The sequence below is a fragment of the Ambystoma mexicanum genome, chromosome 12 (assembly GCF_040938575.1).
Source record: "Ambystoma mexicanum isolate Mex_15411 chromosome 12, UKY_AmexF1_1, whole genome shotgun sequence".
NCBI lineage: Eukaryota > Metazoa > Chordata > Amphibia > Caudata > Ambystomatidae > Ambystoma > Ambystoma mexicanum.
In genome coordinates this window covers 861,572,900-861,644,988 of record NC_090936.1, presented here as the reverse complement: position 1 = coordinate 861,644,988, position 72,089 = coordinate 861,572,900, and positions in this window count along the sequence as shown.

The following is a 72,089-nucleotide window of genomic DNA, read 5'->3' as shown; positions in this document are numbered from 1 at the left end:
AAGTGGTCTTTCCGGTCCTCGTGAGTACTGTTTATAATTGCCTTATTCAGTATTCTACAGATTGTCAGTTCACAGAATCTGTCCTTGCTTGCCCGCTACGTGGGTTTAGCGCTGTCAGTATCTGTAAGAGCATAGTGGGTAAAGAGTTTGCCGACTTTTCCTTTCAACCATAAGGAGGTCCTAAGTGTTTACCCTACATCCCTTTTCCTAGATTGGTAATACTGTTTTACCTTATTGACATTCCTGGGTTTACATATATACACAAGACTTGGGTATTATATACACGTTGTTAGATTCAGAGTTGTTCACAGTGCAACTGTGTGCATTTTCCCTTTTGCCATAGTATGCCTTCTTCCTTTCTTAACACATATAAGGGATGAATTACAGATTTTTATCTTTTTGCTCAATAATATTTTTTACACAAATAATTTTTCCATCTCAAAGTAACAGGCTTGCCAGCAGGAATGCAAGGATAATTCACCCATTACAGTGTGACGTTTATACGAGTCGATTTTCACATCCGCCTAATTTAATAATATGCACACATTTTGTTTGGGTCCAGCTGATCCAATTGAGGGCTTTTACAATTGAACATTGCTGTTACAAAAATTAAGTATTTACAAGCTTTTATCAAGAGTTATAAGCAGTATAGTGAATCCAGTATAATTTCAATGGTGCATGGATTTCTTATTGACAAATATTATACAGTGCTCCAGTTCTGCCGAGGAACAGAACATCTGGTGTCAATCCTGTTAGTTCCGATTTGGGGCTTCTATAACCCCGGTGAAGGCTTTGACCTCGGCAGATGTCCTTTGTATTTAAGCTTGCAGGGATGTTTTATTGACTTTCGTCCGGTCTCCTTGGGTAATTCCATAACCTGGCTGCCCCTTTAAGGCAAACATTCAGCCCCCAAAGGTGTTAAATCCCTTTCTTCAGAAGAGTAAATTCAATGTATATTTAAGGATTTAAACACACACCCAGAGGAAGACGTAAGTTGCGGACAGTGTTGGTTTTTATTACTTAGACATGCATGTGTGTGCAATGATTCAAGCATCCATGCCTTTTTAATGATGAGCTTGTAGGGCCAGTCTTCACACTTTTTCTTCTTTGAAATCAACCCTCATATCCTGTCTCTTGTTGCTGGTGGAGGTTGTGGTTCAGGTTGGTCTCACTCACAATTGCAGCTTTTACATTTTATTTTCCCCTTTAAACGTGTCTGCAATTGCCAAACAATGCTGAAAAGCTCAATCCTGACAGGCCTGACTCTGCCTCTCATCCAGACTCCTGTTTACATTCTAATTATTTATCTATGTGTGCATCAACAATTCACTTATATTCAGATTGTGTTTCCGGCTCTGTACATGCAATTCTTCATTGGAAAATGTTCACAACTGTATGACAGCAATCATCAGAGGGATAATTCCCTCTACTGCTGACACATGCAGATTGAAGCAGTTTAATGTGCAGACTAATAGTCCACGTTTGGTCTCCTGTGTAATGAAATCTTCAAGACGAATCAAGATTCAATCACACCGATGTTTCAGTGTCTCTATCCTTGTGTTGTCAAATGAGAAAGTATATCGTGCCTCCTATTACATTGAATATATGTATATTGGCCTACGCCAAGCTGCTAACAAGTCGCTTGTGAAGAAATCCATATTGCAAGGTCCTGACCTTAAAATCAATGTAAGCCGCCATTTTAGGTCAATCCACCATTTTAGGTTTGCTTTGTAAAGTCACCCTGTGAGTTAAAATGGTGGTCGATGTCATTTCGAAATACAACATGGCTGTCTTGACCTCTGTATGCAGCTAATATGTAACTTGCCTACAGGCCACTTGTTGAGGTCGTGAACGGAGACCTTGTCCTTCGTTGACCTGTGTATAAAGGATTACTCATGCAATGAAACTAATCCGCGAGCATGTGTTAAGAACAATGTATTCAAATACTGAACATAGAATACTTGTTTAACTACATTGTATTAATGTTTGAGAAGACCTGCATCGGAAATCCCAGAATACGAAGTTGCCGTATAGGCTTATTGATATATGCATTAAAAGCAAACCAGTTACATGTGGATGTGCGAATTTCGGCATGAACCCTAGATCAGTGATGAATTAGCGGAATATTAACCCGAAGTAGGGCTGGACATTGTTCTCACGAAGAGTATAAAAGACCAATGCATTCTAATGTACAGCGTCTCTCACTGAACACATTGAACCACGCTGGAGTTCGTTGTGTTGCACTGAGGGCCGATAGCTATCTGATTCTGCTCTGTTCTTCGTAACTGCATTCAGTATAAAATAAAGTACTTTGTATGTTCCTTTGTAACCCGTGTTCGGTGTATTTCCTTTTGGGGTACTCAGCCTCAATATTTTGATTTTGTTTTCACAGTATCACATTGAGAACCAGTGCTGTGACACAATCCGAAATTTACATTGTGTTGCTCTGATGGAGACATGGGTGGGCTCAACTTGTGGCGGCCTCTAATCTTGAACTTGAACAGGCACTGCATTGATTATTCATTTGTCAAGCATCAGTGAATGCAGATTACGGATTTAAGCTCCTCCTCTAGGAAGTTGAATCTAGTGTGGCTTTTTCAATGATGGTCAGGCTTATTCAATGATGTTTACAATCATGGTTTCTTTCAGACAAATGTTCACAATCATGTACAGGATTATTTTTGAGTGATTGGGTAAATTATTAAGGCATAGAGCAGGATGTGTTCTATCACATTGTATTGTTTGGACCCTCTGCTATGTGATTTTCTTTCTTTTTTTTATCTTTACCATTGACTATGCATTTTGTATTATGCATATCGAAAAACAATGCTGCCTTGACTTCAACAGAAAATATTGATATTCATTCACATACATCCTTGATTCCGACTCTCAATTGTTTGAACATGTGTCAATGCTGTTGGTACCTTCCTTCAGCTCCAGTTTTTAAATGGTTTGGTATATTAACAGTGATTTACCGCATTTGTTGGTTCATTGTTTTTGTACTTCACATATTCCACAAAACACAGCAACACCATAACTTTCTTTTTGCAACTACACTCCTTTCACAACTTGTCCCTGGCATTAAAACGCTTTGCAATGATAAATTGCTTTGCAATAGGGCAACCTTGGTCCTAGTGCTAATACCCTGCTCTGTTATAACCATGGTAAGCATTACCATGGTGTTAAATTGCTTTGAACAGATATTTAGTTTGCACTAATGCTAGTACCATTAAATATTGCCATGTTTCTGTAATGAAGCCCCAATTACTGTAGGATATCAAGGCTACGATAAACATACTATCAAGACTGTGAAGCAAGTACTCAAAAGCTCAATGTGAAATCATCGAAAATCAGAAAGCTCCTCTCCAACATTTGCTGTTACAGCCGTGCACTACATTCACTTATAATAGAAGCCATGGCAGGTAATGTGAATCTGACATCCAAAATAGTATAAAAGCTAACTTAAATACAATGGTCAAAAAGGGCAAAGTTCCTGTTAAAACATGGGGGTCAGGCAGTTTACGCCAAGGGCCTTAGCTAATGGAATGTCATCAAAACCTTAGATGATCTCTTGAACAGTAATACGGTCATCAAGATCCACTGATATGTCACAGTTCAGAGATCATAAGAATATCTCAGTCAGGAAGTCTGCAATCTCATTTAAACTAGATTGACATGGCGTAGTACATATGGTCTGAAAGTATCTGAAGAAAATGCCATTAATGTGAGATGGGGACGTGTGCCTACCACCAATCATATCTAGGACTGACAGGGTGGTGGGGGTTCTAGCATCACCCCATGAGATAGGACTGGTAAATGCAGGGCTAGGTCGCTAACAATTCCCATATCCCTGTGCCATGCTTGGCCTAATAAGGAATATATTTTTCTGATCTGCCACCTTCCAAATACCTTCCAGTTATACCATGATGTACCGTAGTGGAACCTGTACTAATCAACTTCATATTTATTGTCAAGTTTGCACAGGGTGAACTCTAATATGTGTAGATAGACATTTTGTCACACTTCTCAACTAAGATGCAATCCCCTCTCTATATACCTGAAAGTCATCCCATGGAGTAGATTCAAGGGGCGAACCAATGTTCTGTTCTAGCCACTGAAATATGTTGGGCCTAACCTCCTCTTAGAAGCCAAATCAGTGAGGGGCAAGGATTTAAAATTCCAGGGGAGTTGTTTGGTTGAAGGCTAACTAAAGTCACTTCTGTGATTGCTGGGGAATGGTCAGAAAAATTCCAGAATAATATTGTACTGTTTGAGACACAGTAAGTATGCTTAACAGAGAGGGGTTTGTGACTTTACTAGAGTGTATGTCATTCACAATGGATTAGTATTAATATTCCTTTGAATACGGACACTATATATGTCAGGAATTGATTAAAGAATGACACAACCTGTGCTATTTCTTGCACAGCCTCAGTCAAAGCTCTAAGCATAGTTCCAGGTCTGCAAAGTATCACATCCACAATAGTATTAAAGTCCACATCCCAAACACACCTGTCATTGCATCCCTGTCTGGGCTGTGTTTTGAGGAGGGTAACTTTGTAATCCCTGACTGAACCCAATATTGCAAATTTCCACTAATCACCTATACCTAATTAGTCAGTTTGTAAAGAGGAGAACAGATGAATAAAGCTAAGAACCTGCATCGTTTCAGTAAAGAAGGAAGTGCAGAATCTTGTGCTCACCCATTTCCTACTGAACTTGTTGGGATGTATGTCTTTACTTCTTCCTCATTCACTTTGCCATACATTCACTTTGTCATTTTAAATACTTCATATATTTACTCCTTCTGTCTTTCACTTCTAACATCCTAACATTCACTTCATCATTACAAGGGGAGTCCCCATATACCCCCCTTCTTTTCCAACCCATATGCTTCGCCCTAAGACTCCTTAACCACAACCCTAACCGTACAGCTAACCTTACCATATCCATTGCCACCTTAACAATGCCAAGATGCAGATGAAGTGAATGCAAGAAGAAGTGAATGTAAGAAGTGTGGAAGAGGTACAGGTAGAAGTGGAGTAAAGGAGAGATACAATTTGAATACTGTGTCAGAAGGGCCACTCCTTACATAATACATTTAAAATGTTTCCATGGATTGTACCTTATTTTGCACAGTCATTTGAAACATACTTATTTTAGTGCAAGTACATTATCAGATGTTACAGTGTTGCAATTATAATGGTATGTTCATAAACAAACTAAACATAGTGCACTTTGAGGTAAAATAATTTGGAAACCTTGTGTGCTCAGAGTATTCTCTCTGCTAATACAATAAGGCCACTAAATGCATTTACAAGATGCTAAAGCAACTAACACCGTGTATAAAGTGAACCCGGGGGTGTGGTTTGCATGGTGGATAGGCAGAGAATGGGCAGGAAGATTCATAGACCTTCGCATCACCATGCTCTATCAAAGAGTGGTTTAAAAACCATCACATACTTTGTGTACCTCCTTGTATTGCATCTCTCCCCTCTTCTAGTCCCATAAAAATAGAATTGGCGTACAGGTGGTGTTAAAGCTTCACCAGATAGCCAAAACTAAAAAGGGATTGGTCTTTTTAATGCAAGGGTTGGAAATCAAACTGGGTCATTCACCATGACTGCAGCTGCTGATGGGTTTTATAGAGCTCATTGTGAACTCAAGGATGAGTGTCCACCTGGCCAGGTTGGTCCCCTAAACCCTGCTCATGTTTTAGAGAGAGATGAACAACAAATTCATTGGCCAAACGTTCTCACATTGTTGCCCTTGTGGGGGCTTTCTTTTCCCCCAGCCTTGAAATTTGCAAAAGTCTACTCTTCAGAGAGAGGGAGAGAGAAAGATATATATATATATATATTACACGGCCACGGTAGTGGCCGTGTAGCTATGGTTAAATTGCTAATCCCATAGGAAGAGCACTTTTTGGGCGGTTTATAATTTCGCTCCCCTTGGACGAATCCACACCAAACCAAAAGTTTGGTGAGGTTTGGTCCAGGGGGGGCAAAGTTATAGGAGGGTCCCAAAATTTCTTTTTTTCCCATAGACTGAATGGGGGAAAAAATGTGCGCACGGCTACAGCCCAAACCGCTGGACGGACTTTCACCAAATTTGCGGCAGGAGCAGCCGCATGGTCCCGAAAGCGTGCTTTTGTAAATTTGGTGAAAATCCGCCCAGTAGTTTTTTTTTAAAACGATTAAAAAGTAGGTCTCAAAAAATGTGTGATATCTATGTCCGCTCCGCGGTCACACTTCCATGTTCGCTCCGCGGGCAAGATATCAATTGGCTTATCGGTCGCGTCATGTCAGTGGACATGTGACGCGTTCACTGATTGGATGGTGAGGAGCGTGAAGTGCGTCATATTGTTCCGATGCATCCGCCATCTTGGATCCGTGTTTTTTGCGTCCGCAGACGTCGCCGCAAAAACATATTAAAAAACACAACATTGCACTTGTTAAACTTATGAAATACTGTCTGGGGGGGTGAGGGTTAATGAGGATGGGATGGGATATGGCAGCAATAAGAAAAAAACGGGTGTTTTTTTGTCACGAAAGTCAGACGGTACATTTGGAGTTGTTCTACAATATAATGTGCGTAAAGTACAGGAAAAGGACTAATTCGTCTGTGTTAAAATGTAGTTAAAATAATAATGGAGTTAGACTGCCGCCCCCTAGAGTCTGGCATCTGAGGCAGCCACCTGCAGTGTCTGATGCAAAGAGCGGCCCTGTATGTGCATGAGAATAACAGTTCTCATCTCATGGCATCAGTGAGGAAAGTTTTTGCAAAGTGAGAATGTATTTAGATTCTGAGTGAAGGTCACCAGCTTTGAATTTTTTGTTGCGAGCTAAGGAATCCCACGCATGGGACACACAGTATAAGGTTCAATTGTTTTTTGACCTTGAGAGAAAGGGACCATTCCGTAAGGAATACAATGAGAGGACGTTTGTAATAATGAACATTTGATAAGGTTATGCATTCCAAAAGTGTGTAAGGAACATGTAAATTCAGTTCATGAAGAATCTTTGGTGTATTATGCCAAGAGAATTGAAATGGTGAATAAAATGTAAGTTTGATTTTGACGATTGTATACCGGAACGAGCATTAACCTATTATTATCTGAAGATTAATTTTGGGTTATATTCTATTCATTTGTTCTGTGTTGCTTATTGCAATGTAAGGCAAGTACTATCTTTGTGTGTAGTTGTCTTTTTACATGGTTATGGGGAGTGCAGCATTGAGGTGCATGTAAACCATCACCAGGTTCACCCAGGTTCAACGCTAATATTTCATTAAAATGTCATGTATGACCATATCGAATTGTGTATCAGTTTCCACGTTGTTTTCTCTTTGTTGAGATTGTTTGATGTGTGTGCTAATCGTTAGTTTAAACTCTATGCCAAATTAAAAAGTCAATAGATACATTGGAATAAAGTTCGGGTATTGAGACACATTTTCTGTTATGTTTTTGAACCAGCTACGATTGTCTGCGATTGTCATAGATTCCAGATGCCAACTGATGGCTTCTTCAATCGGCGGCTGCACATAGTTGTCAATGCCTGGATCACAGTGACTGTTTTTTGGGACGATCGCCCAGGGCCCATGTGCCCGTATGCTGTACTAGCAATTAGGAGCTACATAACATCCTTTATGGTGGTCTAGGCCCAAGTTGATGCAGAAGCACTGGAATTCACTGTGCGACCCAAGCGGTTATTTTACTGAAAACGAACACTTTGTTTACGCAAAAAGAACGTGTGCCTCACGATAAACATTTTGGATCATGAGCGAAGAAACAAATTTGCAATTTTATTGAATATGGCAATAGTCGGATGTACTCGGAGCATTTATCGTGAAATAAAAGTACTTTACAAATTGTACAGTGTTATTGTTTTCTTTTAAGGTACGATTTAATATTCCGAATTGTGACATGCTGTGTTGTTAGTGGATGTGTGTTGATTTTCGGGTTCTGCGTCACGTGACATAGGTGATTATGGGCACGTTTGGCTACGCTGAAGAGGAACATCTCAGAGAAAGGTGTAAAATATCAATAGGATTGGTGATGCGCTGGTCAGGGGCGGGGCATATGATTTAGTGACGTCAGGGCAATTTACCTTAGGCAGATGCAGCAATGGATGAGAATAGCACAAGATGCACAAGATGGACGCGCCCTGCTACCAGATTTCGTATGTTTTTAACAGAGGAAAAGTGAGGTAAGGTGAATTGGAAATGTTTGTGTTAGATCAACGTATGTATAAAAATACATTGCCGAACCCTCGGGACAATAATATTTTCTGAGCATTGCACGTGAAATAATGTCTGGGGAGCTGAGGGGGTGATGATGATGGGTGGGATATTTCTGACCTGATTTCGAATGAGTTTACAAAATTTGGTGGGATTTTGTGCAGAGCTTATATGACGATTGTATGTGCATTCATTTGACAGTTTTGAAAAAATAAAACGTGGGTGGATTTCCAGCAAACTTGCGTGAGGCGCATTGGCAAGGATCTAAAAGCATGGTTTTGCAAATGTGGCCGTGTTTTCTTATTTGACAAGTGTCATAGCGGTATAGCTTTAGTGACTGAGGGGTAGCCTGTGGCCATGGGAAGTGGCCAGATTGTCCGGGTCATGGAATAAGTCCCTGGAACGGAGGATGAACTCCCCAATATTTCCATTAGTATAACACAAAATGCAAATGGAAATGTTGGAAAATCTTATTGAGTCTATGTACTTTACTGAGAAATATAAAGTAGATGGAGTCTATGCGGTTTTTTTTAGTTCTATTTTTTAACTGTGAAAGGTGGTTCCTAAAGGAACATTTATTTTGTTTTTGTATGGATTTCTTGAAGCAGGAGAGCTTAGAACGAAAGGTGGGGAGGTAAATGAGGAAAATGGGGGAAGAGGCACCCAACACTAATATGGAGGGGCAGGTGGACAGGGGAAAATGTTGTGCGTCTGTTATTTCTAAGGTAGGGGGCAGTGTTTCTCCTGCTCCTTGATTACAGCAGTGGTGGTGTCTCTTGGGGAGGAGGGATAGCCTTAGCTGATGCCATTCTAAGATAAATAGCAGTTTTGCTAAAAGTATGTACTGTGTACTAGATTGTTAATGGATAGTGAGTAGGAATAGGTGTTGGAGCTGTGCAAGAGAAATTTTGAAGTTGAAAGTTCATAGATCAGTAGAAAATGCAGTTCTGAACTGTCTGCGAAGCAGAGATCTTATCGTGAAGTGCGGACGGGTTCTCGGACACGTCATCATGCCGCGCGCCAGCGTATGGTCATTTGGCACTGTCTGGAAGGTCCGCTATGAAGTCAGATGTTCGTAGACGGCTACGGATGCAAAACTAGTTGAATTAGTTGCAAAAAGTGTATAGAAGTGTTAAGAATTATTCCTGAAGGTGGGAAATGGCAGAGTTTAATGTGACACTTTGTAAATGGGACACAAATATTGCTAAATTGGGTAAGTATGATATTAGTAAGTTGTAGGAAAATAGCATGCACTGGTAAAAAACTATGAAATTCTCTGAAAACACCTTGTTAAAGCGCCGTTTTGATTCAGTTGGACTAATAAAAACCTATGAAATTCAATGAAAAAACTTTGTTAAAGGGAAATTATGGTTAAGTTGCACTAATAAAAACCTATGAAATTCAATGAAAAAACTTTGTTAAATGAACATTATGGGTTAAGTTGCGCTAATAAAAACCTATGAAATTCAATGAAAAAACTTAGTTAAGGGAATGTTATGGTTAAGTGGCACTCATAAAAACATTTGAAATTCACTGAAAAAACTTTGTTAAAGGGCCATTATGGTTATGTTGGACTAATAAAAACCTATTAAATTCAAGGAAACAACTTTGTTAAAGGGACGTTATGGTTTCAAGTAAAATCGGTAAACCCCAGAAATTCGCCAGTTATGGTAAGCTAAACAACCATCCAAACTTCCCTCACTTTAGAAGTATTACTCCACCTCCCAATCTAAACTTTTTTCCCAGAACCAGAACTTCCAAAATAATCCTCCTCTCTCTCCCCGGTTCCAGGACAATAGATCCCTGAACCCGGGAAAAGGGAGATTCAAGATGGAAAATTATGGGGGAAATTTACAGTACCCGAGCTACCCGGGGAGAAGGGACAGTTACCGTTTTCGGGAGCAGCAGAGGTAAGACTTGAGACCTCCCTACCACCTAGACAGGTTCAGCAACTGACCGATGATCTGGGGAGCATTCTGAAGGCTCAGTCTAACTCTCAATCTAATCCTACTTCCCAGAATTCTCCAACACACATGGCTGATACCTCAGGGGGAAATGATCGGAGGAAACCTCTGACAAACCACAGGTTTCTTAGGTTTCTTAGGAGGGGGCCTGGGTGGAGGGGAGTTGTCAAGCCCTAGAGCAGAGGTAATCAAACTGTGGGGTGCACCCCCTCCAGGGGGTATGTCCACATCCCCAGGGGGCAGGGGGGTGCAAGAGCCCAGCATAAAATGTAAAAAATCAAAACAAAAACATTATTTCTTTTTTTTCCTTTTTTTTTAGATAGGAGTAAATGGGCAGGGGCGGCTCACATGGTCGGACTGAAGCATAAAACGGTCTCAAGCACCAATTAAAAAGTGGCCGCAGTTGCAAATGGATATTCATTCCTTTAGTCACAGACTGTTTGAATAGTACCCAAGGGGGTGCTTTTTGTTAGAATGTAAGCAAATTGTGATATTTAAAGAATATTTATTCAGCAACAATCGTCAAAACTACTAGCTGCATAGTCAAGTAACTCATCAAACTGGCCCACATTAGCCAGAAAAGTGGCCCATTTTGACCTGCCCACACTAGCATTTTACATTTTGTGTACAGGCATTGCCCTATTGCCCTATAGGCCAGTCCGAGCCTGGCTGCACATCCATAATGGGCCAAGGGGTGTCCTCCTAGTGGCCCCCCTCACTCATTATTGAGGGGCTGAGGAGCCAGCTCAGTGAAACACTGAGCACTCCCTCAGCTCCTTTTTCAAGCTGAGGGAGTGCTCCTGGGCTGGCTGAACTGTCAAAGGGAAACACTGGTTCCCTTTGACAGTTCAGTTCCCCAGCCGTACATGCTCACTGAGCCATGCAAGGCTGGGGGCGTTTTGCTTCGCCAGCCTTGCATAGCTCATTGGAAATTCTGGTTGTGGCACTGCATGTCTGTTTGTGCAAGGGGTAGCCTGGAGTGGGGCATTTCAGCACCCAAATGCAGGCCCCTGCAGAAGGTACATTTATGTTAATTATTTTTTTATTTAAATATGTGTATGGATGCATGTATGCTTGTGTTATGAGTGAGTGTATGGTAATGGGTGCTCGCATGAATGATGTGTGTGTTTTGGTCCGTTGAGCTGATTTTGGTGAGTGGGGGGGTAGATTTAAAAAATGCCTTTGTTGCACAAACCCCTACCCACCTGCCAATGTCAGCTCTCCTTCTGAGGTGCTGTGGAGCCCAGGGGACAGGGATGGTATCTTTTTACTGGACAACCACCATATGTGTCCAGTAAAAAATATCATGCCTGCCCCATGGGCCCCTCAGTGCCAATTGCAAACTGTTTGGCTTTTTACCATTTTTTTTTAAAAGTATGCTCTAATATGCAACATTGTAACACATTATTTAAAAGAAATTCACAGGTTGAAACCCCCCCAAACTCCTCTTTAATGGTTTGGTCTCCCTCGATGCACTCGGTCGCTATGGCATATCTGGTGGAAGTATGTATGCCTCTGCACATAAACAATTCACCAATTCACACAAGCCACCACTGGCTCTGGGAATGTCCTGGGGGCAGGGTGGGGAGCTCAGGAATTGTGGTAGGAGCAGGATGGTGGGATGGGTTGGATGGGCAGGAGCCATGGGATGGGCAGGAGACATGGAATAGTGGTGGAAGCAGGGCTTGGAGAGCCCAGGGTCTGTGGTGGGATGGGTTGGGAAGAGCACAGGGACTGGGTTAGGGGTAGGATGAGGGAGTCCAGAGACTGTGATGGAAGCAGGTGGGGAGCCCAGGGACTATTCTGGGAGAAGGGTGCAGTGACGGTGCGCAATAGTTCATAGCCTTTTGGACTTACTGTCCTTTTGTCATTTATGGGGGGCCCAGCCTGTACAAATTTTGCTCCGGTGCCCAAGCCTAAAATGTTTGAAGACCACTGCCCTAGAAGAAGCTTCCGTTCTCACTGAAACAGAACCCCTAAAACCTCCTAGCCTGAAAGTGTATCTTCTATCCCCAAAATGTTAGAACCCAAGGAGCAAAGGGTAAGTAGGAGTAGCCAAAGAAAATCCACTTTGTGCAGGAACTCTGGATCATTCCCATTGAAAGAGAAGAATCCATGGAGGGTTCCGGCAAGCGGACCTTCTCTTTCGAAAACGGGGGATCCCTCCAAAAAGAAAAATGGTTCCCAAAGACCCTGAGTGGGACAGGGTAAGTATGGAGACCGACCCAGAAAAATAAACTATTCAAACCCAACCATGTGATCCAGACAGAACTGAAATGGAAGGGGGGTCCTTTCTCCAAATGTGTTCTAAGAACCATCTCGAGGTAAAGGTGGACAACCAAGTAGCCAGGGAAAAGGAGGGTTCCCCAACAACTCCCATTGTCATGATCCATCGATCACGCCCCTTCTGGTCCTCCTGGTCCCTGGCACGTCGGGGGTTACTCGCTGTAGTACACCCAACATGGCCGAATTCACAGAACGCGGTCTATCGTCCTTTACGTCCATGCAGCACGTTCCATAAAGGAACCACGCCCCTGCGGCTCCACGCGTCTCAACGCTATCGTTAGCTGAGGCTAGACGTGCGTCGCAGTTCGTGCTCCTGGAACTGAGTTGCTACTCGAATTCCCGGACCTATTCCTTCTCCTTCTCCTTCCTCCCCTTTGTACCTGTATTCCATCAGCGTTCCGCGCAGACCGCTCTCGTGTGCGGCCTTTCTTCCTGGTCTTCCTGGAGTTCTGTGGTCCCGGAAAAAGAAGCTGAACGAATCCTGGAATCCGACGACGGCCGAGCGGGGTTATACATGACCCTAAAAACAGCACAGAAGAAAACCCTGACGAAGGATCCCTGCAAGGCAGCAAAAACAGGTGAGAAAAAAGGAAACCTGTGGCACCCATTGCGAGTTGCAAAGGTATTTTTCCAGATTCCTGAACTCTCCCACAGAAAGCTGCCCAAGATTACACAGTGTCAAAGTTCAATATTAAGAAAATGCCCACCGGACTGTCAAATAACTCACACTTTCTTTGCACTTTTGAGGAGAAAGAAGGCAAATTTTATGCACCGGTCAAGGTGCAGGGTCAGTATCAATTATGAGCTCTGGTGGATACTGCATTCCAAGCCACCCAGCTGCCCAAAAAAGGCCTTTAACCAACTAAACTCAGGACGGGGGAGGCTCACCAAATTGGAAGGGAACACACTACAATTTTACGCTGTGCCAAAATCAGAAGAAACCTTGTGTCCTCTGAAGCCAGACAAGGATGAACCCACTCAAAGTCTGACGTACATACAGAAAATGGGTGAGCAGTTGTTTTTCTCCATTCAGTTAAATGAGGAGGAGGAGCCGGTGCTCGCCAGAGTATGCCTGAATAATGGAAGGAGCGTCATCAACAAAGAATTATTCAGCAAACTCCCACAAGAACAGACCATTCCCACATTTAAATTGATTGCCTAGCAGGTGTATGCTAGACATTTCCATTGGCAACAAAGGCATAGAGCATAATTGCTGGGTCCCTTCCGCCTTTTATTTGGGCAGTGACATTCTCAACCAAATTGCAATCAATTTGACCTAATTAATGATAAAGCATGGTCACGGCTGGGGCTACCCCCTTGGGCCTTGACAACAGTGAAAAAGCATTGTGGTCAGCTCAATTGCTACCTAATGCCACAGAAGTTCAAGTGCGAGAAGAGGGTATCATCCCACGGATGGGGTGACAATTTACTCTACCCCTCAAAATTAAGCAACGACAGAACCCCAAACATCATGGTGCCTATTTAAATCTAAATTCCAATCTCCAACAAAAAGGTTTAAATTTAAATCTGACACCTCTAGTCAACTAGTCAACCTAGAACAAGACACCATTCGACTATTGGTGGATAACAGCCACCCTCGAAGTGTCACTTTGGGCGCAGACACCTTTATTGGAATGGCAGTTGATGCCGAACATTATTCTAATGATTTAGGTAATGAAATCATGGGACCAAACCGAAACAATGGTTTCGACATCAGCGACGGTATTCCTCCATATAAGATCTTTACTAGGCATGGGGGTCATTTCTTGGTGTACTCTTCCTGCCCCTATGGCGTGAAAGAGGTGACCTGTGAAATTAGGAGGGAGGGTGTAGTGCTCAGAGTCTAGGGCCATTACCTTAAATCCCCTGTCCAGGACAACACCAACAAAAGTGATCCCTCCACCCAACTGGAAGATACAGCTGAACAGGTCTTCCCAGGTTTCAAGCAGATGGTTGAAGAATGGATTTATCTTGCTGATGCCTGTGAGACCGAGAAGCAAAGACAAAAGCTGAAACAGGTCTTCCTGGAATTCCAAGATATCTTTTCAGTGGACTCATACCACTGTGGGCGCACATCCCTTCATTCAACCACCATTTCCATGGACCCCGAGATGGCTACAGTATTTGCGAAACAATACCGGTTACCTCCGGAGATTATTAAGAATTTAGAATCCCATGGAATCATTTGTCCAATCAACAGTACCTTCAACAACCCGGTACTAGGGATACTCAAACCAAGTGGCCAAAGGAGACTATGTGCAGACCTGAGGGAGTTGAACAAACGGGTCCACATGTCAAGATGGTCCCTTCGCTACATCGATCAGGGACTGGCCCAGATCCAAGGGTCAAATGTGTACACCACCATTGACCTGACCAACAGTTACTGGACAGTACCCATGAGTAGGGAAGACCAGTACAAGCTTGCCTTTACCTTCAGGGGGGCAGCAGTACACGTGGACCCAAACTGCCTTTGGATACATAAACTCCGGCAATGAGTTCAACATCTTCCTGCATATGGTCATGGCCAATTTGGGCAAAAGGGCAAACCTGGCCTATGTGGATTATGTTTTGATCAAGAGCTCAACTGTGGAGAAACATATAGCAGAAATCCGCTATGTTCCAACCCAGTTGCAGAAAACAGGAGCAAAACTGAAAGACACAGTGGTGTTAGACCCAAGTGAATTTCTTAGGGCATTAAAAGACCAGACTACTCTTCGAGAACTAAGAAGACTTCTTGCACTCACTAATTATAGTCGAAAGTTCATTGAAGACTACTCAGAGGTCACCCGACCCTTGGTCCATTTATTTAGGGCTTGAGTCAAGTGGGATTGGGCTTTGGAACACTCTGAGGCTGTAAACAACTGAAAAGAGGCCTTTCCCAGGCTCCTTGTTTGGCTTACCCCCCATAGAGAACAAGGAGTTTGTCTTGGAGACAGGGTTCTCAGATGCTTGCCTAACAGCAGTATTGTACCAAAAGCATGATAAGATCAACAAAATATTCTCATACGCGAACAAGACTTTGTCCTCTTTGTAGGAAAAATTCAATGACTGTGAGAAGGCACTCCTAGCAACGGTGCGGGTGTTGAGAAATTACTGCACATTTATACAGGGGGAGCGCATCATTGTCGAGACTCCTACTCAACCCTTGCAATACTTGGGCGAGGAAAGTTAGTAATTCCAGAATTACTTCCTGGATTCGGTACATGCAAGGCTTTTCTGTGAAGGTCAGATATGAAGAGCCACCTAGCACAAGGGTTGGCAGACTTGCATGATTGCGCTCAAGAAAACTGTCTCAAGAATGAAAGTCTAATGACCAGCAACAACATGGAGGCGTACTTAACTTTCCCACACAAGGTCTATGAAGAAGGCACTAGTCAGGGGATACCCACAGATTATGTGGGTGGGTGCTCCTACCATGTTGATAGCAATGGGGAAAAAGAACTGGTGGCTGGCATTAGAAATGCCTAAGTGAATGATACCCTGGAACCTTGTGCTGATTATAAAATAGGACCCCAAAGTAGTCAGGTTACAGAGTTGATGGCTTTTTAGCAAGCCATCCTCACTGCAGTGCACCACCAACTCAATGAACTGGTCATTATCACTGACTCTGGTTATGTCAGGAATGGGTTTGTAGAGCACATGATTAACTGCAAGAATCAAGGCATGCTTTGTGCCAACAATAAACCCTTAAAACATGCCAAACTTATCCCGTCAATTGATGTTATGGTGACCTCCAATGAGATGGCCATCTATTGGAAGAAAATAAGGGGTCATTCCAACGTAGAGGGGCCAGATAAGACTGCAAATGACCTGGCTGACCAGCTGGCTAAAACTGGTGCTCTGCAGGGGGATTTCATAGAAACAGAATTCCTGCTGGGTGAAATTCAAGTTTCTGTTGTCATCAGGTCACAAACTCGTGCTAACAGCGAACTCTCGAGAGTCAAGTGGAGTAAAGATACTCCACATTCGGATTTGATCACTGCACAGAAAGAGGACCCAACCATTGGAAAATGTTATTGACACATTGAAGACCGCATGAGCTTTCCTCTAACAGAGTCTGATTATACCAGTAAAGAGGATGCATGGGTGTTGATGAAGTTTTCCAAGATGTTCTGGATCCAAGACGGTTTGTTGGTAAGGAGAGCCCTATCTGGTTGTGACCAGTGGGTGGTACCTACATCATTCCGAAGTCTGATGTTGAATCATACCCATTACGTGGCCACTGCCGGTCATAGGGATTTCACACGACATTAGAAATCTTGCACAATGTTGCCTACTGGCCACGCATGGGCCAGGACCTTGACACTTACCAAAAAGGGTGTCTTGTGTGTGCTCAATTTCAACCCAGTTTACTCACACACAGAGCTCCCCTACAATAAAGGGGAATGACACTGCCTTGGTAAGATTTGCAAGTCAATTTCATTGGGCCAGTGATTCGCTCCTCTAGAGGAAACAAGTACATGTTGACTGTGATATGTTTGTTCAAAAAGTGGGTAGAATGTCTTACAGCCCCAAATTGTGTGGCAGCGACAGCTGCTGCACTAATGATCAATCACATTTTCTCTCGTTTCGGCCTCCCGCAAAGGATTGAGTCAGACCGAGGAAGCCATTTTGCCAGTGAGATGATGACAAATATGTCAATTTGAGGGTCCTGGCCCAGGAAGAATCAGTGGAAAATGTCAGATATGTGAAATGAGTAAAAAGTTATTAGCAAAAGATTTTTTGCTTTGTCAATAAGTCAATGGATGTTAGATTTCACCTTAACTATAGGGTGGCAGCCATCACCCTACAATATTTACAACACACACACACACAGGTATATATATATGTTTATATATATATATATATATTCGGTGAAAAAACTTTGATAAAAGGGACATTATGGTTAAGTTGCGCTACTAAAAACCCATGAAATTGAGTGAAACAAACGTTGTTAAAGGGACGTTGTGGTTTTAAGTAAAACCAAAAAACCCTAGAAATTTGCCAGTTATGGTAAGCTAAGCAACCATTCCTCGCGCCACCACCATGCACTGCTAAGACTAATACCCACGAGTTATTGCCACTTGTTTTTGTCTTTTGTAGGTACACCATTTACTAAGACAATTAAAGATTGATCTATTGAATTTTTCACTCCCAGAGTGTGTACATTTTCTTTCAGATCTAATGGTAAATAAACTACTTTGCCACGAATGCCTTTCACTAATTCAGAGGGAGGTAATTTTGCTGTTTTTGGTGGAAGGCATATTATTGCTTGAAATGGGTGCACTCTTTGAATTATAATGCTCTCATATAAATTGAGTTGTTGCAGGGGTTTTGGTAGTGGGTTATTTGTGATAGCACGTGAAGGAGTTTGGTTGTTGTCAAGTTTTGCAGTACAGTAACTGCAAAGTATTAAGGGGTCACTTATTTCGTAATTTGTTTTCTGCTATAAGGTAGAGAGCTAATTCAAACCATTTGGAATCTTCATTGTCTTCTATTTTGTATGTTATGTCTACAGTTTTTGTGCAACTTTTAAAAAAATTTCTGCAGTAACACACACACACATGGTTTGGTACTTCAGCAGATGTACTTTTAAATTTTAGTATTTTTTTTCTTATGTGTGTAGTAGAAGGTTGCCATCTGTACAATATTTGTTAGTCTCTTGTAAAGCTATTGCATTTTGTAAGTGGCTTTCACTTCCAAAATATTTTCTCTGGATATGCTCTATTTCTTCGAGTAGGTCTTTGGCTGTAACATGTAGAAGATTGTTATTTAAATTGGCTAGTGCTAAAGCAGGACTTTGGCATAGTACAGTTTATGAACCAGATTTCTTATAGTTCAATGGTGTGTTGATATCATTTTGATATGGTGGAAGGGATTTTTGCAAATAGGTCCAGAAAGGCAGGCTAATAAATGTCCTTGTAGTCCTGTGTATTTTCGCACTGGACAGGAGTCCATTCTTTGTAATAGTTTTATTTTCAATTTGTCTTTGCCTTTCACATACTGATTGAGGAACTGGCATAAACATGTGAAAGATGTTTTACTTATATTACACATTGATGTGCACAGCCATTTGTAGACTGGACGCATTCCTTCAGTGGATTGGAGAGTTGATACTAAGTTTTCTGGGGATATTTTTGTGAGCAGCGTTTCTTGTTCCATAATGGTATTATTATGTTTTTCATACCCTCGTCCACTGCTATGTATGGCAATTGGGTTTCTTTGCTTTTGTTTGTATGCTTCTTCATTGAAAAATTGTTCTGTGCTGGTGGTGTGACTGCACTCACTTCCAGAGATGTTTGCAAAGCTATCTTTGTTGACATTCTGTTTATTGAGTAGTCTTTTTTGTAGTTCAGTAGTTAGTTTTGTTAGTGGTTTCATTCTGTTTAAAACTAAAATAAATAATTTCATTTTGAGAAGGATTGCACTGTGTATGAGAGCTTCCAGGATCAATTTTCTACGGTATGTTTTAAGGGTTGTGCATGATGTCTCTCTTGTTTTGATAAGGTTCTGAAGGACTCTGTGGCAGAAATTTTTTTTTAAATATTTTTTTTGGCATGCTTACTTGTGGCTACATCGAGATTTATAGGTGCAGTGTTACCACTATTGATAGCTGCAGTCTTTTTAATAACTTTCTGTTTAGTTTTACATTTTGAAAGAGGAGGCAAAGTTTCTTTGCTGAAAGCTGCTTTTGTTTCGCTTAGTGACTGTATTAGCTGTTTTGTTTGAACTTTTTGTATAGATTCTGCTAGAGGTGGATGCTCATTTTATACACTTTTATTTTGATTTGCTCTACTTCTGCGTTGCTTTCTATGGAGTTGCTTTTGGCATTCTTTGGGGTCTGTTGGAGAAAAAAGAAAGTGTGGGTTTGGACGTTGTGCAATCTATGTGTGTATTGTTCATGAGTGTCTGAGTATGATGGTAAGCATGTATGCAGAGGTGTGTTATTGTGCAATGGGCTGTTACTTCAGGTTGGGAAGGCTATTCTCGTACCTGTGTGTTACTATACTGGTGTTCAGATGACAATACAAAGTGTGCACCTGCTGAGGGGCAATCAGCAATACTGAATCTAATGCTGCAGGGTTAATACAATTGTTCTACAGTACTAGAATTCTACAGGGTTTGAGTAACATTTAGAACATTATGGCAGTATTGCACTTACTTTTTTGGATGCAAAGAGTAGGTTTATCCTGAGTTCTGTTTCGTACTTCAGACGCTGCTGGTTTTCAGGAAAGAGGTCTTCACTGCAATTGTGAAAGAAATAAGTTAGTAAATAAGTGTGTTAATAGCACTGTTGTTAATGTAGAAATGTATCTGTTTGTTTGTGCAGTAATAGTGTTTTCTGATAATTGTGCATAGCATGTAGATGCAGTTTCCTCTGTCTACTTATACAGGGTAAATGGCAGGAACTCTGGTGAAAAGCATGCAATGTATGTATTTACAATGCAGGGTGACTTCTACTTACCCTGGATAAGTAGTAAAAATGTCGTGCTGGCATTTCTTTCATCTGCTATGATCAAGTGTCACTTTAATGGTGTGTGTTTTACAAGCTTTCATTTACCCATATCACAACACAGAACAGGAAACCATTCATTGCATACATTTGAATATGGTTGTTGCCATTTACAATCATACTGTTATTTCTCCCATCTTTTAACATGCAATAACACTTTGTTAAATAGCTGTGTGTGTTGTGTTTGATTACTATTGTAATCATTTATAAATGAAGTTCAAATGATAGATTGTGTATAAAATGCCCAAATGTACAGAAATGAAATTATATGTACATCCTATGCACTATAATGCATAAAATGCTATTATGCTTGAAATGTGGATACATAGGTGGCAGTGGTTACACAAATGACAGAATGAATGAAGAGAATAACAGTTTGCACATTACAATTAGTTATATGGGTAAATAAGAATTTGGAGAGCACATAGCTTTGCAAATGACACTTGATCATAGCAGATGGGAGACATGACAGTAAGCTTTTTTTACAGGTTATACAGGGTACGTGGCAGTTACCCTGTTTATATGCATTTATACAAGAGCTGCACATGTTCTGTTCAGAAAATATCCATATCTGTAGTTTGTGTTCATGCATGTGGATGTGCATGAATCTGCAAGCAGAAATCTTGGAGAGTTTTATCGTAGTTGTTGCTGTAGGTGCTTTGCAATCACAGCAGAATTGTACTCAGAGGATCAACAGTACATCTAGAGTGCTGAACTGTGATGATGGAGTTAGATGTAGAGTTCTTGGGTGTGATTGGTGGATGGTTGTGTGACTGCTTAACAGTAGCCAATGAGGGAATGGTGCAGAGAGTGAAGTGGAAAGGGTAGAAGGGCTGCCTCAGTGTTACGTGCTATGTGGACACAGCAGCTGTTCGCGGTCAGGGCGTGGCACATCTGGGGTTTCTCAGTAAATCCAGCATGGAAAGGGGACTATAGGGATTAACAAATCAGGTGTTGAAGTTGTTCTTTGCATGAAGAGAGGGTGTGTGTGTAGTGAACATGGCAGATGTGAAGAAAGTGAGGGTGTTGGTTGTTGGGGGTTTATTTGTAGGTGGTTTAGAGAGGTATGCTATGTTTAAACATAAGGCTGCCAGTTTTGGTTTTGAAGGAGTGGAGGCTTACTGATCAACTGTGCCTGGTTGCAATATGCAGGCAGTGGTTGCAGTTTGTAAAACTTTCTGCATGTGGAAGTGTCCACATGTAGTGTTACTGCATTGGGGTGGTGTCCATTTGGGATACATCAGTGCTTCTACTTTGTTGGGTACTCTTCAAAGCTTGGTTCAGGCAGTGATGGAGGTTTTTCCAAATGGGAAAGTGATATTTTCTGAAATACTGCCTAGGGCACTATGGGACAATTCTAATGTCTGTCCCCAGCAAAATGCTGCAAGGTGTTTGGTGAACAGAGGGATGTCTGCTTTTTTGTTGAGAAATGGAATGTTGTTTTGTAAGAATGACAATATTGATTTTGGTAATGGTGACTATTTTGAATCAGATGGCATTTCTTTATCCATATTGGGAAATGCCATGTTTTTTTCAAAATATAAGGAGTGCTTTACAGAGGATAATGTGAAGACATCATGAAGAAAATAAGTGGAAAAAAATAACAAAATGAATGCTGTTTTTTTATAAGCACTTTCCAAAAACAAGAAAAAAGGCTCTTTTCGAGCCATCCTTAAAGGGGAAGTGGGGCATACTATTTACATTTTTATTCATCGTGTATTACATACAGGGATTTTGAGGCTACGAGTCATGCAAATGAGACTTAGCAGGGCATGGGATTGGTCAATAAGGTTTACTCGGTGTGATGTGTAAGGAAAGAGTTTGGCAGAAAATCTGTTTCTGAGAGGATATGATATGATATGATAGGTTATTTATAATTTATAATACGCTTAATACCCAGAGGTTTCTAAGCAGGTACCCGGGGATTGAACCTGTGTTGCTTCATGTTGTCTTGCCTTCAAGGCGAGCACGTTGCCCCTGAGTTATCTTCCTGAGACAAGAGAGGAGAGCAGATAGCTATGGCTGTGTCTTTCAGAAGACAGATTGTCTGGATTTTGGGTGACTCATGGATAAATTGGTTGGAGGTGCATGCAGATCGCTGTGGAGTGGCTGCACATCCTGGATTCCCTCATGTTGATGTGCACTGGCATGGAGTGCGTAGAATGAAGTGGCTGGATTTGGTACCTCTTTGTGTTACTTTGGTGACACAGTGTCATCCGGACATTATTCATTGTGGAGGGAACAGTTTAGGACATGTCTCTGGAATCTCATTGCAATTTGCAATGAATGAAGGACTTGGGACATGTTTCCAAACTCCTGAGTAATTTTTTCTCATAGTGCACAGAATCAAATGTGGCTGCGTTCTTCTTCATTTGGTCCACAAATGGAGATAGTGAGGCGCAATGTCAACAAGGCTGTTTGCGCCTTTTTGAGAGATATTGGCATGTCCTCTTTTCACAATGAAAATATTGTGTTTCATAGTGCACACATTTTTCGTAGAGATGGAGTACATTTTACTTATGCTGGGAATCAGATTTTTCTGTCAAATATACAAAATGCATTGCGGCCCTTTTTGGAATTATAGCAATCCTTTTTCCAGTAGGTGTTGACCACTTGAGGTTTTCAAAACATAAAAAAAAAACCACAAAAAGGCTCTTTTCAGAGCCACCACTTCTTTCCGGAGACGAGTGCAATGGTTTTGAGAGGGCAGCACCCCAAACATTTTAAATGTCCACGGACTGTCTGCAGACTTATAAAAATGCACAGGGCCCTGCAGCATTTCATTGGCACTTCTATTTTTAAACTGTGAAAGGCGGCTCTGAAAAGAGCCTTTTTTTTGTTTTGTATTTTTTTTTCTTTTTAACAAGACACAAAAGGAAAGGAAGGGAAGGGAGGGTAAGGAATGGGCACCAACCACAGGTATAAGAAAGGGCAGATAGGGAGAGGAAGATGTAGGGTGGGCCTTAATCAGGTAGTGGGCAGCCCTTCTCATGCTCCTGCACCTCAGCCTCGAAAGCACTTTGAAGGGTCTCAGCTGGAGGGATGCGCTGCCCAACAGGTGGGCCTTTTGTGGTGGCAGGAGCAGAAACGGAGGATGCTGCAGAGGAACTCAACCTACTATGTCTATCACAGGGTTCAACCCTACGAATAGCCCCTACGTGGAATGACCTTAGTTGTCGCTTCATTGAGGTAGTACTCTAACTGTACAAACCTGGTTTGACACGACTGAGCACCAACTGGCACTCAGTGCAACGCACCTTGTTTGCACGAGCTTTCGGTACTCCATCAAGAGTGGCAAACAACCTCCACACCCATGATTCACAGTGGCTGCTAGTAGTAGGGACTTCCACTACCTCATCCTCGTCATCCTCTTCATCCTCCTCTGCACCCTCACACCTGTTCACCTCTCCCAGCCTTTGGGGAGGTGGTGGTAGTAGAGGGGTTGGGGGGTGCTGAGGCAGAACTAGCACCAGCAGGAGCAGCAGCAGCCATGGTTGTCATCTTCAATGGTGTCAGGAGGCACAGCGAAGTCAGCAATTTGCAGAATATGAAATCCAGCAATGTGGAGCAGTGTCTGTCCTTGAACTACAAAAACAGAATTAGAAGCAGCTCTGGGGTGTGGCCTTTTATAGGGTTGCTGGTGCACACTTCATGGGCAGCCGCGCTGTCAGCAAACACTTTGAACACCAAAAAGGGTTCAAAAAGTTCCAAAAAGTATCCAGATCGCTAGGGACATGTTCGAACAAGGACCCACGCATAGCGTGAGTGCAGTCACATGATGACATCACGGACACCTTCGCGAATGGGACGGGTGTCGGTAGGACACCAAATGTGCGGGGTCAGTTGTACGTATGTGTGCAGGTGTTCTACGGACAGTGTTTGTGTCCCCGAACTAATTAAAGGTGCAACACGCTTGTGGCGGACAGTTATGGACAGGCGCAATGTTTGTAGGACCGAGGGTGTGATACGCATGCGCACTGGTTTTCTACAGACAGTGTTCAGGTCCCCAAACTAATTAAATGTGCGTCACAACTTTGCAGACAGGCGGACTGGCTTTGTGTTCTATGGACATATTCACTCTGTTTGTGGACAATGCGAACAGGGGGGATGTTCTTAGGACAACTTATTTTGAATAATAGCAGACATGCAGATAGATTTTGTGTCCTGCGGACACTTCCATTTTGATTGAGAACAGTGCGGACAGGTATGGTGTCCTTAAGACAGCCCCATTTTGGTAAAATGTGGACATCCCAGACACCCGCGCTGTCTGCAGACACCCTAATAGCCTTTAAAAAAAAAACACAGAGGAAACAAATGGCCAACCATTTGTTACCAAAAAGACCTTAAGGCACTTAGCACTTTTTTGCCAGTATTTTGGCATTTAGCACCTTATTGTCAGTACTTGTAGAATTGGCCATTCTAAATAGCATTAAGGTATTTTTGGTAATAAATGGTTGGCCATTGCAAGTATTAGGTTTTCTTTTCACAACTTAGCTAATTTGTTTACATGAACATACACTATAATGTAATTTTTATGATGTTATTGTGTGAATATAATGCACATTTCTATGCTATTATATTGATTGTGATAAATATTAAAACATGATGTTTATAATTAATTGTCTTTGACTGAGTTTCTTGTCCCCTCCACCAGTGGAATCGACTGCGATTTATTGGAAGTTTAGTAATTATCTGTGTGACCCAATTTCTTTTGTTTCCATCACTGGTGACATCACCAATTACATCATATATGGCATCAGTGACGGCATTGCTGATGATATCAGGAATAACATTGTCAATTTCTAGACCAATAAAAGACTGATTACATTAATTACAATGTTCAATGTTTAGGACTATTTTCTTTTAAATAAAATATATATACATATTTTCAAAGCATATTTTAGTCTGCCATAATTTCTTTAAATTTAGTGTATGATCCACAATTTGAAGTGCACACAAAAATGAGTACAACAAAAAATAGTATAGCATGTAGAGATTAATTTCCTTTGGCATGCCATCTGTTAGAGTGGAATAAAAAGTAAATCTTCAATTTCTAAGCTTCATTGCTTTTGTGCATATGTAATTATGTAGCATTAATAATTGTGTTAGAATACCCATGCTTAGATTCCTTATAACATATCACAATACATAAGTGTGTGTACTTTGTTTTACATGTGTTTTAACGCTTCTCATATAGAAAACAATATGTTTATATACTATTTTTATAATAAGCGCAATAGAAGATGTAAATCTGGACATTTAGCATTTTCCTAACAATCAGGATTCAACATGTTGATGGACGTGGCTTGGTGCCGACTGAAATGGCCTCCTAGTTTCGGCGCTCTGCTCCAGTGGCACAATAATACTAAAATTCCTCCTTTTCCTACCTCAGATTACATCTGGTAGCGGTCTGCTTGTGTGTTGCGGAACGTTCTGGGGATCCGTGGCTTGTTGTCAAAGAGTTCCGTTTGGACTTGAAATCTCGTCTGCAGCCTTCAGTGGCCCGGGCCTGCAGCCATGTCACCCTGTGACTGGAGCAGCTGGCGTCTCCTGTCAGCTGCCTGGACTTTGCGGCGTGGAAGCATGCCTTATGCGGGTAACAAAACTTTCATACAACAAAGGTTATATTTCTAAATAAACCTGTCACTAGTGTTTATCTGATTTTAACAATGTACCAAGACTTTTCAAGGATTTAATTACCTGATTCTCCCCATTTGAAGGGTTTACCAGCCTACTGACTGTTTTTGTGGTTGGAACTAACTCCACTATCTCTCTATCAAGTTATTGTATAAAATGAGTGCTTCACACTACTTTAAGCAAATTAATAAAACTGCTTCGCTCAAGGATTATTACACGGGTATGCTTGTGGATGAATGACAACTTCTTGTAAACTCTAAGTAAATAAAACCGCAAATCTCATAACCGTATTCATATACAGTTTTACGCATTATGGCATCCAAGAAAGGACAGACTAAAGAAACATCCTCTCCGTCACAAACTGCCCGCAAGAGGCAGAAGAGTGACTATCCCACAGCTAAAGAAGACACTTTGGATCCCGTCAGGCAAACTATTCTATTAGAAAAAAGAGCTCTGAAACCATTCATGGAGGATACTAATGCTAAATTGCAGCAGCTTGATAATAAATGGTCCATATTTGAATCTCAGATGAATGAGGTGGAAAGGCGTGTTAGTGACGTTCAAGACATTACAAATAGAGTAATCACTCTGGAAACCACTATCACATCCCTACAAAAACAGGCTGAGAATCTTGAAAACAGAAATAGTGAAATATTCTTTGTATTATCGGCCTTCCGGAAGGAATAGAAAAGGATAATCCTTTTTCATTCCGGTATGCCTTTTTACCTACGATCCTTAATTTACCAGCATCAGTGCATCTCAATATCCAAAGAGCACATCGTGTTGGTCCAATTAATTTGATCCGAACCTCTACAGGCCCACCCAGAACTCTCATACCAGCTCTCTTGGATTCACCCACATCACTCTCATAATGGAGAAACTTAAACAAATCAAGCAGCTGTCTTGGGAAGGCAAGAACATATTTATTTCACAAGATGTCTCCAGTGCTAGCATGGCAAGAAGAAAGGAACTCCTCACCTTCAGACCAGCCCTTAGAATGTTAAATGCCAGATATACAATTATCCATCCAGCTATTCTCAAAGTCACCTTTAATTGGCATACCTTTACTTTCCAGAATCCAACAGACTTGAGACACTATATTTAATCTCACAAAAGTGATGAAATGGACACTTCAAGAACCCCTACATGAATGATTTTGCAACATCTAATAGGCTAAATATTGAACTCTCTATGATGAACTCCCACCGGAGTGGGGATGGGCGCGCCTCATTTCAACTGGCTCTCCACCCCCATCTCATCATATTTCGAACATGGATTGGTTTGGCTGTTTCCTGTTAGCCACAATCCTATCAAGACCAAATTCCATGTTTTCACTGTTTGTCCCCATTACCCCCTTTGTTTTGCTCCCTTTATTTTTCCATCCATTATGCAGGTCTCTATTTATTTAGCCTACTGGTGGATTACTCAACTGCTTCATCAAATATGCCTTGGCATGTTTCACCTTATTACCAAATGCAATTTTTTTCATATGCTCTTTGTATTTTATGTTCACCTCACCCTAACCTATGCCACTTAACATAACCTCTTGAAACGTTAAAGGATTACATATTCCTGTCAAGAGGCAAAAAGTTGTCACGACCCATGACCAAGAACCCCACTGGCATGGTCACATGCCAGGTAGGGTTAGGACTCAGGGTTCATTTGGGGCCCCAAGGGCCTTACATTATCACCAGGGACTCTCCTGGAGTCAGTCATGGCGCCTTTGGCGCAAGGCTCATAATTGGAATGGGACTTGAGGGGACTTCTTTTTGTGTGGAAGCCTGCAGCCAACATGGAGACACCCACACAGACTAGTCCCTAAGAACCAGACTGTGCGGTGCAGTGTTTTAGGGTGTGGTAGCCCGGACTACTTTACCTGGATTACTTTACAGGAGTAGGCTATATAAACCACACCCAAGCTAAAGAACATGCTTCGCATTATTCTGCAGCTAGCAGCGTGACGCTCATCGTGTTCAGAGACCAGCATCCGGCGTTCCTGGAATCGCAGACCCGCAGAGGAGACAAAAGAACATCATTAGCAGTCCCAGCTTACCTGCAGCTTTCCATCCTTTGATCCCGGCTGCTTGCGGTCTTCCATCCCATTGGCAGCATCTTCAAGACATCACGCACATACCGGAACGACGCACCTGGAGGGGAGAGAGAAAAAGGGACAACGTTAAAGAGGTTACTCACTGCAATCACAGCAGTAACCATAAATTCCTCACCTGGCTGAGCATATCTTGGCCGGTTCCGCTCCGGAAATCACTGCATGCCCAGAAAGACCATCGTGACCTGAAAAGGAATAAAAAATACAGGTTAGCCCAAAAAGACATCAGCGTGCCGCACTTCGCGCTGAACCTACCTTTCTTCATACGCTCCGCGTCCATGAATCCCGGCGGGAACGTTACCCAAGCAGCGCACCCCTCGAACCTCTGCACACCTAAGGGAAAAACAATCAGGGAAAGACATTAATAGCACGAAAGAAAAGCAAAGGCCTTCAGAGACTGCTATAATCAAGCTTACCTCCTTAAAGAAACTTGAATGGGTTGGCACCAGTGAAGTTAAGTCGGTCGCTTCAACCCACAGAAAACTATGCGCCCCTGTGCAGAAAGCAGGATGGAGAGCACGCCAGATATCATAACAAGGTGAGGAGGGGGCCATCAGGTCGAGTCCAAGGGGCTGGTGGGAGGAAACGAAATCTGTGCCTAAGTACTCCTCCTGTGTTTTCAGGCTCACCTGCCATAGAAGACATCATCCCGAATTGAGCACATCCGGGGGGAATCCGGCAACCAGGGCATACGGGCGTCCCCATGAATACCAGGTGAGCGATACAAAAGTGCTTTCTCATCTTAACCGAACAAAATCATCAATCGCCTGTATACAAGAATCATATCTCTCAAATGAGGAAGCAGCTAATCTTAAATCTGGTGGGTCAGGTCTTTTCTAGTGCAGCAAATGGTAAAAGGAATGGTGTTATTCCACTTATCAACAAGGATTTTAAATGCAAAGTTATAGCTAATGAATCTGATGATTTAGGTAGATGGGTACTAATCAAGATCTTAGTGGAGTCTGAGGAGTATACTGTTCTGAATATATATGGCCCTACATCTGCAGACCCTTCCTTTTGGTGGAAACTTAGTAATTATATGTTTCAATGCAATCCCGTTAATCTAATAGTCTGCAGAGACAGTAATCAGATTATGGACCCTTTCCTTGATAGGAAATCCAGTGTACGCTTAAAAAACACCACCTCTCATACACTAGTTACAAATTTTATATCAGAGTTAGGTTTTAGTGATGCATGGCGTATCACTCACCTGACTGATTCCGAATGTACCCTCTTCTCCACTCCCCACAACTCTTTCTCATGACTAGACTACAAATTTAATTTCCAAATCTATGGTTAATCTCCTTAACGCCCAAATAGAATCAATAACAAACTCGGATCACGCCCCAGTATACATTCAACTTGCATCCTCACAGAATTTACATAACTGCAATAGATGGAGATCCAATGCTGATCTTTTGAACGATGAATCATTTTCACCCTTTATCACACAGCAGCAAAACCATTTTTTCTTAGAGAATACAAATCAGGACACATCTATTACTTACAATTGGGACTGCTATAAAGCTGTTCTCAGAGGCCAAATCATATCCTTTGTTGCTAATAAAAAGTAAAAACGAATGCAATAATCTGATACCATACTCAGACAGCTCAAGCCCGTTGAAACTCAATAAGCACATACAAACTCCTCATCCATTCTCAAAGACATTCTAAAGTTAAGATTCCACTATAATAAAATTATCTCGCAGTACTCATGTGCCAATTTGCTGAAATATAAAGCAAAGATTTATGAATTTGCAAATAAAACTAGTAAATCCCTAACATCATAACTTCAACTCAAAAAATAAAACACTATGTTTGTAGTTAAGAAAGACCATAGAAGGGATAGGAAATTCTCAGATAAAGAGATCATCCAGGTTTTATCCCAATTTTACTGTAATCTATACACCTCTAAGGCCCCTAAAAATAATACTCACATTCAAGATTTTCTTCATAATATTCCCCACGCTACATATCACCAAATGGATTTCCAATCACTTAATGTCCCAATATCCTCTTCCGAAATACACCAAGCCATTAAAAACCTTAAATAAGGAAACAGGCCTGGCCCAAGTGGTTTCCCATTGACTTTTTCTATTAGTTCATAAACTTAATGAACTCTTAAACCCACTTCATCATGGAAAGCATGGCGCAAGGATCTTTCCTAGAAGCCACGCTCATCGTCTTCCCTAAACCCAATAAAGACCCAGAACTTCCCCAAAGCTATCACCAATTTCCCTTAGTAATACATATTATAAAATCTTTGCCAAGATCTTAGCCAATAGACATCTCCCATTCTTACCCAGTTTACTTAAGCATGACCAGGTTGGATATGTGAAGGGTAGGTTATCATCTTCCAACATCCGACTTTTCGTGGATGTCCTAGATATAATACATAACTGTAAAGATCCCCATGCAGTGGTAGCTCTTGATAGAGCAGAGTGGGATTATATGTTTGAAGTTCTTAAGTGGCATGGCTTTGGCACCCCATTTCTCTCTATGATTAGCATCCTCTACTCCAAGCCTAAGACTGCAGTCTTTGTGAATGGACACATGTCTTCCTACTTCCCCTTAACTAGAGAGACGCGTCAGGGATGCCCCCTTTCTCTGATTCTTTTCATTTTAGCTCTAGAACCCTTCTTAGAAGCAATACGAAAAAAATATAATATTCTAGGAATTCAATGTGGACACTTACATATCAAAACTGCGGCATATGCTGATGACGTGCTCTTATTTCTAAAAAATCCAGAACATAGTGCTGAGTTTCTACTAGATATTATTTCAAGGTTTTCCCTAACTTCGGGCTACAAGTTAAACATCGATAAGTCTGAAGTTCTCCCCCTAAATGTACAATGTACAAAACATCAAACCCTTACCTTAGGTATTAAATGGTGTCCAAAAGGCTTTAAATACTTGGGTTTTCATATATCGGCATCCAGTAAAAATATCCAAAGACAAAATTATGAGATCCTACTAGCAAGAATCAATAAACTAGCAACCTTGTGGTCTCCTCTTTACCTATCCTGGAATCTATTAAAATTATGATTTCATCCATTATTCTTATCTCCTTTATATGTTACTAATCACCCTTCCACCCTCCCTTTTTAAATCTGTTGATTCTTGCCTAACTAAATTCCTATGGGTAAAAAAAGACATAGAATTTCTCTCAGTAAATAAAGAAAATCCTGCATTCATGGTGATGTAGGTTTCCCTGTTTTAAATAAATATCACATGGCTTTTGCTCTTAGGCAAACCCAGCTATGGTTTAACCATGAAGAACCACATTTTACACCTAACTGGGCACTCTTGGAAAGAGCTATTGTTTCCCCGATAACCCTTGCAGATTTTTATCTCATCAAAGGTAAAAACAAATTTACTAAATACTCTTTTATTTATCAATCTACACATTTTCTTAGATTATACATGTTCCCCTCTATTGCAAAACCCTCCTTGTTCACCTTTCCTTTCATTTGGCTCAACCCCTTAATTAAAATTAAAAGGAAATCTATCTTTTGGATACCATGGCTCTCCAGAGTTATACAATTTTGCAATCAATTTTTTCTACAAGGTGTTCCAATTACTTTTGATGCATTTGCCACTAGGTTCCATATGACTATCTCTTTTATGAAACAGTCTCTGAATATTATCTTTGCAATTGTGGACACCTATGATATTTTAATTCATGATTTCAATATCCCTAACTCTCAAAGACTACTACATTTGCTTAACTCTGACTTTACTGCCTCTATGTTTTATAAAACCCTAGCTCTAACATATACTACCCCGATTGTCGATCACCTTCACAGTGACTGCCAGCAAGACTGTCTACTACCTGATAATCAACTACGCTGGCCCCCACGATGGAAATATATCTCCAAGATTACCACTTCGGCCAGCTTACTCCAAAATCTCTTCTTTTGAAAGCATTTGTTACCCATTTTACTTTTGAAATGTAAAATAGTACTCAATGATAAATGTTGGAGTTGCTTACACTCTCAGAGCTCTTATAAACACATGTTTATGGAATGTCAGCATGTCAAACCGTTTTGGAATTCTGTATGGAATACTATCAAATGTATGTTAAACCTTCAACAAGATTTTTGTTTTGAATTCCTTATCTTTGGTAGTTCTTTTATACATGATACTATTAATAAGAATACCTGTTATTTGTTTGATCTTTTTATGATGATTGCAATCCAGACTATAACAGCCATCTTGAAAAATGGAAACTGCATTAATTATAATTTATGGTGGAACTCTATTTGTAATATCCACAGGATAGAAAGCTGAAATGCCCCCCTCTCCAGATCTACTACATAAACATCAGTTGAAATGGCAGTCTTGTCTATGTTTCCTATCTAATGTGAACTCCCATGAATATTCTGTGATCATAACTATTGTATGTATGATTCTGCATCTTCCCTAACCCCTCCTGTACATGTCCTGTCCCCTTGTGTTTGTTTTGTCTTGTATGTCTTTCTGTTTCCCCCTTTATTCAGAAGTTCAATTCTCCTTCATACAATGCTAGTTTACTTATACCTGGCTCATACTTACATGATGTTTCTATTCTTTATGCATTTTCTTTGTACAAGTTCTATACCTTACTACATCTGATGTATTAATGATATGCCTAGTATATCTGGTTCTTCAAATAAAAATCTTTATCTATAAAAACTTTTAAACAAAAAAGGATTCAACATGTTTCTTTTTCACTGCTGTATATATATATATATATATATATATATATATATATATATATATATATATATATATATATATATATATATACTGTATATACGTATTATATCATCTTACAAATATCTAAAGTACATTTGCCACAACCAGGTACATTCTATGGAATTGACTATCTTAAATTCTTGCTATTAAACGAAATAAAAGATATTTCCAAATGATTACATATTTATATGTTAAATATCATCCTTTAATAAATACTACATATGAATGTTCCACTAGTACTCATATGAGACATGTTTACCCGTCTATTGTTCTATGTCATGTTCTTATTATTAAGCATACTGAAATAAAATATGTACCAAGAGAGTGACTCAAAAATATTGTAACATACATAATGAGTGATCTCATATCTGTTGTCATCAGTGATGTAAGCAGTGATTTCTTATATGATCGAATTAGTGATGTCACAGTGATATCAGTGCTGTCATCAGTGATGTAATCTCTGGTGTCATCATTGTGGTCATACACTGCACAACAGGGAGTGAGTAGCTATGGTGTCTGTGCCATAATTGTCTGCCGAATTTCAAGGGCTTTGTTGCATTTCATTTTCACCTTAACCTCTATTTAACTAGGGTTTTTTCACTGAATTTGAAAGGTTTTGTTGCAATATATTTTTCATCTTATATGTTTTCAAACTAAACTATTTTTTCAGTGAACATCAAAGGTTTTGTTGATATGAATTTTTCACATTGAACCTGACCTACTTAACTCTCTCTTAACTAAAGCTTTTTCACTGAATTTCAAGGGTTTTATTATACTATACTTTGGGGCCCACTAGTCATGACCTTCAGCGTTGGCCAATGGCCACTGTACATGTTGCACCAATACATTTCTTTGGGTCAAATTACCAAAGCCTTTGGGCTTGGCCACTGTACATATTGCACTAGTAGGTTTCTTTGGGGCTCATTAGCCATGGCCTTGAGCCATGGTTAGTGGCTATGGCCTTCAGCCTTGGCCACTGTCCATGTTGCACCAATGGCATTCTTTGGGGTCCTCTAGCCCTGGCCTTTGGCTGTGGCCACTGTACATGTTGCACCAGCAGGTTTCTTTGGGGCCCTCCTGCCATGGCAGTGCCCACAACATTTGGCTTTGGTCACAGTACATGCTGCCCCAATAGCATTCTTTGGGTGCCACTAGCTATGGTCTTTGGTCATGATCAGTGGCCTCAGCCCTCGTCCTTGTTCATGGTTCATTTTGCACAAATAGCTTTCTTTCAGCCCACTAGCCATGGCTTTTGGCTGTGACCAGAGGCCACGACTGTCAGCCTTGGCAACTGCAAATGTTATAACAATATTATTCTTTGGGGCCCAGTAGACATGGCCTTTGGTCATGACAAGTGGCCATGCCCTACAGCCGTTGCCACTTTACATGTCGAACCAATAGGTTTCTATGGGGTTCATTAGCCATGACCTTCAGCTGTGGTCACTGTACATGTTGCACAAATAGGTTTCTTTGGGACTCACTAGCTATGGCCTTCAGCCTTGGCCACTCTACATGCTGCACCAATATCATTTGTTGGGGCCCTCTAGCCATGGCCTTCAGCCATGGCTATTGGCCATGGCCTTTACCTGGCCACTGTACATGTTGCACCAATAGGTTTCTTTGGGGCCCACTTGCCACCGCCTTTGCCCATGGCCAGTGGCCACAACCTTCAGTCTTGGCCACAGTACATGTTGCACCAATAGCATTCTTTGGGTCACACTAGCCAGGGCCTTCAGCCAAGAACAGTGGCCACGCCCATCAACCTTGGCCACTTTTAATCAATGTTACAACAATAGTTTTCTTTGTGGCCCACTGGCCATGGCCTTCAGCCGTGGCCATTGCACATGTTGCACCAATAGGTTTCTTTGGGGTCTGCTAGCCATGGCCTTTGTGCTTTGGCCATGGCCTTTGTGCTTTGGCCTTGGCCACTGGATATACTGCAACAACATGTTTATTTTGGGTCCACTAGCCATTGCCTTTGGCCATGGCCAGTGGCCACTGCTTTCGGCACTGGCCACTGTCCATGTTGCACCAATAGTTTTCAATGAGGTTCACTAGCCATGGCCTTCAGCCATGACAAATGGCCTTGGCCATGGCCGTGGCCACTGTACATGTTGCACCAATAGTTTTCAATGAGGTTCACTAGCCATGGCCTTCAGCCATGACAAGTGGCCATGGCCTCGGCCGTGGCCACTGTACATGTTGCAACAATATGCTTCTTTGGGGCATACTAGCCAGGGCCTTTGGCCATGCCCATTGGCCACGCCCTTTGGCCTTGGCCAGTGTACAGATTGCACCAATAGGTTTCTTTGGTAGCCATGGCCACTAATTACATCACACATTACATCAATGATGACATCTCTGATGGCATCACTGAGGACATCACTGATATAAGTGGTTTGATTGATTACATTACATTACAACTCTGTTTTGTTACATAACATTATGCACATATTTCATACTTACACAGTACATTGTATTCTCCCCCTGTTTCCTTAACTGCTTTGGTCGGTGCACAATTATGTAGCATAAGTAACACATTTGTTTTTATTTATTAACCAAACTTTGAATTCTTGGATTCTATACTATTAAAATGTACATGGGCACACACTTTATATTATATGTGAATATTTTTTTAATAAAATTTGTCATTTAGAAAATGGGTTCATATAATGTTATTATAATAAGGAGAATTGTAAATTTAAATGTGTACATTTACTGTTTTCATAACACTTAATATTAAACTTGTTTCTACTTCTATATGTTCTCATTTTCTTTTACTGCTATATATACTTATTATATCATGTTTGAAATACCTGAAATACATATACCTAAATCAGGTACATTTGTTGCAATTAATTATTGTAATTGCTTACTAATACATGAAATTCAAACCATGTGTATACCATTGCATGTTTTTATTATACAATTTAAGAATTGATATGTACTGTAAATGAATACTCCACATGTAATAAGATGATACTTCTGTATCAGTGTGTTCTTCTGTCATGTTGTTATTATTGTGCAGTGTAGTAAAATAAAATATCTATCAGAAGAGGTGAACAAAGATATCCAAACTTATGTAATCAATATTGTCATATATGATGTAATTATTGTTCTCATCAGTGATATCTTGCATGATGTCATTAGTAATGCCATCAGAGATAACATGTGTGATGTAATTAGTGATGTCACCAGTGATGTCATCAGTGTGGGTATATGCTGCGCAACAGGGCCTGCAGTTAAAGTGCACTTGCTTAAAATGTGGGTGCTGAATTTGAGGTGTTTTGTTGCTTTAAATCTGATCACCTTAACTCTCTCTCAACTAATTTGTTTTCACAAAATGTCAAAGGGTTTGTTATATTATAGTTTCCTTAGGGCCCACTAGCCATGTACTTTGGCTGAGGCCACTGTACATGTTGCACCAATAATTTTATTTTGGGCCCACTAGCCATGGCCAGTGGATACGTCTGATCATGCTACATACTTTCTTGAGGTCTCACTAGCAATGTCCTTTGAACATGACCACTGTACATGTTGTAACAATAGTTTTCTTTTGGGCCCAATAGCCACGGCCAGTGGACACGGCTGAACATGTTGCATACTTTCTTGAGGTCTCACTAGCTATAGCCTTCGGCCGTGGCCTCTGTACGTGTTGCACCAATAGCTTTCTTTTGGGCCCACTAGCCATGCTAACTGGCCATGTCAAACCATTAGTTGTTACCAAGCACCCATTGCCCCCTGCCCAGTAGATGTAGGCACTGCAGATGTTAAACCTTTTTTTTTCGAACTCCTTATTCCTGTGATCATTTCACAGTAATCATTTGCAATAACAGAACTTCTTGCGGTAGAGTGGCAGTTCGAGGGGGCGTGGCTTAGCGACGTAATAGATGACCAATTAATGCATGCGCTCCCACTCAGGTGGCTGTTATTATTACATTTCTTTAGGTGTACGTACTTTTTTTTTACACCCCTAGTGGTCCGTGACGCTCTTTCACTGAGGAAATACTTGTCCCCTGATGTCGCATCCTGAGGCCTCACAGAAGCATCCACTAACAAGCCCTGGAGCTGCTCAGTCCCGTGATTGCATTACCCAATGTCTCCCGTCAGCTGTCTGGACAGAGCGTGTCGGGGGAAGCGCATTGATGGGGTGAGTGCATCTTTCTTCACAGCACGGACTCTCCATATAAACAAAGCCCACAAACATCTATTTAACAACGGAAAAGATACTTTCAGTCATTCCTAAAGCTCCACAATAACTTTTTTTGTATTACTTATTAATTAGGCTTATTAAGGATTCTTGACTAACAAGTTGCATTTTATCCATTTAACGATATTTCTGTGGAGGTATTAAACATATGTAAATACAAACGGGATAATTCATAGAATCCAGCGCACAAGTGGCGCACGCGGCTCATGCACAGTGTGCGCGTGCGACAGTCTGCGCCAGCCGCGTGTGCTAAAATCCATTTCCGCGCACAGCGTATTCATGGATTTTAACATCCAAAATCAGCCGTGGCGCAGAGTGGGGCAGCGACTCTGCAGCAGCGCCAGTTACGCCCCCAACCCCTCCCCGTGCGCCATGCACAGCGCACAAATCCCGTACATGGCGTACAGGCCCCCAACCACGAAAACGCCTGTAAAACTCCCCGTGCACCCCTCCGAATACATGTACACCCCGGCGCGGGGAGTTGCACACACGATTGGCCCTGTGCAAGCGGGTTACGCGTATTACTGGGGTTCGTGGGAAGTTTTACACGCGATTGGCCCTGTGCGAGCGGGGTACATGTATTACTGGGGTTCGCGGGAAGTTTCACACGCGATTGGCCCTGTGCGAGCAGGGTACGTGTATTATTGGGGTTCGCGGGAAGTGTCAAACGTGATTGGCCCTGTGCGAGCGTGTTACGTGTATTACTGGGGTTCACGGGAAGTTTCACACGCGATTGGCCCTGTGCGAGCGGGGTACGTGTATTACTGGGGTTCGCGTGAAGTTTCACACGCGATTGGCCCTGTGCGAGTGGGGTACATGTATTTCTGGGATGTGCGTGAAATTTCACACGTGATTTTACTGTCAGAGCGGGTTATGTGTATTTCGGGGGTGCGCGTGAAGTATCACACATGATTTCGCTGTCAGAGCGGGGTACGTGTATCCAGTGGGGTGTGCGGGGAGTACCACACATGAATTGGCAGTGTAGGTCCGCCCAGGTGTCCCCTCTACCCCCTCCACGGTCCCTGCAGGCAGCGCACATCACAGGGGACTACCCTGCACCCCTGGTCATGTCCCGCAGGCAGCCCATCCACCATGGGCATGCCCTCCAGCCAAGCCACATGTCACGTTGCAATATGATCACCAACTCATGTCCCCCAGCACCCCCACCCCCCAGCAGTGAGGGGCACCTGCGAGCAGGCCCCCATTCATGTCCCCCTGCACCCCCACCCCCCAGCAGTGAGGGGCACCTGCTAGAAGGCCCCCCACTCATGTCCCACTCATGTCCCCCTGCACCCCCACCCCCCAGCAGTGAGGGGCACCTGCCAGCAGGCCCCCATTCATGTCCCCCTGCACCCCCACCCCCCAGCAGTGAGGGGCACCTGCTAGCAGGCCCCCCACTCATGTCCCACTCATGTCCCCCTACACCCCCTCCCCCCAGCAGTGACGGGCACCTGCCAGCAGGCCCCCACTCATGTCCCCCAGCACCCCACCCCCCAGCAGTGAGGGGCACCTGCCAGCAGGCCCCCATTCATGTCCCACTCATGTCCCCCTGCACTGCACCCCCACCCCCCAGCAGTGAGGGGCACCTGCCAGCAGGCCCCCACTCATGTCCCCCTGCACCCCCACCCCCCAGCAGTGAGAGGCACCTGCCAGCAGGCCCCCACTCACGTCCCGTTGATGTCCCCCTACACCCCCACCCCCCAGCAGTGAGGGACACCTGCCAGCAGGCCCCCACTCATGTCCCACTCATGTCCCCCAGCACCCCCACCCCCCAGCACTGAGGGGCACCTGCCAGCAGGCTCCCACTCATGTCCCACTCATGTCCCCCAGCACCCCCACCCCCCAGCAGTGAGGGGCACCTGCCAGCAGGCCCCCACTCATGTCCCCCCAACATGCCAACATGACCCACAATCATGGCCCTCATGGCCACCAAAATCCCACGGCACGCCACCCCTGCCCAAATAACCAACCAAGCATAACATACACCCCACATTGAAATGCCCATTACATGAAACAACCCAAATGGCATGTATGTACATCAACACATGTCCGTCACACACACACAATGGGTGCCAGTGAATGTGAAAACCCACATTGTGACATGCATGAAACCAATGAGAGAATACCACACATTGAAGTACGGGAACAAATGTATTGAACAAAAAATGTGGTGAAAGAAAATCAAATACCAAACAATGGACATAAGGAAAACAATGCAGAATGTCACATAATGATAAAAAAGGAAATCAGAATCCAAAATATATGAAATCAAAAATGTCTCCAAAGTCTCCTTCCAACAAAGCAAATCCAAACAGAAATGAAAAAGTAAAATCCATTGCTCCATGGAAAAATCCTAAAAGAAAATGCCGACAAATCCACACTCCAACTATTTACAAGGATGAAATCCTGGGTCCATGAACCCAACTGTCGAAATGAAACCTACAAAAATACACTAACTAATGAAGAACTATATACAAAAATGTGGGATATTGTCCAAGTGCCCCAAAAAAAATGAAAACCAAAATGAAACCTAACACTAACTAACTATTTACAATGGCAGCGGGCTAGTCCGACGGCTCACTTTTGGATGTCCCGGGCCAGGGCATCATCGAACTCCCGCTCAATGTCCTGGAGGCGGTCCTCTTCCATGGCCCGAGGGTTCACAGGGACGATGACATGTTGGCCTCCAACTCCCTGTGAATTGCCTCGAGGCAGTCGGCTTGCCTCAGTGCCCTCCGCATGGAGTTCTCCGCCCTGACCATTGTGAGCCGTGCCTCTTCCGCTCGCTGCCGCTCCGCATCTATGGCGTGGCCCAACCGCTGCCACACGGAAGACACTTGCAATCCTGGGTCCTCCTGCCCTCTGGCCGATGCCTGCCCCTCCGATGTTGAAGGCCCCGAGCCATCATTGCCTCCCGGTATTACCCAAATTGTTCGAACACAATTGTTCGAATTACCTAATTGACCGAAAGTCGAGGGTCCGAATTGACCTTTGCACAATTGACCGTATATATATATATATATATATATATATATATATATATATATATATATATTGGTTTGGTTATACATATATATATGTATATATATATTTATATATATAATGGGGGGTTGCGGGCGGGTTTCGGGCGGGTTTCCCCCCCGCATATATGTAACAATTGACCTTCACAATACGGTCAATTGTGCAAAGGTCAATTGTAATTCAAACAATTGTAGTTCGAACAATTCGTATACAACCTTGCTCCCACCATGTTGCTGCTGCTGCTGTGCCAGTGCCTGCGCCCTGGCTCTTGGTGCCTGCACGTCCTTCCCTGGCTGAGGTGCAGTTGTCGTGGTGGCCACCCCTGCTGGACATCCGACTCCCGACTGTGGCAGGGATGTGTCCTCCACCAGCCTGGCAGCTGGGTCAGAGGCAGCTCCACAGGGTACCCAGGTGATATATGGGTGGGAAGATGGCATGGAGGACGACTGGCGTGTAGGGGGTTCAGGTGAGGAGGGGGTCGCAAGAAGGTCCAGCACTGGTGACCCGTCCCAGTAGGTCAACGCGGTCTTAGAGGCATTCGAGATGACGTGCAGTGTCTTCACGAAAACACTGCAGGTCACCTTGCATGCCCTGTTGACACAATGCTCTCCCAGCCAGGACAGGCTCAACACGGTCCCGGATAGCCATGTCCACAGGGAGAGGAAGGCTAGTTGTTGTGCGCCCATCCCCTCCCTGAAAACGGGTCTGGACGTAGGCATCCCTGCTGGTGCCGGATGATGCAGTCACAGGATCAGGGACAGGATTACACACAGGCACCTCCGCGGCGGCCAGTGCTGCCTTCTGTTCCTGCCCCTGCACTGCACCACTGACACCAGTTGAGTCCCCTCCTCCAGACCCCCGTGTGTGTCCCTTCCACGGCCTCCTCCTCCTCCAAACCCCCACCAACCTGGATGACTCCATGCCATCTTCCTCCGTCTGACCCTGTGGGGTCACAGCTACCCCTTCTGCTGCTGAGGAGTCCATCTCCAACCTCCGCCTCTTGGACCTACCCTCGGCAGCTGCGGCCTGGGACACGGCACCAGACTCCTCACTCCCCGAAGAGATGACAATCTGGGAGGGGAGCCGGGCCTTGCATCTCCGACTGGTGGTGCGATCCCTGCCGCTTTGCTCTACAGCACCCTCTCCGCCCTCTTCATCAGTTGACGCTGCAGACAGGGAGAGATAGAACACAGGCATCAGGGCACTGTACAATGGACTGATACACACATGACAGTTGTACATGAGTGGCAGTGTCAAACTTCAGACATGGCATCACACTCCCTAACACACATGTCATTTCTACTCACACACATGATCAATTCCACAGCAATATTGCACCAGGCAGCACCATCCATACACATACAACAACATCAGCATCCGAAGGTGAGCCTGACGTCACATGAAACACGGGGAGTACATAACACATGCACACACACCAACACACTTACATGCTTGTGTGAATGTCCACCAACTGTCAGAGTGATGAGATTGCCATCCATGTCACATCTGGCATTCAGCCTTCTACATGTCAGTGCCACATGCATCCATGTTGGATCACAGTTGTACACTTGTCAAATGCACACACATGCACATGTACACAGTGCAGATACATGCAGCTGGAACCAACATCCATGTGTGACACCACAACCATGCCAACGTACATACACAGTAATTCAAACATGTGTGCTCCCACATCTGGATTTGGCCTGCATGCTTATCCACACATACACCATCCATGTGTCTCATACATGAGAGGACTCGTATGTGTCAGCCTCACGCCCCTGTACATACACATCCATACATGGCCCTACAGAAACACATGTGCAACCTGCACACTAGTGGCACACCACGACACGCACAACGTCCATCCAGTATGCATGGACACTTACCGCTCGACTCCAGACGGGTCTGCCTCTCAAGGACCTGGACGTGGAGCGCTGGGCTTATGCGTTCAAGGACCCTCATTTTGTGGTCGGACAGGGGGCCCCGGCGCCCCTTGGCATCCGCTGCCTTCAAGAGGCGCCGGGCCTTGTCGAGGGCCCTGGACCTGAAGTCCTCCCAGTGCTTCTTGACATGTTTGATGTCGCGGACTGCCACCCCCTCCTCGTTGATGGCAGTCACGATGTCCATCCAGATCCTGGTCCGTCCTTCATAGTCGGCACGCGAACTTCCAAAGCGGGCATCATACTGCCCCAGGACCTGCTCCACCAGGACACCAACTTCCCTGGCACTGAAGCTGGTGGCCCTCTGCCTCTCTGGCTGGGGGTTCCAGTGGTGCCAGATGGTGTTGTGCCCGACATGGCAACCCCAGAGACAGGTGTGGGTGGGCAACTGGGTCCTGTGGAGCGATGGTATCCCAGTCGGGAGTCTTCAGTTCCAGCAGGGGTGGTCACAGCAATTTCACCCCTGGCTGACGTGCAGGCAGCAAATAGCAGGGCACGTGGGCAGCAGGCAGGCAGCAGCAGATGGCAGGTGGGAGCGTGCTCGGGGCTCTTGGGGGCAGTAATTCAGCCTTCTGGGCAGGAGCGTGGTCTTCCATGTGTTGTCGCGTTGCCAGCTTGATACAGAGTGATTTGGCACGTGAAAAAATTGCACGTCAGCGTGTAATTCCAGGAAAGGGCCTTAGCGCGTAAGCGCGTCTGTAACGTTATGCACGCGGGTGTTTCCCTCGTGACGAGTGCATAGTGAATCAGCACGTGAATACATAGCACGTATGCAAATTCATTGGACCAAAGGCCCTTTAGTGCGTAAGCACGTCTGTGACGTGACGCTCAAGGGCGTTTCCCTCAACACGGGTGCATGTTCATTGTACAGGTGCAAAAACTGCACGTCCGAGTGTCAGCTCGTGTAATTGGAGGAAAGGGCCTTAGCACGTAAGTGACGTTGTATGTGTAGGCCGGTTTAAAAGGTATGTGTAGGACGCCATTTACTTGTACGTGCTTTTCGTGGAGAGCGAGTGGGTGAATTTTGTACTTCTTGTCGGTTCACACGCAATTACTTCACAGCGTTTCAAGTTCGTACTCGCTGTTACCTCTGACAGCGTTCAATTTTTTGGTTGGCCCTGTTTCCTCAAACAGCGTTCACTTCTTCTTTTGTCCTGTTTCCTCAGACAGCGTACAATTCTTCTTTTGGCGGGGGTGTTGCCAACACGCACATGCGTGTCTTTTTCACATTCTTTTTCCAGTCATACGGTGAGTTGAGCACATATTTACCAACTGTGCTTGCCCCGTGTGTCGTGTACCCCTTCAGAGGTCATTGTAGGCGGCGTGTATTACGCGTATGCTTATTTTTGTGTTTCTAGGTGCCACAACGTAGTGCGGGTTCATTTTTCCACGCACGTGGTCTACGAGGGGTTGTGTTCACGTTCATTTTTGTTTTCGGGGTGCCTGTGCGTTGCGTGACCCGTCATCTTCCCCCAGGGGTCACAGACAGCCTTACTAGAGCACTAGGGTATGAATTCCATCTAGTACCCTACCCCTTTCACCCCCAATTGCCCAGGACAATAGTTTACTGCTACTCCCATACGCACAACAACATCAGTGCCATGGTTGGGAGGCGACCAAGCGGTAAGGGAGGCAAAGGTGGCCGACCTTCAAAAGGTGGGCGTGGTGGGCGCGGTAGGGGACCTGGCCAGGATTTGCAGGGTGCCCCTAGACACCCATGTGTGGAGGACCAATCAGGGACACCCATGCCCCACCCCCCCATGGTTGTGAGAAACGTAGCTGACACCCTCCCATCTCAGCCCTTGTTGGACCGGCCCATTGTGGCACCTGAACCGGCACAGGAAGACTCCCAGGCTGACTTCCAGGTCAGAAAGTCTAAGCCACGTGTGGTGGTGCAAGTTGTTGTCACCAGGCCACGTAGATCTGGGGCAGCAATGTCATCTGCTGCCCCAAGTAGGCAGGGTGGGGAGGCTGCAGGGGCAGCTGCAGCTCTATCCACCCCAGCTCTGAGTCTCCCAGCTGGGACAGTGTCGGTCCAGGTCCATCAGACCGACGTTGCCCCTGCCAACATCACCCTGCAGCCAATGCATGCACCAAGACCTATGGTCATTATGCCTTTGCACACTCCTAGTACACAGTCCACCGGTGATTCTGCACCTAATGAACAGAGCGGCGTAAGCCACTCAAGATCCGCACCACCTTTGAAAAAGAAGAAGAAGGGTGCTCTGGCACTACAGGCTCAGACCCCAGACACGGCTACACACTCCGGCATGTCAAGGAAGCCTAGCTTTATTGACGCCGAACTTGATGCACTTGTGGCCTATGTGTCGGAACATAGCCTCGAAATGGTGGTGACTGCAGGGTGCAAGACCACACCTGGTCAACCTAGGGCACACTGGCAGACCATCGCGGACCACATTAGTGCCCTTGGATTTGTGAGGCGCACAGCTGATGATTGCTACAAGCGGTGGAATGACCTGAAACGTAGAGCAAAGAACAAGCTGGCCTCAAATCATGCCTCTACTCTGGTGACTAGCGGTGGGTCTCCACCAGAGGACAACCAACTCACTGAACATGAGTCTGTTGCTGGAACCTTCATCACAGAGGAACAGATCCAAGGCGTGGGAGACCTACCTGATTACGATGCATTGTCCGGTGAGTGCCCATGCATGTGTGTGTAATCCATGTGTATGTTGTTTGGGTGACGGGTTATGATTGAGTGCCAGGTGAGGGTGTGTACTCCAGAGTGGTATGGGTCACCCATGTGCTTCCTCCAATACATTCACATGCCTTGGATTTGGGTATGACCGTATCCCCTCTGCCCACAGTAACCAATTAGCGCCACATTACTGCAGTTGCCCTTGACCTGTCATCTTGCAACAACATTGTTCAGATTTTTTCAGTGTTCATTCTGGCTGATTGTTTCAATTCTCCCATTTTTGCTACGCATTTTATTTTTCAGCCCTAATGCCACATATGTGGCATGCTTCTGTCATTGATTACACCCCACATTGGCCCACATTTGTTGCCTTGTTATGTGAATGATTAGACCATTCAGGCTGATTGAGTATTGGCCTGCTCACATTAATTTTTGGGGCCTGTTTGAATGTGGAACATGATAGTTGTTTGCTGTCATGTTAAAGTGACCAACCATTGATGTGTTCATCTGCCTACAATCACTGTATTATTGTACACTGGATGTGTTGCAGTGTGCGGCACATGCATCTTTTGCCACACTATTTAGCATTTTTCATCTCATCATGTCCATCTCACATGGAAAGGGTGACAGTACTCATTCACTGACATATCGCTGTAGTTGTATAATGTACCATGCCTATGCTACATGCCATCTGTGTGCTGGCATGTGTCATGTATGTGTATTGGACATGCCACTCACAGGCTAATGTGTGATTCCAGTTCCACCCCCCATGCAGCAAGTGTGTTGCTTTTCCATCTTGGTGTCCTCAGTGTCTGCTTTTTGCCTCCCCTTCCAACTCATTGACAGTGCATGCATGCAAGGGTTATAGTCATGTGGGACATGTGTAAATCATGTACAGAATCTCTGTCTTGTCAGGCCTATGTTGTGCTATGGTGCTCATGCCTGTTTGCATTTGTTGTATTTCATGTTTTTGCAGGTGACGACACACTTGATGCTGGTGAGGTTGAGGAGATGGTGCAGACCCAGGAGGGATCTCAGCCACGACCGGGCACCAGTGGAGGACGTGGTGTGATGGTGGGTGAAAACCCTTTCTTACTGCAGACCATACTGTCCAGGTGTGCCTCTGGCTGCACCTCCCCAGACCTCTATTCAGGTGCTGAATCGGATGATGAGACTTATGTGCTGTCGCAGGTGAGTGCTTCTGGCAGGGATTCTGTTCTGTCCAACCCACCTGCACCAGGGGTACAACCCTCTATGGGGATGTCAGTGTTGGTAGGTCCGCCTTTGGCGGTTACGGATACAGGGTCACACTACACAACATCCGATTCTGTTCCTGGGCCAGCAGATCAGAGGGGGAATGCAGTCCTGCATCCTCAGGCAGTATCAGCACAGCAAGGTGTGATAGCCTTGCCCAAACAGGTGTGGTGCCCGCCGACGCAGTTGCCGTGCGCCACCAGGCAATACTGTATGGGAAAACTCCATGTACGGTATGGCAACCCAACAGGCAGCACCAGTTGAAATGATGGCTCTGGCAATGGAGAGGGTGGCCACTTCCTTTATCCCCCTGAAAGGCAGATGGAGCAACAACTGCAGGCAACAGACTCCATTTGCCAATCACACAGGGAAGACATGTTGGCGTCCAACAGGGACCGGCGGGCGGCACTGAAGACTCTGCGCGAAGCCATATCAATAGAGTCACAGGGCCACAGAACTCCATAACATCAGGGTGACTCTCCTTGAACTTGAGGCTTCCTGAAATTTTAGGGCAGAACAGCAGCTGGAGCAGCTCACACGTTCACTCTCAGCTGAGCTGCAGGCAACCCGTGAGGAGATCCGGGCATCATGCAAGGTCATGCGTGCAGAAATGCAGGCAACCCGTGAGGTGCTGCATGGGGATCTCCGCATTATCATCCTATAGAATCAGACCTTCCAGACCCGCATGCTTGCTGCCATTGAGGACCAATTCAGGGCTTTGGGTGGGCTGCCTCCCATTGCACCACCACCTCCTGATGCAGCAGCAGAGGGTGAAGAGACCGACAACAGTTCTCCCACAATGGCATAGCCGTCCAGGCCATGAGCCCCTGGAGGTATTTTTTTTTTCCCAACATCCACTCAGGTGGGTGTTGGTGTGCACCCTGTCCTCGAACCTCCTGGGTGGCCTCCCCCCCAGCCCCCACATGGCCATTTTTGATTTTTCTTTTTTTTTTTTACAGTGTGGCTCCCGTGGGCATCCACTGTGTATTCCAGCTGGGCACATGCAGGCTTGTCCTGAGTTTGCGTTAGATGCTTGGGTTCGTGACACACACACACCTCCTGCTTCCCATTTCCATGGGCTTGCAAAGGGTGTGACCAAGTGACAGTGACTTACACGGTGACATTGGGCTCCCATGAGCTGTGTGGGCAGTCTGTAGTCAATACTGTGTGGACATCCCTAGTGGGTATTGTTGTTGTATTGAACACTGCATGGTGTATTGATATCTGCTTGTGCATCCATGTCTTCCTCAAAATTTGCAGGTACCTTATTCATGTCTTCACAAGGCCATCTCCTTTGCAGATGGAGTTCATGTTGTATGCAGTACACTGACACATTTGCGTGGCAGCAACACTCTGCAGTTGGAATGGGTCGATGTGCTGGCTTATTCAGGTTGTAAGACTACCACTACTTTGACTTTGTACTGTCATGTTTTTGCAATGTTTCATGTTGTGCTGCTGTATTGTGTTGGTGGTAAGTATTTGGTCATGTGTGCTGTTTATTATTGATTACTGGGAGCATATTGTCTGTGGCCTGTTTCCATTTGGGACAGTGCACTTTGTGACATTTGTGTCAGGTCTTGTGCATTGCTTTGTTTGCTTTCACATTACATGACATGCCATGGCGTGTTGGGGCGGAGGTGGGGAGGGTTTTTGGTGACATGGTGCTATTTTCATGTTGTATTTTGCTAGGGGGTAGTCATTTATGCAGCATGAATGTATGTCTTTTAATGACACAGCATTGGTTGTCTTTGGGTAGGTAGGGATGCACACAATGTAACACTTCCAGGTGACCAACCTCAGGCTGGTATGTTTGTGACAGTTGACTGTCCCTTATGTCATCATCATTGATTGTCAGCTGGTATGTGCCAGGGCTGTGTGCACTCCACAGGGGTGTGATTTTAGGTGAAGTAATTAGCCACCAGCTGCGTACGGGCTACCTCACCACATGCCCTTTCCCCTCCCATGCGCAGCGGCCGTGCATGTGGTTGGGGGTGTGGGGGCACCACCATGTCCACCGGCAGGCCCCGGCGTGTTGCAACGTTGTGCAGGACACATGCTGCCACTATGATCCTGCACACTACTGGGGGAGCGTATAACAGCTGCCCACCAGAGCGGTCAAGGGAGCGAAAGCGTGACTTGAGCACTCCGAATGTGCGCTCCACTATGCCACGGGTTGCAATATGGGCTGTGTTGTATCTTACCTCGGGTGGTGTGGTGGGGTTCCGAATTGGCGTCATCATGTGGGTGCTCAGAGGGTAGGCACTGTCCCCTGGGGAGGTGATGATGGGTATCCTTAGTGGGGTTGTGACATTACTCAGTATCTGACATGCATGCATGTGCAGTGGCATTTATACTCAAGCAGCCATGTATCGCCATGCCTCCGAGCTTCTAGGTCACGGTTTAGGGTTGACATTCTGTATATGAAACTGTCATGGGTGGACCCTGGATAGTTGGCATATACTGAGGTGATGATTCCCTTGGCATCACATACTACCTGCACATTGATGGAATGCCAGTGCTTGCGGTTTCTATAGATGTGCTCTGATGCCCTGGGAGGACGTAGAGCCACATGGGTGCAATCAATGGCACCTAGCACTTTGGGGAAGTGTGCCACCCCGTAAAAATCCTGAACAACAGCCTGCCTTTCTGCAGGTGTTCTGGGCGGCTATATGTGCCTGCGGACTGAGGGGCGTGCAGTCATGATGGCCAAGACCTGGTGTAGGCAGCGTGACTGCATGGCCTGTGACACCCCCCCCCCACTATGGCACTTGTCCGCTGAAATGACCCAGGAGCCAAGAAGTGCAGTACATTGAGCACCTTTTCCAAGGGGCTCAGTGCTTGGGAGCACAGGGTTGGTGATGTGAGGTCATCCTCCCACTCACTCACCAGGTCGAGTATTATGTGAGGTGGAAACCTGTACCTCCCATACACCTGGTCATCAGGCATCCCAAAAAGGCTGGTCCTGGGTGTAAAAATTCTGGCCCTGACTATCCTCCTGCAGTATCCCACGACAAGTGCTGCGAGGAAGGGTATATTCATCGTAGCGTATGAGCTTGTTTGTTGTTTGCGCGCACTTTTATGCTGTGCGGGTCCACGTACGCCTGCTTCCTGCTGGCGTATGTGTTTCCGGATAAGCGCGTCTTTTTTGGCGCACGCATTAGCCCCATTCGATTCCATGAATACGTGTTGTAGGCGCGCGTGTGGGCGTTCCGCGCATTTCCCTCCTGTACTTCCCCCGTAATGGCCACATTTTCACGCGCTGTTCCCCATTCCGCGTGTTACGCCCTGTGTTCAGCCTACTTTTGTTGTGTGCGCTGCACTATGTGCGCTTTCGCTGTGCGCGTAGCACACGCTGTTTGATGACGTGTGCGCCCGCGTGCCCCACGCAGGATTTTAGCGCACCTCCATGGATTTACACGCGCACAGACTTCCATGAATCGCTCTGCGCAGGTTTCGCTGCGATTTTCACACTTGCGCTGCGATTCGCACGCTTTCGCACGCTTGCGCGAACATTTTCAGCGCACATTAATTCCATGAATCGGCCTGAAAATCTAACTATTACTGAAAGTGCATTGCTCTGAAAGATGTTTTGCTGCTGAAAAAAGCCATGTCCTAAACTGCACCTTAACTTTTCACCACGTAATTAAACTCTTCAAGGACTATTGGCTAAAAGCTTGTGTTTTATCCACATTAAAAACATTTCTGTGAAGCAATTACTAACAACAGTGAAAGTGTAGCACTCTGGAAGTCATTGCAGCTAGCATATACCTTAAGAAATCAACCTGGAATTTTATACTGCTCTTTTGTCACCTGAAGCTTCGCTGTTTAACCAGTTTTTGAACCATCTTTCCACAAAATAATGCTTTAAGGCCCCTCAGCTCACCATACTAGTTAATTACTTCTACACCACATGCATAGCACAATCATTGTTAAACGTATACGCATTTAGCAAGTGTATTGCCAGGTGTACGGTCTTGCTGTCCAGTCCGGCTGCCTCACCTACTATCTGACGTTGGATTGCTTATTCTCTTGTGTTATCTACACTTAGCCATGCCGCCTTCCCAGCAGCCTTCAAAGCCGGAGACTGCGCGCATTTGCACGTGTGTATTTAACAAGTGTATTGCCAAGTGTACTGTCTTGCTGTTCAGTCCTGCTGCCTCACCTACTATCTGACATTGGATTGCGTATTCTATTGTGTTATCTACACATAGCCACGCCCCCTTCCCAGCAGCCTTCAAAGCCAGTGGCTGTGCGCATTTGCACGCGTGCATTTAGCAAGTATATTGCCAAGTGTACTGTCTTGATGTCCAGTCCTGCTGTCTCACCTACTATCCAATGTTGGATTGCTTATTCTACTGAGTTACCTAAATTTAGCCATGCCCTCTTCCCAGCAGCCTTCAAAGGCAGGGGCTGCACGTATTTGCTTGTGTGCATTTAGCAAATGTATTGCCAAGTGTACTGTCTTACTGTTCAGTCCCGCTACCTCACCTACTATCCGATGTTGGATTTCTTATTCCACTGGTACGGACTTCCTTTGAGGAATAATATAAGGATTTTATAGATACAACTGTATCTGACATATATTTCGAGTAATTGTACCTTTTTTTTGTTTATTTTCAGTGTTATCTACACTTAGCCTTGCCCCCTTCCCAGCAGCTTTCAAAGCCAGGGGCTGCACGCATTTGCATGCGCAGATTTAGCAAGTGTATTGCCAAATGTACTGTCTTGCTGTCCAGTACTGCTGCCTCACCTACTATCCGAAGTTGAATTGCTTATTCTACTGGTATGGACTTCCATTGAGGGATAACCCCGAGAACCCCTCACTCACAAAGGGCAGAGGCCACTATAGACAGATTTGGGATAGAGTACTCGCTGAAAAGAGACATTGGGGGTCATTACGACCCTGGCGCTAAGTGGTTAATGGTGCCGTAATAGCGCCTTACTACGAGGTCCCTTTGCGGGACCCGACCTGAACGGCTGGTCTGGACCAGCCGTTAAAGTAGGGACCCGCAAAGGGACCTCGCAGGCAATTACGGTACCGCAATTTGCGGTACCGTAATTGCCACCTTCCACATTCCCATTGAGCCCTATGGGGAAAAAATGGGAATAGGGAAGGGCCATGGGGAAATGGGGAAATACCGCCCCGCCAACTTTGGAATGGGGCAGTATTTCCCCATTTCACCATGGCGGACTCGTTATAACACCGGCACCAACAATGGTGCTAATAGCACCATGGTTTAGCGCCAGTGTTGTAATGAGGGCCATTGTGAAAGTAAAACAATTATTGAACTGATTGACTCGGGTGCCCCTAATTCAAAGATTATATGTAGACCTAAGGTGCTCACATCAAACAAGTACTATAGTGGAAATCAAGAACCTGGCCCTGACGACCCTGAAAAAGCCACACAATTTTTACTCAGTAAGAGTGGTGAGCAAATCTAACTGATTCAGGCAGTGAACTTCAGCGGTCAAATCTTGCAGATTCCATCGTGGAAAGAAAGAATGAACATGTCAGGACAGCTAGGAACATTATCCAGGGAGACGGAACACTACTTCCACTTCAACCTCGTCCAGCTCCCCAGACACAAGACAAAGGTGACGAAGTTGGACACCATAGGAAACCCAATGGTACACCCATTCGTAGAGAAGAGGAGGATACCTTTAAAATCATATCAATGCTAACAATGACCATTCCACCTTTCATGAAATTTTATGAATCAATGAACAATACCTTAAAAGACTAAAACACCTTGGTTGCTATAATGCATTGTAAAATGATTTTCCTAGAAGGATACATAGCCCCCAATGAACATCTAGGCGGGCCTCAGACCGGGAACATGAGAGGTATTGAAACACTCACAAAGGAGCGTGACACACCCAACGTGGGGTTAGCTAGTGAGCCCCTGGAAATGGCTTTAGAGCCCCCCTAGCGAGATCTGTACATCAAATGGTAGAAATCAAAGAAGTCAAATCCAACTGATGCCTGTAAATGGATTAAGTAAGAGCGCATCTACTGGGGCACAGGGTGAGGCCCTGGGACAATAAATGCATCTTTTGAATAGGTCCAAGCTTCCATAACCACAAACCCACATGTCGTGACTATTGCCGAGGAGACCCAAGAAGGAGGATACATCAGTAAGAAAACAAACATTAAAGACATGTATCCAGTGTTTTCTCAAAGGAGGAAAAATGAAACTATGCAACAACCCTTGGTCAAATGCACAAATAACGTGCCTATGATCACTTCTGAGGATTTGGGACCATTCTTAAGAAATTAGTTGTTTCCACTGGCTGAAACGGCAATGGGAAAGGCCCATTGCTCCAAACAACTGAACAAAACAAACACCAAAGCACTCCCATCATCATATCTCTACTGTACAGGAGGATTTGACGGAAAAGGACAATGTAAAAATCCTGCTGAACCTTTCTACTTACTCCATAGAGGAGGAATGGGAGGATGAGAACGAGTTGGTGGTCCCATGTACCTTGGGGGAAAACTGAAAAAGATTAAGGGTTCTCAGTACTGACTCCTATGAATAGAAACCAGCCATCTAGGATAGAGACCTGTGGTAGAGACCTAGGCAAAAGTATCTGGGCAACTGCCCTCATTTTTGACGCTAGCAGAGAAAAGAATCATAGCCGAAACGAAACATTGGTCTCTGGAAAATCAGGAAAGAGCCCAAGAAAAGCTCTCAGACATTCACCTGCCGCAAGGTCCTAGTCATACTACATCAGAACAGAAGCAACCCATCTTACTTAACAGCAAGCACAACTCAGCCGGAAAGAAACCAGCTTGCACTTTTTTCGAAAGTAAAAGAACTCAAAATGTCTGAAGAGAAGCAACCAAGTCTAATAGCTCCAAGAGAAACAAACCAGTGGAAAGGACAAACATTCACAATAACTCTACACATTGGTCTGAGGGTCCTGTGGTCCCAAGACCCTCAAGGAAAAACCCACTTCAATGCTTGAGACTAGAACGCATAGTGGATCAACACATCAGCTTTATCCTGAACAGGCACAGTGTTATGATGCTCTTTCACTGTGTGCCGGCTCTGTGCCAATTAAACAGCAAAGATATAGCAGCGATAGAATTTGCACAAGAAAACTGCTTGGATCTTGTCTTCATACAACTTACTTCAACCCTGGTAAGAGAATTCCTGCTAACAGCAACTACAAGCCTACAAATGTTAGGTTTTGACATTACAACAATCAACATCACTTTGGAAATCCCACTCAACATATTACCCAGTGCATCAGAGGAGGTGAGAAGGAAATCTAAGAGAACCTTGAGTTTCCCTCGGTCGGTAGATCCATCAGGAGATACCTCCACTGGCCCAGGTAAAAAGAAAATGTGTGAAAACCCGGATGCACTAATGAACATAAATGTGAAAATAAACTGTGAAGTATCAGAAAGGGTTGTGAGGAGTGAGAAACTAAAAAACCAAATACAAGAGGAAGTATCATGGGCATGGCTCCCTGAAGCTTTAGCAAACACAGGTAGCCGCTAGCTCAAGGATAAGGGGAAGATAACACGCTTGTCACTTGGCTCATGGAATACACATGGATTCCACCATCTAACAAAAGAGGGAGACGTTAATTGGATTACTTTTGACATACTTTGCTTCCAAGAAATATGGCTGCTTTCAAAACCTACCCTTGATGGATTTGCAATTTGTATTAATGCAGCATTGAAGGAAGGAAAGGGTCGCCCAGAGGCAGGCCTAATAACCGCAATTAGAACTGACTTTGGACTCCAAATAGTGAGTAGTTCCAACTGAAGCCCATTTATTCAACAGACGACCCTTAGATTCTCTGATGACCAAAACCAAAGAATAAAGGCTAATACAAACTTGTATGCGTATTGAAAGTGTATTGGAACCCTACTCCTATATACATACAAAGAATGATGGATGACATCAAGGACATTTTAGATGAAGCATATAACTCTGAAAACATTGTGATAATAATATGCCTTGCCTGAACAAACAGGGAAAGTTACATAGAGACTATTTAATCTTACTGAGCCCTTCTGAAAAAAGGGGGCAGGGCTGGGTAAAGCTATATGGACTCCAGTTGCCTCTGTGTGTTAAATGACCAATTTAGCCAAGACATCCCCCAGCAACCCACCTGGCAGAGAGACCAAAAAAGTTCAATTATCGATTATTTGTTTCGAGCGGTTTGCTCATGGTGACCGAATCCTTCGAAATTCTACAATCAAAACACAGTGATCATAATCTACTGAAAATGATTTGTTTAGAGGGACTAACCTTTCAACAACGATTGAACCAACAAACATGGGGGTTTGCCTAACAATGACAAAAGAAGATGTCCAGCTCTCTACCTTGATATACCTTGAACACAATATTGGTCACAGTTCTTACCCATCTGCCTTAAAAGTGGATTATACATCAATTATGCAAGTATTTCACCATAAACAAATGAGAAATGCTCTGGAACAAAAAAGCATAATCACACCTATGACGATCAGGTCGTGTTAAAAAGATCTGAGCTAAGGAGAGACATTAGAAAACTTAAAATCAACCCACTAAAGGGTGTTAAAGAAGTAAAAAAGTTGAAGAACAAATATAAATCACGGCTGATTTGGTACAAAGACTCACAATTACATCCTGAAGAATGGGCAAACATAATCTGCTTGATATTTGATAATATCATGGAATGTCGCTCACTGACAATGTCATGAAAGCAAGCATTTGTCATCCCCATCTAAGAGTGGAAGGTAGGAAGATCCAAACAAATATCGCTCAACAGCATTGTTGGACGTAATTGGGAATACATAACACTCCTCTTAAGAAGATTTAATGACTGGGCACTGAAGCAGGGGAGATGTGATCCCTAATAAACTTTGTTTCTCAGGGGTTTATGCACTTCTCCACCTATCTTGATTTTATCAATCTTGAAAGAGAAAGCCTGATCAAAAAAATAAAAGATCTACATGGCATTTATCGACCTAGCGAAGACCTTCGATTCTATAAACAGAAAGCATTTGTGGTACAAATTTTCCGCTTGGGGATCTCCAGTAGATTTGATTGAATAGCTCATGGGCCTGCACTCAAATACTATGCTGTGAGTTAGGCTAAATGCGCAAGGCACATTAACAGAAGAGATCCCCACTTTCGCGGAGTGAGCATGTAGTATCATACAAATACCTGGGAGTTCGAATTTGCAGAATCTGTGTTGAGACACACAACATAATCACCCTAAGAGAGACAGCCAGAATGCTGTCAAATCAAGTGAGGATTATAAAAAGAAAGTGTTGCTGATACTCAATGGTACCACTATTGGACTTCTACAGACTAAAAGTGGTGCCTGTACTAATTTCTTTTTTTTTTTTGATAACACATTTTATTGTATTTTCCGATTTAACATCATAAAACATACATTCTTCATGTAAACATTCAACCTGTATGACCAGTGGAACAGTCCCTGGTCAGGTGAAAAGAAAACAAGAAAGAAAAGAAGAGAGAGAAGAAAAAGAAAGAAAAAGAAAAAGGGTCTTGCAGTGTCCGTTATTTCTCACGCTATATCCCAGATTGGAGTACTTTTGCACATTGCACATTGTGCCCCATCATCCATTGTTCAGATTGGTGCAGTCATTGGGCTTCCTCCCATTTGTTCCATATCTTATCTGCTTTCCTCGGACATCCGCTGGCTGTATATACTCTCCTTTCCATTGCAATGCATATGTTGACGTCCGTCACCCATTGTTCGTACTGCGGCGTTGTTTCTGAGCCCCATAGTTGTGCAATGTTCCTTTTAATTATTGCCGAGGCCGTCGATAGAAGAAACTTCTCGTATTTAGATGCCTCTCCCTCCTCCTCTAACCCAAGAAGGAGTAGCTTTGGGTCCCTGTGTATCATTCTCCCCAGTACCCGTGAGAGTTCATCGCAAAATTTTTGCCAGTATTGTTGTATATGGTTGCAGTCCCACAGTATGTGGAAGAAGGTTCCCTCCTCCCTCTTGCATCGGAGACAGTGTGGGTCGGATGTTTTCCCCCAGCGATGTAATGCCACCCTTGGGTAGTAAATCCTATGCAGTATTTTAAGCTGGACAAGTCTAAGTCTGGCCGAAATGGTTGTATGAGTCCTATGTCTCTTTCCCATTTGCCCTTTAGGCTTGTTAGTAAAGTGGTGGCAAAAGAAGTGATTACATTATACATGGTGGGCGTTACTTTAGTCTCTATGCTTGCCTCAACTATGTTTCTTTCGAGGGGAGTGCTTTCGGCCATGTCTTCAAGTGCCGGGAGGTGGGCTTGTAGGGCATGTTGCATCTGCGCATATTGGAACCGTTCAGTGCCTGGGAGGTGAAATCTGGACTCTAGGGTTTCAAAGGACACCAATCTGCCCCCTTCTACGATATCGCCCACTGTACTGATATCACATTGTGACCATGTACGCCATCTTGGCAGCTTGTTTACCTCGGGTAGATTCCTGTTGTTCCACAGAGGTTGTAGTGGGGTGATCTTCCCTTCCCATCCCAGGAACTTGTGCATGTCTTTCCATACTCGGGCAATGTGTGATAGCATAGATTGTGGGGCTGAGTTACGAATCGCTTTGTAAAGGAGTTCAGTTTGAGGTCTAGTGCATTCTCTGGCACTCCCCAGTCTATTGTGTGGCAGCGTGGTGTCCCCATGCAGCAAGTCGTTGACCACTGCCATTTGACTAGCCCAGTAGTAGGACTGTAGGCGGGGGAGCCCTATCTCTCCTTCCCAAATTGAGCGCTGCAGAGTGCCCAGCGCAATACGTGGATGTCCGTTGTTCCAGAGGAGCTTCCTCAGTGTGTTGTCTATCTTTTTAAATTCTTTCGCTGGGATGTGTAGTGGGGCATTTTGCAGAATGTATAGGAATCGCGGAAGAGCCATCATTTTGAACAAAGCTGCCCTTCCGAGTAGGGTCAATGGGAGGGAGACCCAGTTCCTGGCATCTTCTGTGAATCTGGTTGTTTGTTATCGGGTGGAGGTTGTTGGCCACGTAACTGCTCAGGTCGTTAGTGATTTGTATGCCAAGGTGTTTAAACTGATCGGTTTCTAAGCGGAAGGGACAGTTGGCTGGTGGTATAAAAGTTGCGGTGGTTATTGGGAACAGAATTGATTTTGGCCAGTTTACTCTTAGCCCGCTGAAAGTACCGTAGCTGTCCAGTATGCCTACAATCGTGGAGAAGGCTTGGTGTGGGTCTTTTAAGTAAAGAAGCAAGTCATCCGCGTACAGGGAGACCCTATCCTCACGCCCGTCTTCCCACTGAATACCACACAAGGCCAGTGACGTTCTCAGTGCCTCTTCTAACGGTTCCACAGCCAGGGCAAATATCATGGCGGATAATGGGCATCCCTGTCTGGTTCCCTTCCCAAGCTTAAAGGTTTGCGATGGCCACCCATTCACTCTCATTTGTGCCTCGGGGGATTCATATAGGAGTTGCACCCAGCTCAGAAACTGGGGACTAAACCCCATCCGGCCAATTATTTCCCAAATTTTCTTACCAGTACACCGAGTCGAAAGCCTTTTCGAAATCAATCGTTAGTACAGCCAGGGGGCCTCGGGTGGTGGGTGCATTCTCTATTACAGTGTGTAGCCTATGAATGTTCATGCGGGTCGACCGTTTCGGCATAAATCCGCACTGGTCGGGGTGAATTAGTGTTGTGATGACCTTTTGTAAGTGGTTGGCCAGTACTTTTGCTAGTATTTTGGTCTCACTATTGATAAGTGAGAATGGTCGATATGAACTACAGAGGTCTGGCGGTTTGTCTGCTTTGGGAATCACTATTAATGTGGCTTTCCAGAGGTCTGCCGGTAGGCGTCCTCTCTCCTTGGACTGTAGGAACATTCGCAGTAGGTGGGGGGCAATTTCATTTGTACCGAGTTTACGCCACATCTCAATCGGGAAGCCGTTTGGCCCCGGTGTCTTTCCCGTCTGGAGTTCCGACATGGCCGCTATCAGTTCCTCCTCTGTGATATCTTTCTCAAGTAGAGCCTGCTGTTCCGCGCTTAGAGTGGGGAGGGCTATGTCGTCTAGTACCGATCTATTGATAGGCGATGTGGGTGGCCTGTAAAGCTCCGTATAGTAGGCTGCGAAGCCCTCGGCTATGTCGCGGTCGGTCAGTAAGGGTTCAGCTCCTTCTGATCTTATCGGCCTGACCTGGCCGCTGCCTATTTCACGTTTCTCTAGCCATGCCAGCATTTTGCCGGCTTTATCCCCGGTCTCATATATTCTAGCTCTCGTCGTCATATGTGCCTGCCTAGCGTTGTCTAGCGCAACATTCTGTAAACGTTTTTGGGCAAGTGTTAGTGCTCGATTTGTTTCTGGTTGGTCTAGTGCCAGGTGGTTTAGTTCAGCCTGGGTCACTTGTTCTTCGGCTTCTACCAATTTCTGTTGGTGTTTCTTTTGGTGTGCAGCAGACCATGCCAAAATCTCACCCCTCAGCTCCGGTTTAAGTGCCTCCCACAGGGTCTCCAGATCATCTACTGAGACTGTGTTTAACTCAAAGTAAGTTTTTGTCGTTTGTTGTATTTGCTCCAGAAAATCTGGGAGGCCTAAGTAATAGTTATTTAAGCGCCAGGAGGGGGATGGACGTCCACTAGCCATATTAAGGTCGATTAGCAAGGGGGAGTGATCTGATATGCCGAGCGGCTGTAGAGTTGCTTTTGTGGCCCTGTGAGTCTCTGGCCCAGGCAGAAAGAAGTAGTCTAATCACGATAGGGAGGCGTGTACCCCCGAGTGGAAGGAGTATTCCCTCATGTCTGGGTGTAGGTCGCGCCACACGTCCTGCAGTCCCATAGCTGTGGTGAACGCTGATGATTTGGTTCGAACAGTGGGGTTTCTTCCTCTCAAGTGTGAGTGGTCCATCCCCACCTCCATGGCTTCGTTGAAGTCACCCCCAATTATCAGTAGGTCTGAGTTATCTCCCGAGATCAGAGGTGTAATGTCCTGTAGCAGGGTGGTGAGCAGTGTCGGTGGCGAGTAGACCCCGAGTAGGGCTATCGTCTGGTTCCATAGTGTTCCAGTAATAAGTGTGTACCTGCCGCCAGTGTCTTGGGTCACCCGTGTCATGGTCAGGGGTAATCGTTTGTGTATTAATATAAGCACCCCACGGGAGCCTGTGGTGAACCCAGCATGTATTGCAATTCTGTAGTTGGTGCGTTTGAATAGGGTACATGTAGTGCCTGCTAAGTGGGTTTCAGTTAGGAGGGCTATGTCTGGTGTGTGGCGATTTAGGAGTTGTGTGATAAGTCGTCTCTTGATTCCACCTCCCATCCCATTAACATTCCAGGTTAGGAGTCGTAGGATCCTGGTATCAGTGTTAGTGGAGGCCATTTGGTAAAGAGTGCGGGTTGATCACTGGCATATAGCACCATGTGCACATGTCGTTTGCTGATAGTGTTGTGGCATAGCGTTCTAGATTTGAACTTTGGACCCTTTTCTGAACAAAACCGTTCTTAAACAAACTTCCTATCCCCCACCCTATACTCCTTCTAACTCGAAGCATCTGTCGCCCGAACATTCAACAACAAACCTAACCGTGGCTGAGTGTGCACGCTAACAAATAAACTATTTGGGGTTGTGTCTCTATGTGTGGCTCCGGTCGTGTCCCGGTGTGGTGTCACACCAGGGGAAGGGGGAGCTTCCGTCTGGGCTGGCCGCTTGGCTGTGTGTCTCTTCGCGGCTAGTCTGTATACATGTTCAGTATGAGGTTGTTATAAAGTACCTTAAGCCCCGCACGGTCGGGTCTCGAGTGTTTCTGTTTGCATCTTTTTCAGGAGTCAGTGCTCTTATTCCTGCAGCTGTGGTGCGATTCCTGGTGCAGGCGGTTGTTGATCTGGCGGTTCAGGACCCGGCCGGGCACGGGGTGTTCTGTTTCTGTTTCTGTTGCCCCTCGTTGCCGTCCACTCTCCCTCGATGTGTTGTTCCGCCCATCTCCTCGCCTCTCTGGGGTCGGTGAAGTGGACTGTTGTGCCTTGATGGTAAATTTCAAGTTGGGCAGGGAACATCAGGCCGTATTTCACTTTGAGGGATTGTAGTTGCTTTTTCAGTGGGTCAAATGATTGTCTAGCCTTTTGCACTTCCCTGGTGTAATCTGGGAAGAATGCTATTTTGGATCCATTATAGGTGAGGGTGCCTTTTGCCCTTGCGGATTGGATCAGCGCATCACGATCACAATAGTTCAAAAGTTTGGCGATCACTGTGCGAGGCGGGGCGCCCGGAATTGGACGACCCGTCGGCACTCGGTGGGCTCGTTCAATGGAAAAGAAATTGGAGAACGTGTTTTCTTCAAACATGTCTGTAAGCCACTGTTCCAGAAAAAGCTCCATATGTGGGCCTTCCGCTTTCACCGGCAGCCCCAGGATCCTTACGTTATTACGCCTGGATCTGCCCTCGCTCTCACCCACTCGCTCCTCCATGGTTTTCAAATGTGTTGTGACTCTGGCCAGCTGCTGTTCTATGTTCCTTATTCCATCTTCCGCACCGGAGATGCGTTGTTCTGCCTCGCCGGTGCGCGATGTCAGCTTCTGGAGTTCATGTCGCAGGGGGGAAACGTCCATGCTGATGCCATCCATTTTCTGCTCCATGGAGGTGCGCGAGTCGGCTATGGCCGCCATGATGTCCTTTAGGGATACCGTGCCCTCCGTTCCCGCCATGGCGTCTGCTTGGTCTTGTTCTTGTTCTGGCTGGCCGTTAGCTGTCGGCGTAGTAAATTGATCTATCCTGCTCTGGGATATCAATCTTCTGGATTTGTCTTTGCCCATGTCGAATGCCAATGTGTATCGCAGTCCGGGCTGCTGTAGCGGGGTGGCGGCAATACTTTTAATGTCACGGAATCCTTTCACCAGTCTCGGCAATGGGGCAGTCCTCTGTGCTCCACTCGGCAGGGGCCGTTTCTCCTCGTTCGCCGCGGTGTGTGGTGGGCAACCAGCTCGCCTCGTCTACCCAGCCAATTCACGGGCTCCTCTCCACCGACCCTGGCCCTGCCGTGTCGTGCGTGGCGTGTGGTAGGTTTCCCGCCCGTCTCGCCTCACCGGCCAGAGCCTTTCCACAGACCACACGGGGGCTGCCGCCCAACAGCTCCGTTGATTTATGCAGGCGTAGCGAACAGGTCGTTTGCTGTGCGGTCCGCGGTGGATAGTCGCGATTCTCCGTCAAAGCGCCTTCCCGCCGTCCCGCTTCACTCCGGTGAGCGCGGCCATCTTGATCGTGCGATGCTGCAAATGCGGCGCCTCCTTCCCACCACTCCGAACTCGCTCAAAACGGTGCATTTCGGCCTGGAATTTTCCCCATGTGTGCCAGGGGCACTTGCCTTCAGGAGGGTATGTGTTTTCGGAGGATTTGCCACTCGTAGCAGGCTATTTATTCAGGCTGTTTGCTGCGGCCGTCGGAGCGCCAGGAGCTCACGTCCTCATCGTCCCGTTGCTAGCCACGCCCTGTATTAATTTTTTGATCCGATGCTTTTCTGTTCTTTCCAAAAAAGCACTAGTCAATTTTGGAATGGGCCTTCTGGAAAAGGTTTTATGTTTGCTTAAATCAATCCCAGTTCAAATTGTGAGGTGGAATTAGGCCTAGTGCCACTAAAAGTTCAATCGGAGTGGAAATTGCTATCTCTCTTTGGGAAATGCATTCAGGAACACCCCACCCCTATTCTAGCACTGTTAAAATCAGAAATTCTAGAAGGAAAGTAGAACCTAGTTTCTGAATGGAAAGTGGGCTGTGAAACATGATTGAACAACATGGGATTCCAAACAGAAGCCTTCCTACAATACCCAACTAAAGTAAAGTGAAAAATATGGGATGCAGACTGGATTACCACAAACAAAGAGGCAAACAAATACAAGATCTTTTATCATTTATCAAAAAAGACTTGAGCCTTGGAAGATACTCTGAAATATTTGAAAATATATCCCAACCCGTGTTTTAGAGTCTAGTTTATGGGACTAAGACTAAACCTATACAAAACGAAAGAAATACTTTGCATTAGGTCACCTAACCTAGTGAAAGACGCTGCATGTAGATTTTGCAAAACTGAGGGCTCATTGGAGAATTTGGAACATATTTTTCTGCTTTGTAGAGCTTTGACAGCACAAAGAACAACCTACTTTAAATCCTACCTAGAAAACATGGGGAAATTGGATGCCGAAGGCTGTTGAAATGTGTTGCTAAAGGGAGAGAACACTCCCGAACGATTGTGGCTGTTACATTTTTAAATGAGACTTGGGTAAAATGTGATCCAGATTGAACTGTGAGATTGATGTGCAGGATTTCATAACTGTGAACATAGTGAAACATTGTTAAAAGTTTGTACTTAACTGTAAAAAAATTCCCTTTTGCCTTGTATGCTTTTGCCTTAATAAAAACGGTTAAAACAGAAAAATGAGTGGCAGTTCGACGAATCCCACAACACCGAGAAAAAAGGTTCAGAATTAAAAAGCCTTCCACATCCTCACAGTCACTCAACATGTGCCCCCCTTCTTTTTTCCAGGTCCCCTCAATCCACTCAATTGCTTTTCCCTCCCTAACCCTCTCCCATTAGCCCCTATCACTCACTACTTCGTGTGACTTAAATAATTTTCTGATCGCCTCTTGTGGCGTTGCCATAGAACTCTTGTGAGATTCCCTCAGTCTTCCCCAGATAAAACAAAAATAGTCTACCCATGACTGGCTCTCCAACCCACCAAATCCCCAACTTCACATGGTGTCTTCATTCCCACTCCCAGCCTCTAGCCTGATGAAATTGCTATTGCTATTGGTACTGGTATTTATATAGCACCTACGGCCAGGCCATTTAAGTAGTGACGTACCGAGCAAAGATGTGGGGGCAGCTTTCCCCCTGTGGCTCTTTTAATTGGCAGACCAGGACATTTTACATAGGGACATCTCTCAGTGTGCCGAACGGGAGAGGTGCCCCACTGGCAGGACAATGATGGTGCCTAGCAGCACCCTCATTGTCCTGGCAGCAGGACAACTTTTCCATTCAGCACCTTCAGTGTCTGAGGGTGCCGAATGGAACAATGCCCTGCAGAGCTCCGAGCAGCACAGCAGCTGCCTGAGTCCCTGACACTTTCCTCTGTGTCAACAGAGCACTACAAAGGGAGCCATTAGTCACTGATGGGAGTGAGGGGGGACTATTAGCAGTAACTTTTGTCTCTTAGGAAATGTGAATGAGGAGGGTTAGAAGTGAGAAGGGTGCATAATGTTGCATGCTTTATTAAATAAGGACCATGGTTTTAAAACACAAGTGGATTTGTTCAGCTACATTAACCTGCATGATGCTAGTGTGACTTTTCATGATGGATGGGGAGAATAAAACTAAAGCCATACTCTTATTTCTCAACATATGTCTATGATGGTGCATATAGTGTAAATTGTGTTTATTATGAAAGGCTAGTTTATTATGTAACGTGGTTTGCTTCCAAGACATTGCAATAAATAAAGTACTATTTAAGCACCTGAAATGCAAACCAAAACCTTGAAACATACTAAACTTAGGAAAATGTGTTGAATTTCTTTAGAAGTCGATACCCTGGTTTCACCATTTAACCAAAAGGTATAATCCTGGGCAAATAATTTAATCGAACTGTGTCTTATCGGCACGTCTGTAAGTGATTCACTTCATAACTTATGTTAATATATCATGCTATCATTAAAAAATCCTAATGACTATAGAGTTTCTACATAGATAATAATAGTGCAATTTAGGTACTTTGCAGCACAAAGTTATTTGCCACTTGGTTTACTTATGGCAACTTATTCTAAAGTCACTTTCGTGGTGCTTTCCAGTATCAAAGACTGATGATGCTCCTTGCAATGTCCTTTTCTATGAAGCCACTGCTGTTAGTGCAATCCATATGCAAATTAGGAGGTTGGCATATACTTTTTCCCACAAAGCTCTAATGGATGAGTTTCCAACATGTCAAATGGTCCTGCAGTTTTTTTTGGTATATGTATGTGTTAAAGTGCCATCTGCCACTAATGTTACCAAAAAAGTTGATTGGGCAGATGCAAATAATATTGTATGGAATCTTGCTTACTGCATTGGGCGGTAGCAGTTCTTTTTTTTTCGTGGCTCGCCCCCCCCCCACCACTCTTGCAATGCTGGATACTCCCCTGCATCTAAGTGCTGGTGTTCAAAACAATCAGTGTTCCCTGCGGAGTGAATGCATAAACAAAAGAGTTTGAGACTCTTTCTGAAGTCGAGAACTTTATTAGACTCTATAATGTCATGGGGAGTTCATTCCAAAGTTTGATGGCTTCCTTTCCCCTCCTCCAAATAGCATTTTTTGGGTTCTTTCATTTGCAGCTTCTCCTGGTAATATTGTGGGAAACACTCGAATTGAGCAAAAAAGAAAGGTTGGAATTTCATTGTTGAAAAGTCCCTCAGTCTCTCTGCTGCAAAGCTCCGAGGTCATAATAAATAAAGATTTTAATGAACAGGGGGACTCGACATGTCTCTGTCGAATATGTTAAAAACTACTGGATGGATTTACCCCAAAATAGTCAAGAAAATTAAGTCAATTCTTTGTGCCCAAATTGTTTCTTATCTCGTCCAAATTTGGCAAGCAGTTTTCGCACTACGGTTGTTCAGAAACTGCAATTTTTTCTATGGGAAAATGAATGGGAGAAAGGCGCTCAATTAAACTTTTGTTTAGAAAATGTCATCCAAATCCACACAGCAAGTCAAAAGGTATTAGCCTCTCTGCTGCAAAGCACCAAGGATGATATAAAGGTTTTAAGGAGCAGGTGGAACCCCCTTCTCTGTTGAATATTTCAAAAACTACTGGATGGATTTACATTTGTTCTCTATGGGAAAATAAATGGGAGTAGGCTGAAAACTGTGTGTTTATGTTTTCTTAATAACGTTTTCATTTTTTTAACACATTGTTCCCAAACTGTCCAGTTTTGAGGTGCCTTTGATAACCTTTTTCTTTGGAGAATGTTATCCAAATCCTTCCGGCAAATGAAAAGTGATTAGTTTCCCTCAACCTCTGCTGCAAAGCATCAAGGATGATAGAAAGGTTTTAAGGAGCAGGGGATACCCCCTGTTGTGTTAAATATGGCACAAACTACTCTACTGGTTGGATTTACCCCAAGCGAGTCAAGGAACTGAAGTCAACACTTTGTGCCCAAGTAATTCTTATTTGAACGAAATCTGCCCAGCAGTTTTCTCGCTATGGCTGTTCAAAAATTTTACTTTTTCTCTATGAGAAAATGAATGGGCTGAAAACGGTGGTGTTTTGTTTTCTTAATAACCTTTCATTTTATAACAGATAGTTCACAAAATGTGCAGTTGGGGAGGGGGTCTTGACAAACATTTCATTTGGAAAATGTCATCCAAATCCATACAGCAAGTAAAAGTTATTATAGCAGGGGAATTTTGGAGGAAAATGGCTGCTTTTACATTTCTGAAAAGCCTCTCAGGCTCTCTGCTGCAAAGCACCATAGGAGATATATACAATATTTTTGGGAGAAGGGGCCTCCCTTCCCCATAAAATATTTTGAAAATGACTGGACGGAATACTCCCATACCCTCTGGGAAATCGAGTCAACGCTTCGTGCCGAAGTTGTTTAGTACCTGGTCGAGTTCAGTCTAGCGGTTTTAGCTGTACGCTTGAGCAAAAATGTGACCTTTTCTCCATGGGAAAATTAATGGGAACTAGGCTGAAACAGCATTTCTTTAACTTTCTTTATTTATTTATTTTATTTTATAACATATTTTTACCCAAATTTCCATTCTATGGGGGCCCGTGAATACCATTTGGTTTGCAAAATTTCAGGCAAATCTGTCATATGGTCAAAAGTTATAAGCAATTCATTTTTTGGGTTTGCTGTGGATCTCAATACTCAACTTAACTATTGTGCTGCGACCACTACTCTATACTATATACACATATATGTTCATATATATATATATATATTCACTGAAAAAAATGTTGTTAAAGGGATGTTATGGTAAATTGCACTAATAAAAACCTATGAAATTCACTGATAAAACATTGTTAAAGGGACGTTATGGTTAAGTAGCACTAATAAAAACCTATGAAATTCCCTGATAAAACATTGTTAAAGGGATGTTATGGTTAAGTTGCACTAATAAAAACCTATGAAATGTAATAAAAAAACGTTGTTAAAGGGACGTTATGTTTACAAGTAAAACCGAAAAACCTCCGAAATTCACAAGTTATGGTAAGCTAAGCAACTATAATTCACGCCACCACCATACACTGCTAATATTTAAACCCAGGACATGAAAGATGACATCACAAATGTAATTGATGACATCACTGATGATGTCACATATTACATTTATATTGATAAACAGTCCCTAAAAGGGTGTTAGGGGTGATTGGGTGAACTATCAGGAACTACTTCAACAAAGTTTTTTCATTGAATTTCATAGGTTTTTTATTAGTGCAACTTAACCATAACGTCCTTTTAACAATGGTTTTTCAGTGAATTTACAGCTGTTTATTAGTGCAACTTAACCATAACATCCCTTTAACAACGTTTTTTTCCATGGCAGCATCCCCCGATAGGAAGGAAAATCCTTTTTCATGTCGTCCTGTAGGGGGCGAAGAGAAGGAGCGAATGCGGCAGCGGCACCCACCACTGCTGAGATAACTAGGGATGGTGGGGGGGTGAAAAAATATGGTACGGAAGGTGGGGGGGAGATGGCAGCGTGGAGAGCCGGCCATCAGGTGGCTTGGAACGCGGGCCTGTACTGGTGGTTCAAGCCAACGTTCTGAGCCACCTCATTGGCTGGCTCCACCATCCAAGGTGCTAATGGGCAATTGTATACCAGAGAAAAATATAAAAGGACAGAAACTATTTTTTGTCCCAAATACTTTTCTCTAGCATACAATAAAGACCATAACCGGTCAACCTTTATAACTATCTATGGTCTCCACAGTCCCTTTTCCAGGCCATGGATCATTAAAAGACCCGGATGGCATGTGCACAACATCGCACAGGGCATCAGTTCTACCCTTTTTAATTGTATATATGTTACACTCCCCGAATGCCTGCTTTCAAACAGTCACACATCCATCCACCAATCACTTCCAAAAACTGTACATATATCCCTATGACCATACTAAACTTCCATACACCAACTGCCACTTAACAATCTTCTACAAATCTTTTGCATCTGCATTTCCCTTACTTATACAAAACAAATTGTACACAATGCTCCTTTAAATGCACATATGCATTGTGCCGTGAGAGAATGCATAAATAGAAGGGGCAGTACGAATGGGAAATAGCTCATGAGAACCCATTAGGGAAATGCCAAGGAATGCCAAGGTGGGACACCACTGGCTAACTACTGGAGCAGAGGAGTTCCAAGGGTGGGATGCATCTTAACCGTAACATCCCATGTCTGTCGTTATCAGCACGGCATGCTGGGGATGGAAATCTTTGTCAATTGCTTACAGCGTAATGCTCCACATGACCCCAGCCAAACCAAACCACCCCTATTATTCACTGCTCCTACCCTGCATCATAGCTCAGTGTCTACTATACACTAATAATGTAACCAATGGCCAGTACTCATAACTCCATGGGGCATAGGCTGCAGCCATGCCGCATTCCCTAATAAGCAAATCAGAGTACACATTTGTGTTTGCAACGGCCAGACCCACTACCCACACACAAAATGTATATCACTAGTTTTTCTACTTACATTCTTACACTTTTGAAAAATAAAACACAGAAGTATTTCCATAAACATGCTTTCAGTTCATTGCTAACGCTTGTCATGTACGTTTGTTATAATCTAGTCCACCACTTCATGCTGTAAACTCAAGCAGAATACTTTGTTCCCATTCAAACCTACTGCTTCGGCCATGCTGCATGCCCCAATAACAACATTACAGTGCATATTCCTCCTTGCTAATGGCCAGGTCCTTTGCCCAGACACCAATGTTATATCACTGTGTTGTGTACTTACATTTTACATTTTTGAAAAAAATAAAACAGAAGACATCTTTTTTGTCCCTCGTGGTCATGGCCAGTAGCCAGATTGTCTGGGTCATGACCTTATGCCATCACCCAGACAATCTGGCCACTTCCCATGGCAACAGGCTATACCTCAGTCTCAAAACGTATATCAATATTTTTGCACCTACATTATTTTAATTTATTTTTGCATTTATAAAGCGCACAACAGCCCTAGGGCATCAAGGCGCTGTTACAGAAAGCTTACTTAGTTACATAAGTGCTTTAGAGAAGATGCATGTTGCCTCACCCCATGTTGCAGGGCGGCTTACTTAGTTACGTAAGTGCTTGAAATAGATATAATATGACACTTTTCAAAATGAATGGACCATGCTTTCAGGTTCTTGCCAATGCTCCTTACACAAGTTAGCTACACATCCACCCATGTTTTATTTTTTCAAAAGTGTCAAAATGTATGAAAATACAATAGTCATATAACTTAGTCCCTACTTGACAAAATCCATTCAGATTTTGCACAAACATTCAAGGTTGGGTCTATAATCTTTCTGAAAACCTTTGCCATCATTCGTAAAATGGCAACAAAGCTATAAGCCATCTAAAAATGTTGAGACCCCCCCTCTAATTTTGCCCCCTGTTGACAAAATCCCACTAAACTTTGCAAAAACATTCATATCTAGGTCTGCAATCTTTTTACAAACTGATGTGCAGATTTGTCAAATGGCACCAAATTTATAAGCCCCTAACATATTTTGGGACCGCCCCCCTCTAATTTTGTTCCCTCTTGACAAAAAAGCAGGACCATTCAGAGTCAGGTCTAGAATGAAATTCCCAAATGTCATGCAGTTTCATTGAGTGGTGCCAAAGTTGTGCGCCATCCAAAAACTGAATTTCACCAACCCTGTAATGCACAAGTAAGCATAGATGTCCCTGATCATCTTTGATGTTCACAAACATCTCAGGAGAGTTTGCGGACATAGGAGAAGAAACACGCGCATTTTGTGGATTTTTATGGCCATATCCCATCCCATCCTCATCACCTATCACCTCCCCAGAGATTGTTTGATTAGTTTGACAAGTGCAATGTTGTGTTTTTTAATGTGCTTTTACTGAGCATTTCCCCAAAATATGATGCACCTCACGCTTTTCGCCATCCAATCAGCCAGCGCGCCCGATGTCTGCGGACATCACGTTTCCCTCTGGCCAATCGGAGGCCTGTCATTGGACCAAACAGGGAAGTGAGTCTGTGTAACGAACACAGATATCACGAATTTCTTTTTACCTACTATTTAGTCGTTTTACAAAAAACTACGGGATGGATTTACAGCGAATTCACAAAAGCACACATTCGGGACCAAGCCTCCACTCCTGTCACACATTTGTTGAAAATCCATCCAGCGGTTTGGGCTGTAGGCATGAGTAAAACATTTTTTTCATTGCGTTTATGGGAAAAACCACACATTTTGGGACCCTCCCTATATCTTTGCCCCCCCCTTGACAAAACCTCACCAAACTTTGCAGAATCAATCTGATGGGATGATATATATTTCTTCCAAGTTTAGCTAGGATTCATCCAGGGGCAAAGTTATAAGCCGCCCAAAATGTTCTCTTCCTATGGGTTGAGCAACTTAACCATAACTACCGGGCCCCTACCGCAGGCCCTGTAATATGTACATTCTCTTATCAAGGTTTAGTTGAAGTGATGTTAAAGATACTGTACAGCACAAAATCAGATCCTGAAAGTTCAGGAAGCTGGAAACCTTAACTCCAGGCCCCTCGTTATACAACTCAGGACCTAGTTGCTGATGTCACAAATGACATCACAAATTAAATAATAGATTGCATAATTTTTGACATCACAAATGGCATCATCAATGATGTTATTTATTCCATTTAACAATAATCTCACCCATGGAATATCTGAAAGGACAGAATTTAAATGATATTGTAGAACTGAGCAATGAATCCCAGCTGTCTTAAATGCAACGCACAGCTCTGGAGATACTCAGCAATGCACCTAACCCCCTTTAGACCGCACCAATTGCTCTCAAAGTGGTGGGGTGAATTGAAGATCACCTGACCTGCATCCAGAATCCCCTTGATGCACCTCATGTCTGTGAGGACAGCTGGCCTGTGACTAGATGCTTTTCAATAGCCACCACTCCTATGGAGTACATCCAACATGTGCCGTCCACTTGGTTACATTGACTGTGATGTACAAACTGTGCTCTCATTTGGCCAGAACAGCACAGATGAAATTCCTCTCTCCTTCCCACTCTATGGCAGGTCTTAGGCATACAAAACACCTATTCTGACATTAAAAAAAGCTTCACTGGAAACACCAATATGAAAATCCAAGAAAAGGAAAGCAAGCATGTGGCTCAGATTCAACATTCTCCTGGCTTAGGCCTCTTTACCAGAAAAGAAACCAGAAAACTATTGGGAGGCTGGCATGATTTCAAGATGGTCAGCAGATCACTGCAAATACCTAATTGGCACCTTAGCCAATCAAGATGAAGACACCTCTCATGGGCTGTGTTTCCTCAATTTGTGAGAAAGAAAGCAGAAGTGTACATATGCAATGAGGGTGGAACCCTGGGAAGGAATAAGAGAGCTGGAAGACTCACAAGAGTCATTGGCCTGAAGAGACTGTGGAGGCCGGGGCACCACAACTTTCAGTTGGTGAAAGTGGCACTCTGCCACTTGCATAGTGAGAGAACTGTGGAATTCCAGATCCTGGAAGATAGAGAAATCCTCAGGGAGAGCCAGACACAAAGAGAGAATCAATACCTAAGAGGGTGACAGACCCACAGCGAGAGCTAGACCCTAAAAGAGAGACAGAGGAGGCAAACTAATGCTGCAAAGAGAAACCAGGCGGCTGGCAAAGAGCTATATCTCAGACCCTGACAAATGTCAGATAGCAATGAGGACACTTTGTTACAAGCCTGTTGGGTGCTGTACCTCATATCCTGTCATGAGCCAGAGACTACAAAGGAGAAGCCATAGCCTGTTGCAGCCTCAAACCCAGGAGGGCGACCCCTGGCTAGTAGGGTATAAAAACTTCAGACTGACATTAACGCTAGTCCGGGGGAAGGGGTGAATACTTACTGATAGACATAAATGTGATAATCTGGTCAGCGGTGAAATTCCTGCTTTAAAGGTGCTTTTAAGGAAATATAGTATAAGAAGAACTTGCTGCTAGGCATGTGTGACTGTAAAGATCCCAGAAAGGTGACCCACGGACCAAAGTGTGGCAATTTCAGAGCCAAGAAGAAATTCAAGATAAACCAAGAAGCAGGCTGGGCACTACATCCCAGAGTATCTGATTTAACCAAGGAAGTCAGATTCGTGCTATATCCCAGAGTATGTGATGTAACCAAGGAAGTCAGATGTGTGCTACATCCTAGAGTATGTGATGTAACCACCAAAGTCAGATTTGTGCTACATCCCAGAGTATGTGATATAACCAAGGAAGTCAGATTCGTGCTTCATCCCAGAGTATGTGATGTAACCAAGGAAGTCAGATGTGTGCTACATCCTAGAGTATGTGATGTAACACCAAAGTCAGATTCCTGCTGCATCCCAGAGTATGTGATGTAACCAAGGAAGTCAGATTCCTGCTACATCCCAGAGTATGTGATGTAACCGAGGAAGTCAGATTTGTGCTACATCCCAGAGTATGTGATGTGACCGAGGAAGTCAGATTTGTGCTACATCCCAGAGTATGTGATGTAACCAAGGGAGTCAGATTCCTGCTACATCCCAGAGTATGTGATGTAACCAAGGAAGTCAGATCTGTGCTACATCCCAGAGTATGTGATGCAACCAAGGAAGTCAGATTTGTGCTGTATCCCAGAGTATGTGATGTAACCAAGGAAGTCAGATTTGTGCTACATCCCAGAGTATGTGATGTAACCAAAGAAGTCAGATGTGTGCTACATCCCAGAGTATGTGATGTAACCACCAAAGTCAGATTCCTGCTGCATCCCAGAGTATGTGATGGAACCAAGGAAGTCAGATTCCTGCTGCATCCCAGAGTATGTGATGTAACCAAGGAAGTCAGATTTGTGCTACATCCCAGAGTATGTGATGTAACCAAGGAAGTCAGATTCCTGCTGTATCCCAGACTATGTGATGTAACCAAGGAAGTCGGATTCGTGCTACATCCCAGAGCATATGATGTAACCAAGGAAGTCAGATTTGTGCTACATCCCAGAGTATGCGATGCAACCAAGGAAGTGAGATTTGTGCTACATTCCAGAGTATGTGATGTAACCAAGGAAGTCAGATTTGTGCTATATCCCTGACTATGTGATGTAACCACCAAAGTCAGATTCCTGCTGCATCCCAGAGTATGTGATTTAACCAAGGAAGTCAGATTAGCGCTGCATCCCAGAGTATGTGATGCAACCAAGGAAGTCAGATTTGTGCTATATCCCAGAGTATGTGATGTAACCACCGAAGTCAGATTCCTGCTGCATCCCAGAGTATGTGATTTAACCAAGGAAGTCAGATTTGTGCTGCATCCCAGAGTATGTGATGTAACCAAGTAAGTCAGATTCGTGCTGCATCCCAGAGTATGTGATGGAACCA